Source organism: Chiloscyllium plagiosum, chromosome 38, assembly GCF_004010195.1.
Source record: "Chiloscyllium plagiosum isolate BGI_BamShark_2017 chromosome 38, ASM401019v2, whole genome shotgun sequence".
NCBI lineage: Eukaryota > Metazoa > Chordata > Chondrichthyes > Orectolobiformes > Hemiscylliidae > Chiloscyllium > Chiloscyllium plagiosum.
Window position 1 is genome coordinate 27,352,411 of NC_057747.1, and position 55,949 is coordinate 27,408,359.

General features: G+C 42.7%; 1 protein-coding gene across 4 annotated transcripts; it reads left to right on the forward strand.

The window, feature by feature from the left end:
- The first annotated feature begins 462 nt into the window (after positions 1-462).
- Positions 463-48,405, forward strand: LOC122541939 (cGMP-dependent protein kinase 2). Of its 4 annotated transcripts, none has more exons than XM_043679218.1 (19): positions 463-643; positions 5,676-6,183; positions 8,373-8,539; positions 9,855-9,968; positions 10,693-10,798; positions 11,507-11,570; positions 13,189-13,266; positions 15,368-15,462; positions 16,872-16,940; positions 18,068-18,166; positions 20,330-20,471; positions 21,187-21,323; positions 26,994-27,083; positions 29,940-30,081; positions 32,922-33,085; positions 39,963-40,085; positions 42,388-42,450; positions 44,611-44,677; positions 47,297-48,405. In XM_043679218.1, the coding sequence occupies exons 1-19, from the start codon at positions 496-498 to the stop codon at positions 47,390-47,392; spliced, it is 2,472 nt and encodes an 823-aa protein (XP_043535153.1). In that variant the 5' UTR covers positions 463-495; the 3' UTR covers positions 47,393-48,405. The 4 variants fall into 4 exon arrangements, with proteins under 4 accessions (XP_043535153.1, XP_043535154.1, XP_043535155.1 ...); XM_043679219.1 differs by lacking the exon at positions 47,297-48,405 and adding an exon at positions 46,075-46,300; XM_043679220.1 differs by lacking the exon at positions 26,994-27,083.
- Positions 48,406-55,949: the final 7,544 nt, after the last annotated feature.

Sequence of the window (55,949 nt, forward strand, 5' to 3'; positions counted from 1 at the left end):
TCCCCACCCCCACACCTCTATGCTACTTTCTCCCCACCCTCACTCCCCTCTCATTTACCTCTCCACCCTGCAGGCACTCTGCCACTATTCCTGATAAAGGGCTTTTGCCCGAAACGTCGATTTTCCTGCTCCTTGGATGCTGCCTGACCTGCTGTGCTTTTGCAGCACCACTCTAACCTAGACTCTGGTTTCCAGAATCTGCAGTCATTGTTTTTACCTGGAGAAGCTGCTTCTCCATTGGCACTGAATGGCCAGCTCTCACCAAATTGTCCTACTATGCGCTTCCTCAGAGCCTGGCCTTTTGCAGAGTATGAGGGCTGGGTTTGCAATGCAAGGATTGCCTGAGGATGTGGGAGATGTAGTTTGAGGAATTGTATTATTACTCTGCACACAGACAGACATTGCCCGTGTCCGCTAGGGGGGTGCTGGCAGCGCTGTCCAATTCCTCCTGCAGCCTCCGGGCTGGCGTTACCAAATGAACAGCCGCTTTAAGGGATGGTCATCTCCAAAAGGCGGAAAGCAGCCAGCATCAGCCTCAGTCAGTATCCAGTGTCAGACTGCTCCGTTTCAGGGCGGGCTGGGTTTGGTTATGTGTCCAGTGTATCGACTGCTACAGAACAGCCTCCATTTCCAGAGGAACGAGGTAGGGCTGAATTCATGTTTAATCGAGAACGGACTTCACGACAATCTGACGAGGGAGCGTCAGGATTCTGCAATTCTCCTTGAAGCGTTTTAAACATCGCAGTTTGTTGGCGAGGGTTGTCTCGATTTCATGGATTCTCCTGGGATCCTATTCTGAGCTCCTGCCTCTTATGATCATTTGCCCTCTCTGGTTTAATGCTGTCCCTCTCCTCTACTCCCTTTCAACTTTCTCCCTGTCCCACTTGGGGATGAGTTTCCAAAGTAAGACCGAGGTTTGGATTTTTTTTATTGTAAATTTAGTCATTTCTGTCCAAGTAAACTGGGTCTGGGGCTGAGCTCTCCTGAAATTTCTTTCTGAATCCCAAAGAGCTCTGTGAGAGACTTCGTTATTAATTTTCTGTATCTCTGGTTTTCCTCTGTGCTCCATTTCCTCTGTGACTTGTAGCATTAAACAAATAATATTTAAGCAGCATTATTCAATCCTCTAATTCATAAACAGTTCCAAAAGCCAATGACAGTTTTGTAGTAAAGGTGCCGCGCCCCCTGCAACCAAAGGGGGACAGGGAAGGAGCATTTTCTTTCACTGTGCTTATAATATACTTAGCTCAAAGTGAGGGTAGCAATTACGATTTTTATCCATCCAGTTAGTGACTGGCCATTATCCCATATCCAGACCCCTGAACTGCAGGATGCTGCAGATGTCCATATGTTGGAACAACACTGCTCAGGGACAGACTGAACCTTTATGACCATGCAGCCAAGAAAATTTGGTGTTGTCTTAACCAACTCTATCCATCCCACCCCTTTCTCCTTCTGTTCCTATACTGTCCTCTCTAATCACCCCTCCACGCCCAATATTGGTCTCAAGCTCAATGTGGTTTCTTTGTTAAGCTTCACAGTTGTGTTGTTATGTTACCACTCTCTGTCAACACAGATGGTGTTGGCCAGTCATCAGAGCACAACAGAATCAATGTGAAACATTCAAGTGCTGGAGACACCCCCTCTCCCCTGTGGAAGGTTGATTTGAATTTTCACCAAGCTGCAATTTGCGGTATAGCTGTATTGGAAACTCCCTCTTTCAGCGGGAATGTTATTTTGGAGATTGTAGGAGCAAATTACTCCAGATGCTGGAATCTGTACTGAAAACAACAAATGCTGGAGATCACAGTGGGTCAGGCAGCATCCATGGAGACAGAGAGAGAGAAAGCTAACATTTTGAGTCTCGCAATGTTAGCTTGTTCTCTCTCCTTGATACTGCCTGACCTGTGACCTCCAGCATTTCTTGTTTTCATTTTGGTATTTGTAGTGAAAGTAATTTTCATCATTGCAATGTTGTGTACAGTTGATGTGTTGATTAGCTTTGGTGTGGTCTACTTTGGATTGTGGATTGGAACAATCCATCTAATGTGTGTTTCGCCTTCCCCCCTTCAGTGCATCTTCTGACTGTTTCCCCATTTTAGGTAAAACCTTCACATTAAGCTGCTTGGAGATCGTACTACACACCTCTAGAGCAGGTTGGAATTGAACCAGGCCTTTTGGTTCTGTAGTACCATGCCACAAGAGCCTCATATTAAGTAACCCGCTTGTTCAAATATTTTATTAAGCAGCCCCTTAACTCCTTAAGACCACAGGAGATAGGAAGAGGAGGAGGCCATTCAGCCCCTCAAGCCTGGTCTGCCATTCAATAGCTGAGCTGACATTCCTTTTGTCCACTTTCCTGCCCTATCCCCACAACCCTTGATTCCCCAACTGATCAAGAATCTACCTTTCTCAGGCTTAAATATTGAGTCTCAATAGCCACTTGTAGTAGCAGACATTCTAATGACCTTTGGTCTGAAACATGTCTTTCAAACCTTCCTCAAGGCTTCAAGTATTAATTTATTTCCTGCCTTGTTACTTAATTCCATATAATTTTTCATCACCCATTTCCTAAAACCCTTTCACAGACATCCCAAGAAGAAAAGGAAGTTCTTATGTCATGACTTATGGCCAAGAAAGGTGTTTCCTAACGCAGGAGAAAGGATCTTCTTCAGAATTGCCTGTGCTAATAGTGGGAAAGCTTCCCAGTCAGCCCTGCTTTGTGTGTCATTGTGACACTCCAGGTACGGGCTAGTGACCTGTTACAGGAAAATGTAACTGTGGAAACACATATAAAACACTCCCACTTCCAAATGCACAGCTTTATAAAAGAAAATAAATATTTGTGTATCAAGCCTATAATTTCAGCTTTGTCAACAATTTAAGCTTTCTGCTTTAGTTCATTGCAACCCTACTTTTAACAAACTTTATAACATCGTCCCAAAATCTCTATTCCTTTGAAAATCATACTGCTTATGCATAATTTAGCTCTTGATTTGTTTTCCTATTTATCTACATGGTGCTGTTTAAGCCCAGTAACTTGCCTCCTCTCCTGTGATGGTCTCTATTCTTGCTCAGAGTTGATCCCTGATTTGTGTCATTTGTAACATTTCTTCTGCAAGCCATTCATGTTTAGGGATAGCACATGGTCCCTGGCAGATTCTACTGACAGATTTTCAATCAGCCATTTCCTCTGCTGCTCTGCCTTTTCATGTTCTAACATCCCATTATCGAAGCTACTTTGGTCCTTTATCTTCCCTGTCAACCTCTTGTTGGTATTTCATCACATTTTAAGAAAATTCATATCTACATTTATTGAATTTCCTTGACCATGTACCCAAGTAATTGTGCCAATAGTTATCACAATCTGATTTCTCTTAAACTTGTTTCATAAATCAGTCTTGGAGGCAAAATTCACCCTATATCTGATGCAAGGAAACCACTTACTATCTATGTAGAGATTAAATCAGCTCTAGTTCCTGTCAGGTGGAGAGAAAATAATAAAATTTACTCCTGGTTGCCACCCTGTCAGAGTCGATAAAGTGTGGTGCTGGAAAAAGCACAACAGGTCAGGCAGCAAGATAGTCAATGTTTCAGGCATAACCCTTCATCAGATCACACTTTATCAACTCGGACTCTCCAGCATCTGCAGTCGTCACTATCTCCTAGTTGCTAAGTTGTGAGCGCTGCTCCAACATCACTGTGGATCTTTGGGGCTGGTTTAAATTCAATGTAAAATGAACAGGTTTTGACCTGTGCTGCCAAATGAATCCGGTTAAGTGGAAACGGCCTTTTGGAATGATCGACACTTTGCTTGAGCCTCGCTTATGAGTTGTGGTTTTTGTGGATGAGCCCAATGCCTGTGAAATTGTATCAGAACTCCAGTCAATGATTTCAGTAAAGGAGAGCATCAGAGTCAGGGAGGGGAAGGAAAAAGCATTGGGAGTTGCTTAAAGAAAAAAGGTGGACAGTGATAATTGGTTAGTGTGTGAACTCTGATTGGTAGAGGCGTTGCCATGGAGAATGGACCAGTTAATGATGATTTGGAGCACTGCAGCAGATCCGGGACAGAGATGTTGGCCGGGGAACATAGTGGTGTGTTGAAGTGGCAGGCAACTGGAAGCTCAGGGTCCCTTCTACAGACACAGCAAAGGTAGTCTTCCAAGCAGTCACCAATACTGTGTTTCACCGCCCCAGTATAGAGGAGACCACATTCCATGATTCCATGGAAAGGTCCTGATGGGAGGTGCTGGGAATGAAGGAGGAACGGATCTGGGTGTCCCGGAGGGAACAGTCCCAAAGGAATTCTGACAAAGGAATGGAGGGGAAGATGTGTCTGGTGACAGCATCCCACTGGAGGTGCCAGGAGTGGTAGCTTTGGATGCGGAGGCTGGTGGGATGGAATGTGAGGATCGGGAGCGAAGTGCGGGAGATGGATTGGACACAGTCAAGGGTCCTGTCATTCATAGAACCTACACCGAATGAATATACTTTGATCAGTTTCTCATTTTTTTCAAGATTACCCTTGTACAAATGTGACAGTTCACAGCCATTGAGCCCTTTTGTCCAAGGATCCAACAGTTACAGGAACGGTTTAAATAGCACCTTGTTTTAAACTCACCTGCTGATTTACCTCCAAATAAACTGTAACACTAAGAACTGGAAATATGCCAGAGGTTGTGAACTAAGTTCAGCGTGTGCATAATTACATATAATTTTTGTTATCTAAACAATAAACAAGAATTTTATTGCACATTTCCTCAGTGAGGGGAAGTTGCAGTTCTAAATATTTGACTTGGTAAAAGATGTCGAGACTTCACTTGTACAGGGTGTGGTTACTCCTATTGGTAATAAAATAATAAAACTGTAAAAATAAAACAATGTGAGGATGTTATTTAGACTGGAAACATTTAACAAACAGACCACTTTCAAGTTCCGGCCAGCTGTCTGATTTATGACATAAGGGTTGGACCTCACTTCTCAGGAAGAATAACTTGTCGGGAATCATTGTGCAGATTAGTCTCTTTGGGGAACTTTCTAAATTTCAATAATTTTCTTTTCTGGACAAGTCAGAGACCAGTTCTACTTCATAACTCAAGGGCCAATAATAGTTCTGTTGATACTTGCTCTCTGAGTTCAGGAGGTTGTAGGTTCAAGTTTAACTCCTGAGGAAACATACTCCAGCTCAATACTCGGGTTCACCACTGAAGGAGTGCTACACAGTTGGAGATGCTGCCATTCAGGTGAGCAATCAAACTCCCTTTCAAAGGGAATATAAAAGTTTCCATCATACAGTTCCAAAATGGAGTTCATCTAGGGATCAATATTTAACTCTTAATCAAATTATCTGGCCATTATCACATTACTGCTTGTGGGAGCTTGCTGCATTTACTGTATTATAACGGGTTAGTAACTCGGTTTGTGGGAATAATGGACTGGAATGTGTGTCCTGCTCATCCATGACGCTGTGCCCTGGGGACATTGGGCAAAGCTTTATGGAAAATACATTGCATTTAATTTTAATTGTTATGCACAGTGTTATTTTCAGATAATTAATGCAAAGCTGACGTGTTTGTTGTGAAATGGAAAATAAAAATTAAAGAGCTTTGAACAATATCCACTCAGCAACTTGTGTATTCAGTGACATTGCTATTGTGTGAATGGTTTCATTTCAGCGACTGTCTATCTAAGGGAGTGTGGAGAAGTGTTTGGGATGATTTATATCTTCACAATGGGAAACGGTTCCATTAGAGCATTGAAACCTGAAGAAGCCAACGTATCCCCCAGGCTGATGGAACCCACTCTGGAGATTGTAGAGAATCTCAGAAGGAAGATCCACAGCCTTGAGGAGGAACTGAGGAGGAAAGATGACCAACTGAAGCAAAGATCGGAGAAAATAAAGTTCCTGGAGAAAGAACTGAAAGGAAAACTTTTTCAAATCAACAAACTGCAGGATGCGATTGGCTATAACCCAGTTCCCATGGACCCCACTGTCAGCCAGCATCAGAAACTGGTCAGTGTCATTAACGAGGGGCCAAGGCGATTTGCACAAGTGGCAACAGAGATTCACCGACGGCTCAAGGCCAAAGAGGGGGTGTCTGCGGAGCCCACTTCCCGGAATTATTACTGCCACAATGTTCAGAAGTTCTCCATTGAACAGATTCGGGTCCGGAAGGACTCCAGGTGAGCAAGCTTTGGGGAAAACATGTTCACTAAACACCCAGATCTGTGTTAGATATATACCCCTCAATTCCACCATCCCCCCATTTAAATTCCTGCTGTGTTTATGCCTAAATCCATTTTCCCCATTTATAATCTCAACCCAGTGACACTCAGTAGCCAGTTCACAAGGATCTAGCAGAAACATTCATCCCTCAACCCACATGATGAAAGTAGACTCTCAATATTTGATCCTTTGCTGCTTTGAAGAGCTCGCTGTTGGCAATTGGCTGCAGTGTTACCTGCAGGACAGGATGTGACAACACTTCAACAAGCAATTCATTGGCGGTGAAGTGCTCTGGAGTATCCAGGGTTGTGACTCTCTGTAGAATAGAAAAGGGAAAGAAGGGATTTGAATTTCTACAGTACCTGTCACAACCCCAGGACATCCACAATCATTTTCCAGCCAATGTGATATCCTACATTATGAGCATTTATTCAGTTGTGTTTGTGAATGATGAATGTTGGGTTGCTTCATTCTGGGAATGTATAACAAGAGCACCATGGGTTCATGTTGGTGACAAACTCCTTTCCCATGTCAGTACTGTTAGTAAAGAGCCTACACCTCACATTCTGTGAGGAAGAGGAGAAGGGGGAGATAGAGCAAGTGACCAGCTGACTGCCACATGTCCTCATCTGACTGGCTTCAGTTCCCTCTCTAAGCTGGGACAGTGAGTCAAGGTGCAATCGAATGAATTTCTCCAACTGAACAAAGAAATGAGTTTGAAGCTAAGTTTCAACCCAACAGAAGAATGTAGCCTGTGTGTTGTGACAAAGTGTTGAACTAGTCTTCATAGCAAAGATTAAGAGATGAAAGCATTGCTGGTTCAGTTGGTGCTGCTCTTACTATCGAGTCATGCATTTTTTATTTCAAGTTCCTCTCCAATGCTTCAGGTCAAAATCCGTGCTGTGTTCTGATCCTGGCTGATGTTACAACTGGACAATCAAACCTGATGCATCATATTTCCTTTTACTTAATGTGATGGTGATTCTCTGAAATATGGAGTAAAAGGCTACAGATTTTCATTAACAAAAACATAGAAGTTTATTACACATAAGAAATTAAAACATGCTATTGAAATATGGAACACCTTGAAAGATCTTAGTACAGACACTTAACAAAAAATCTCAGCTATTCCCCAACACCATCACTACACAGCGATTCAAATCTAGGGAAATTATCCTGTTATAACAAACTTCTAGGGCTAATTTTATTGTTTCTCTCCAGTTCTGTCCTGTCAACTGTGAAGTCATCGTATCTGAATATTCACAAGATTTTCCCAGTCTTTTAATAATCTGCAGGTTTCTAATTAACTACTCTTTATCTGGAAGTTTTACACCAAGATAACTGTGCTTTATCTGCACTGATCTATCCTCCTTTCTCAGAGAGAAACTATATTTCCCTCTGAACTGACTCAGGTCTCCTCCAAAAATGTCCTAACAGTTTTCAATATCTGGATTTTCTAAGCTAAAATCAGTACTTAATTCTTTGGAACCAAAAACAAGATAACCCCTTTGAATGTTTACACTCCCTGTATAAACCCAACAATTTAAACAATTTTCCATTGACACATCAAGCATTTTGCAGTCACCTGCTCTCTGACACATACACACATACACACAATTAGTTCATGGTTCTGAAGGGGACACTCTGAACTTGTTTTTTTTAAAACCCTTCACAAAAATTTCCAACATACATATGCCACTAGTTTGAAATCCTAGTTCTAAAGATAATATCAATCAATGTTCAACTAGCATGCGGCTTCCATTGTAGCTGAGATTCCATTACAGTAATGGGAGATGGCTGTATTGTCAGAGATGATGTCTTCTGGAAGAGATGTTAAGTTGAGGACCCAACTGCTTGCTCTGTTGGATGTGAAAGATCACATTACCCTATTTCTAAAAAGGGCAAAGGAAACCCCTAGTATCCTGTTCTTTAACCCTTAATCAATGTCCCAAAAATAGATCATCTGGTCACTATCACGTTGCTGTTTATGGGAGCTTTCTGGGCTACCATATTTCCTACCTGATAACAGTGACTACACTTAAACAGGGCAACATTGGCTAGCTTTTGAGATGTGCAGGTCATGAAAAGTGTTACATAAGTGCAAGTCTTTCTTTTCCAATAATCAGAATGATCATGTGTTCGGCAGCTTAAAGAAACTAATCATGGATGCAATAATGTGCAATGACTTCCTGAAGAAACTGGAGTCCCAGCAGGTGAGGGAGATTGTGGAATGTATGTACGAGAGGAGCTACCAGCAAACCGACCTCGTCATCCAGGAGGGAGAGCCAGGAAATCACCTGTATGTTCTGGCAGGTGGGTGTGAATGTGATGAGGACTCACTGAGGTGCACCCTGTCCCATGAGGGAACATGTGAGCAGGCTCTAGCAGGTATGGTAGAAATGAGGAGCACCTCCACCTGTGTTTCTTCATGAAGAGAAGCTCATGGTTCAGCAGACTGAGTAAAGGTAGTGAGGAATTCCTGATGGAAGGGGAATAAGGCTTCTCCTATTGGACAGTGCAACCTTTGTCATTCTTTACAGCTTGGTTTTAGTAACAAGTCCTAGTCCCCTCCTCCCATCCCTTCATCCCATCCTCCCATCCCCCTCCCCTTTTCCCCCTTATCCTTGAGTAAGTGTCTTGTTCACAATGTGTTAAGTGGATTGCAAAGTGAGCATTACTGTGTGCCTAAGGATTGAGTTCTTTTTGAAAACAGACTGCTTCCCACTTGTGAATGTGAAATATTTCTGTGTGGTCAGAACTAATTCATCAGCAGTGTGAGAAGTAGCAGAGAATATCAGAGAAGATTCCCAATGTGACAGATTACTGGGAGAGGTAGACAGCATGAAGATAAATTACTAGGTGGGGTCACAGTAAGGGGTGAAGTAATGAAGTCTGAATCAGACTGAGATCGAGGATTGTGAAACGGAGGAGAGGTGCAAAGAAGATGTATCAAAGTGTAGACAAGACTAGAATTATAGGTTATCAACAGTCCCTTATACATCCAATAGGAAGCTCTTTATTCAGTGTGAGGGGAGAAGTTGGAATTTGCCTGTCAAGTGTGTTGAGGTGGATAGTGCAGGTACATTTATAACCAGACCTCTTCCTGCGCTGGAAGATTATGCATCAATATATGTAAAGGCATTATATAGTGCCTATATAGTGCCAGCGACCCAGGTGCAATTCTATACTCAGGCAACTGTTTGTGTGGAGTTTGCACATTCTCCCAGTGTCTGTGTGGGTCTCCTTCGGGTGCACCAGCTTCCTCCCACAGTCCAAGGATGAGCAGGTTAGGTGGACTGGCCATGGGAAATGTCGGGTTACAGGGATAGGGTGAGAAGGGTGGGTCTGGGTAGGATGCTCTTCAGAGGGTTGGTATGGACTAGATGGACTCAACAGCTTGTTTCCACGCTGTCAGGATTCTATGATCATTACTTTTTGACAAGAGTAATACACTTCAATATTGCCAGGCAGTTTCAGGTGCATCTACCCAATACTATGATAAAAGCAAATAAAGGGAATCATGGGGTTTCCACATCCACTTTCCTTTCTCAGTCCAGTGTGTTGTGATCAGTGCTGAATAAAGTCAAGGTGCTTTTGTTGTGAATAAACTTTCAATTTATTTTTTCAGATGGGATTTTGGAAGTTATGCAGAATGGCAAACTATTGGGACAGATGCAACCTGGGACAGCATTCGGGGAGCTTGCGATCCTGTACAACTGCAAGAGGACAGCTACAGTTAAAGGTAAGAACTGCTCCCCGTGAAGGTTTGTCTTTGTGCCTGCATCTTTACTTAAATAGCCCTCTCAATAAATAGCATTAATTCTTTGTTAATGCTACACAACAATCCAAATCTGTCACACCCTGAGTTTTCCCAGCAGTGCTAGTGACTTATTTCTCAACCAAAGTTAAAATTGCAATTATTCCCTGATTGCCATCATTGAGAGGGTTCTCCCTGTTCTTGAGTAGAATGCTGACTGCATTCTGAATTAAAAATCACACAACACCAGGTTATAGTTGAACAGGTTTAATTGGAAGCACTAGCTTTCGGAGCACCGCTCCTTCATCGGGTGATTGTGTGATGAAGGAGTGGCGCTCAGAAAGCTAGTGCTTCCAATTAAACCTGTTGGACTATAACCTGGTGTTGTGTGATTTTTTAACTTTGTACACCCCAGTCCAACACCGGCATCTCCAAATCATGCATTCTAAATGTTAGAGAAACACCATCTCCTGATAACAAATGCACTTAACTAAGCTCGTCTTTATGGCTGAGGATGGACTGAAGACATTTTGTCCTTTTCCCAGTTTTATCACTAAACACCACAGTCTTGAGTGAAACCCAAATGAAACCCCATGGAGAAGTGGAAGCCTAGCAGAGACACTTTGGGCCAAATGGCCTCCTTCTGTGCTGGAATAATGCTGTGTTTCTGTCAAGTGTGAGCTGGTCCAGAGCTGTGTGTTTTTTTCAGCTGTGACAGAGTCTTGGATTTGGGTCCTGGATCGTCAGGTTTTCCAGAGCATCATGATGGAAACAGCACAGGCAAGAAACAGGAAATATTTCAACTTTCTCAGCAGGTGAGGACACTGAGCCAACCAGGTTACTGAGACCATGGAAATTGATATCTGCCGAGGTTGTGGTTGGTCCCCATCATTAAACTGGTATAGATCGTGCACAGGATGCAATGGCTACCACCTTCTATACCCTGTAGGTAGCTGTAGATACTTCCAGATACCTGAACACATTGTAGATATCTATAGATGCCTGTACATAGTTGCAATTAGCTGTAGAACCTGTATATGCCTATAGATATTTGTATATACCTTTAGATACCTGTAGATGGCTATAGATGGCTGTAGATAACTGTAGATATCTTTACATACCTTCAGATATATGTAGACATCTGTTGATACCTGTATATAGCTATATATAGCTGTAGACAACTAGATGCCTGTAACCTTTTTTCCCGAAAACAGCAGAAACTTTGATTGGACTTCACTGTAACAAACTGAAGACGGAAAACTGAAGAAACCTACAAAGAGAACACTGCCTTGTTCACAAATTGGCCAAGCTTTCACAGTGTCTAATAAAAAGAGCTAAGTATCTTATTTTCCATGCGTTGTGGTCTCTGAGCAGGGAGCAGAGTTGACATTCACAGTTTGTGTTCATACGCAAGGTGAAGGAACTGCATTCTGACTGTTGTGGTGTGAGCGAGTGCAGACCCTGAGTCGTTTTCGATGAAATAGTTTTTAAAACAAACATGTTGTGCTTTCTTTCTCATCCAGTGTTTCCCTACTGAAGGATTTGCCTGAAGAGAAATTGTCCAAAATTGTAGATTGCCTGGAGGTTGTGAGTACTTTGTAAATGTCTTTTCCTAAATTAGATAATGTCACAGAATTCAATTCATTACATAACTCAAAGCCATACTTTATTAAAACTTCAATTCCCCTCCTCATGAACATCGGGTCAGTCAAGGGACACACTGATAGCAAGTCAGTGACCTGAGCTTTTAATTGACAAAATGTCTGTTTTACTCACATCCCGTGAAAGGAGAAGGATGTTATTGGAAAGATAAGAATTTCATTGTTCAGTGATCGTTTCAAACTCAGAGATATTGAACTTGATCTGAAGTCTTTGTAACTGGGTGGACAAAGTTAAAACTCACACAACACCAGATTATAGTCCAACAGATTTATTTGGAGGCAGTTGCTTTCGAAGCACTGCTTCTGAGTCAGTTCAGATGTCAGGCATTATCCTTCCTGAAATCAGCTGAGAGCTGTAGGACTTTTGTTGGGCTTTGAGTCCTGCACTTACTGCCACTTCAGAACAGGATATTTGAGTGACCAAACTGGCCAGATAACTGAAGGGATCAAAATAGTTTCAGTTTCAGTTTCAGTGTCCTGTTCAGATCATCAGTAAAACTGCATAACATCAGGGTTTCAACTGTCTGTGTGCACGTGGATCAGTGGCTGTCTTTAATGCATTAAGAACACACTCTATTTTTGATTAAAATCTTTTACATCTTGTTGCTAATATTTGTTGGGGTTTCCCAGTTGCCACCAGGGCACCCAACAGGTCAAGCATAGCGTCTGATCACCACCTGTTGTTCTGCCTGTGTTTATAAAGCACTGAGAGCCACAGACACCTGTTTTGTATCCCTAAGTCTGACAAGTCATTAAATCATCATTATGTTATACCACAGTAACATCACTCACCTATAGGCAATGGCACAGTGTTACAGTAATACCTGTTTCCAATGTCAGGCCAACAGCTTGACCTGGTAATGAAATTTAAATTTGTCTTTTGTTTAACATGATAACAGGATGTAGGCATCACTGACTGGGCCAGCATTTACGGCCAATCCCTGCCTGTGTGGAGTTTTCATGTTCTCCCTGTGTCTGTGTTGGGTTTCCTCCAGGTGCTCCGGTTTCCTCCTACAGATCAACAATATGCAGGATAGGTGGATTTGCTGTGCTAAATTTCCCATTGTGTCCAGGGATGTGCAGGCTAGGTGGGTTAGCCATGAGAAATGTGGGGGTATGATAGGGGCTAGCTCTGGGCGAGATGCTCTTTGGAGGATTGGTGTGGGCTGAATGGCCTCCTTCCACAACTACCTGATGAAGGAGCAGTGCTCCGAAAGCTAGTGCTTCCAATTAAAACCTGTTGGATTATAACCTGGTGTTGCGTGATTTTTAACATCCACACTCGGTATTCTACAGAGGGAACAAAAAGCATCACATGTTGCCCCTCTGCTCTATTCATTGAGTCAGGCTTTGAAATGATGTGGAAAAGGACAACATCATTCAAAAACAATAATATAAATGAGGTCTCTGATCTGACAGTTACTTAAATTGTCAGAGGTTTATTTATCAGCCAGCGATTTATTTATCTTCATTACTTGGCAAACAATTTTTAAAACTTATTTTCAATGTCTGATCCCAGTATGCAATCTCTGCCTCTCTGATAGGATTATTATGATCAAGGAGATTATATCATACGTGAAGGAGAACAAGGCAACACCTTCTTCATCATTGCGAAAGGGAAGGTAGGGAGATCGTTTACAGTTATCAGTAATGTTTCGGAATGTAAGAATGCCGTGTACTGGTGTTGCTTGGACCATTTCCTGGTAATCCTGAACAGGTCTGACAGGTTTGTGAAGATCATTCTCTGTTTAAAGTGCTCTCTGTGCTTGGAAGTTGAAATCACACTTTGCAATATTCGTGTCAGTGTGATCCTGTGGGTAACATTCTTGTCTCACTTTGAAGATCCTGGGTTCTAAGCTCACACAGTGGGGTAGGATTGAGGGGGATTTTTGTATCCCTGAAGATGGTCGCTTTACAACCAGGGCAATGCACTCCAGTGTCCTGACCCAATATCTATCCCTCAGCTAACATCACCAGCACAGATTCTCTGGTTGTTATAGTTCACTCACTGAGTGATGAAGGTTGCTGTCAACAAGCTCCAAGGCCTGCTTGGTCTAGTGTAAGAGAAGAGACTACTTTCTGGCCTAACTGGGAACTCTCTGATAGTGGGAGAAAGTGAGGACTGCAGATGCTGGAGACCAGAGTTGAAAAATGTGGTGCTGGAAAAACACAGCAGGCCAGGCAGCATCCGAGTGAACAAGATTGGGGTGGAATTTTCCCAGGTCCAGAACAATGTTGGAAATGGTGAGTGCAATGTGAATCATATGAGAAGGCCATCAAGGACCTTCACGTCGAGACCAAAACACTCATTATCAGCCTCGTCACCAAATTGACCTTTATCACAAGGGAGCTGGAGTTTACACACAGGGAAGCTGAGTTATGATGGTACAGCGTGTTGGTGAGGCCACACCTGGAGTACTGTGTACAGTTTTGGTCTCTGTATTTATGTTTTAGAATGCACTAACATTAGAGACAGTTTTCAAAAGAGATCCATGAGATCAATTTTTGGCACAGAGGGGTTGATTCATCAAGATTGACTAAACAGGTGAGGCTTTTATTCATTAATTTAGAAGAATGAGGAGTGATCTTAGTGAAATGTACAAATTTCTGAGGAGCTTGAAGGGTAGATGTTGAGAAGATGTTTCCGATAGTTGGAGAATCTTGAATTAGGGACATAGTTACAGAGAAAGGGGACACTCATTCGCAACTGAGATGTGAAGAGTTACTTCTCCCAGGGAGTAGTAAATGTCTGGAATTCTCTATCACAGAGAGTTGTGGAGGATAAATCACTCAAAGTACTTAAAGAGGAGAGAAATAGAGTTTTGAAATTTTGAGGAATTGAGCGCCATAATGAGCCAATGCAAAAGTAGAGTTAAGGCCTACAGCAGATCAAGGTGGGACAGACTTGAAGGGCTGAAAGATCTATTCCTGCCTCGATGTTTACATCTTTGGGATCTTACCTCAGTAATTTGCAGTTTCCTATTCTCTACCCGCCGGATAGAGACCAGATGCTGAGAATTTCTGACCTGGAAGTCAGAGCAGGACTGTGCCACACTAATTCCACGCCTACAGCAGAGTGGCCAACAGAGTGGCCGTGTCTCAATGTCTAAGGGAGGTGTAGTCATCAGTCAAGTCAGGGAGAGACCCTTCAGTCAGAGGGTGAAAAAATAAGGGGCATGGGCCGGTCAGCCTGTGGTAAAGGGCTTTTGCCCAAAACGTTGATTTTACTGCTCCTCAGATGCTGCCTGAACTGCTGTGCTTTTCCAGCACCACTCTAATCTAGACTACGGTCAGCCTGTGGGCAACCAGTCCAGGGAGCTGTGGGAAAATGGTCGAGAATTGCATAGATATTGGTCAGGGGTCAGGGGTCTGGTCAGTCATTGTTTGTCCTTCTCAGTCGACCAAGTAAATGCATCATGGTGAGTCCTCAGGTCGGTCCACTTACTCCACACAAGTCTCCTCCCTAACATTAAGCCTCCCAAATAAACAGATTGACTTTTTTATTCATTTAACTGCCTTTTCTCTAAGCAATCTCTCTGTATATAATCAGCTGTGATGTGCGTAAATGTAACAGTAAGCAGAAATCCTTTGGTTGGGAAGTGTCACGCTGTCTTAGGGATGTGATAAATTGTTCTGATTATGCAATTTCTTGTAATATGTGACATTGTCCCTATCTGTGTTTTAACAGTGAAAGAATTGATATAGTTTGTTGATCTGGTACAGGTCCGTGTGACACAGACCAGGGAAGGAGATGAAGACCCACAAGAAATCAAGACATTAGGAATGGGAGAATACTTTGGGGAGAAAGCATTAATTAGGTACAGGATTGTGAAGCACACAAAATGACAGGAGTTAAAGAAGAAGAAGGCAGATTGCAAATGTCGCATTTAATCAGTGAAAGGCCGAGGGCATTGCTGACTGCTTCAGTATTTATTGCCTGTCCCTAGTTGCCCTAGAGAAAGTGTCAGTGAGTTGCCCTCTTGAACTGCTGCAGAGTATAGAGACTCTCCCAACGCTGTTAGGAAGGGAGTTCCAGGATTTTGATTCAGTGAATAAAGCATTCTGAAATGTATTTTAACCATTGAATTTCTTGTATCAATTATGAGAAAGACAAAAAACCTTCACAGAGAGAAAACCCAGTCAAAACAAAATTTGGAAAATACTGTACTGGTCATTCATTTTGACCAGAATGTCACTCTTGCAGAATAAGTTAGATTCCCTATAGTATGGAAACAGGCCATTCAGCCCAGCAAGTCCACACCAACGCTCTGGTGAGGAACCCACCCAGACCCATTCCCCTATACTTACCCCTGGCTAATGCACCTAACACTACGTGCAATTTAGCATGGCCAATTCACCTCACCTGCACATCTTTGGATTATAGGGAGGAAACCAGAGCACTGAGAGAAAACCCACACAGATGCAGGGAGAACGTGCAAACTCCCACAGACAGTCGCCTGAGGTGGGAATCAAACCCAGGTCCCTGATGCTGTGAGGCAGCAGTGCTAACCACTGAGCTACCATGCTGTCCATGAGGGTTTGCTACTTGAATTTGTATTTTTTGTGAAAAATGTCCTGATGAATACAATATGAAAATCTTCAACTAAAAGTATTTTGTCAGCAATACATGTTTAACTACAGATATTAATGTGAAGAGTTATTTTTAATTAACAATAAATGAAATATGTTGAATTAAGTAGTGCAGAATTGCAAATTATCTGAAACTGCATCAGATATAAGTCAAGAATGACAAAGCTTCATTTCTGTCTGAAGTGAGTGCATGCAAGATTAGGATTGGCAAACAGATTTTTTTTATTCAGTCATGGGATGTGGGCATTGCTGGCAGGGCCAACATTTATTGCCCATCCTTCATTGCCCTTGAGAAGGTGGTGGGGAGCTGTCTTCTTGAACTTCTTGACTCACAGTGCCCTTAGTGAGAGAATTCCAGGATTTTAACCTAGTGACAGTGAAGGAGCAGCGATATATTTCCACTCTGAATACTTTTTTAGGATTAGTTACTGACTGTACTGACTATACAGTGCTGACTGCCATGTCACATATGTATAAAATAATGTTCTTTAAAATCGACAACCTGTGAATTGTAATGAGTTTAATTTAGTCAGATAATATTGTAACTCTGAAAGAGAGGACAGTCAAAGGAAAGAATGATTTTGCCCTGATCTGATTTTTTTTTTCAGAATTTACAACTTCTTCTTTCTTCACACAGTGAGGATCTTCGTTCTGCAAATATCATCGCAGATGAAGATGATACCCAGTGCTTGGTCATAGATCGTGAGTAAGTTTCACCTCAAAGATGAACATTCCACCAAAATAATCTATTGGGTTTGGAGGAATTTGGATGCTTTATCGTTTTACCTTTGATAGAATCATATAGACTATTCAGCCCATGTCCCTGTGTTATGTCTTTCTGAATTCCTTTTGAAACGTTTCTGTTGAATCTCGTTCCATTGCCCTTTCAGCCACTGCCTTCCAGATCACAACAATTCACTTTGTATAAACATTTCTCTTCATCAACTCCTGGTTCATTTGCCAATTATCTTAAAGCTGTAATATCAGGGCACTGACCCTCCTGCTCGTGAACACAGTTTCTCCCTCTCAATAAACACCCCTAATCATTTCAAACATCTTGATTAAATATCCCCTATCCTGCTCTGCCCAGGTTTCATTTCAAGATGCTTATTCTCAAATGAACTGTGCAGCGATTAAATATAAGAGTGTGAATCATTCACAACTTACATTGATAAATAGCCAAGTAGTGGAATGAATAGAGAGTTGTTGATACCAGAAAAACAATTTGAGTGTGATCATGACTGATCTGGGAATCTAGCTACCTGATGAAGGAGCAGCGCTCCGAAAGCTTACGCTTCCACATAAACCTGTTGGACTATAACCTGGTGTTGTGTGACATTTAATAACACAGAATCATCTTCAGCTAGCTTTCTAATTAACAATTAGTTTGACATAATTAAGGTTGAAATTTGCTTCTAGTCAACAAATTAAATAAGTTTTCAGTCTTAAACTTTCCATGTCTCCCTTCTGTTTTCTAATAATTATGATGCTTTTAAACATATATTTACACTGGAATGTGTCAAGTATAATTACAAGAACATCAACCTTTTACACTACTTTCCAACAGTGAACGGGAGGAGTGGATATTCCGTTCCCATGAAGCATGATCACCAGAGGTCTCTGTGACAGAAAGGTTTCAGCTGTTATCGTTAATATTTCATGATGTGGCCCACAAGAACAACATTGAGAACGGTTTTCCCAAATGTGAATTATAATATCCTTCAACTGGAAAATTGTTATGCAACTTTGTTGTGATTACATGACAGAACATAACTAGATTTGCCTTTTTTTTAAAAAATGCACATTTAAACATGTTTAAAATTATGTCCCTAGCATCTTTAACCAGACGGTTGGTACCTATGAGGAGTTGCAGAGCTACCTGAAGGAATACGTGGAACAGTTGTCCCGCAGCGATAAGAACAGAAATGCAACGTCAGTATTCTCTGAATTTGTGAACTATTTCACATTGTACCACTGTGATGGCCTGGTTGGGACAGAGCTTTGCTGGTTTAAAACAGTCATTTTTCAGTCAGATCTTGTACGTGGGTTTTGTGAATTTACAACCCAAATATAGACACAGCTGTACCTCACAATGGGCAGCACTTCAGTCCCAAGGCTGTGGGTTCAAGTCCCACTCTACAGGATTAAACACTAATTGCAGGCTGGACACTAGAGTGCAGGAGTGAGTGAGTGAGTGAGTGAGTGAGTGATGCACTCTCAGAGGTGCCATTGTTCATTCGAAATGTAAAACTGAAGCTTGGTTTACTCACAGGTGCAAGAGAAGGACCTTGGGTGTACTATTTGAAGACATGCATGGGAGCTCTCCATGGTGTCCTGGCTTTGTTCCCTTAAAACCCCACAATATTAATGCAAGTGAAATAACTGCACAGTGTCAGTCCCCTGAACTGAGGAGATTCTAAATCTCTTTTTCTTTAGTCCATGATACCAATCCAGCTCCCTCAGAGCCAGCTCTCGGAGTGAGCAGAACCCCGACACTCCTTTTTTTTCTCAACGGTAGTGCTTAAATTTTAAATTTTGTTTTTTAAATTTTATTAAACAATTCACAGTTTACAAAACAATTAACATTAACAGCTGTATACAGAGAAACAGCAATTTTACAGGGGAGAGGGGCAGCAAAGCCAGGCCCCAAACCCCAACGTTCAACCAGCTTTCAGGGAAATGAGGACACACCTCAAATCCCAGTTTCAATCATCACAAAACAGTAACAGTGACATTTGTACATACAAGACAGTTCAATTACATAAAAAAAGTGCATACAGTACAGACCCCCAGAAACACAACAGGTTCTCCCCCGTCCCCATCCCCATCCCTCCCATCTTCCAGCAACTCTAAGGCATCCCGCCCGTACGCATCTTCTGGCTAAATCTCATTTTCTTTTCTTTTTTTCGTTTTCTTTTTTTCTTCTTCTTTTTGTGAAAGACACAAGGTGCATGAATCTTTATTCAAACTTCCACCACAGGGAAGAAAGGAAACACCCGAGTGGCCAGTGACAAGCAGTTCCCTTCACATCAAAGGGCAATGCTGTTTGAAAATCTCATTTTATTATTGGTCAGCCAGGGCTTCCTGATTGGCCTGGGTGAACAATTCTAATCAAAGATCTCGTAGTCAAGGAGACTCGTCTGGTTCCAATCATTCCAGAAAATCTCACCCCTTCTCTACAAAAGCTTTTTAAAAACATTACCATGTCCAGATTCTGATAGAGATTGACAGGTTCAATACTCAGAAATCATTACTCTTTGCTTGGGGAATCTAAAGCACACTGCATAGTGTCAGGATAGGACATGATAATTTCGGACTGAGATCAAAGAGTGATGAGCCTTTGAAAGGGTTGTGCTTACTCTATCATTGAACATCTTTAAGGCTGGAATAGACATAGCTTTAGTCTTGCAGGAATCCGGGGATCTGGGGAGTGGGCAGGAGTTCAAGCAGAGATTAACCAGAATCATACTGAACAATGGAGCAGGCAAAAACACTGATTTAGTTTTAGTTCCTATATCAGAGAAGTTTTTTTCCATTTTAAGAAATCTCATAAGGTTTTCCGATCTGAGAATTAAGCAATTTTTCTTTTGTTAAATAATTTTCAACTATGAATACTGGTATAGTTAATGTTTAATACAACAGAAAATGTTAATGAAGCATTTACACTTGCTCTGAATAATTATTTGAAAACTGTAAGCAAGCAGAGTTAATTTCTTATTCATTCATGGACTGGGGGCATCATTGGCTGGGGCAGCATTTATTGTCTGTCCCCAATTGCCCTTAAGAGGGTGGTGAGGAGCTGCCTACTTGAAGTGCTATATTCCATTTGCTGTAAGTAGGACAGAAGATACTTATTTTCTGACCTGCAGAGATAATAACTGTTGATAGTTTTTGCTGGTTGCTGATTTGTACAGACAGGTTGTTGTGGATAGTATCTAATTTCTGATGTAGTAATTGATGTTGACTGCTGTGCGTTCCGAAGGTCTCAGTGCCCATTGATTCTTTAGTTCCCTCATATTTCTGTTGTTGAGTGTTAATCAAGCTCTTTTTATTCCTGCCCCCCCCCCCAATTGCCCATTCCTCCACCCCCCTCAGGCCTCTCACGTTTGCTGCCTCTGAGTGCAAGGAGACCTTGCAGCTCCGGGAAAAAGTTGCCAAGTTCTCCAGTTCCTGCCCTTTCAAAAACTTTGACATCATTGCCACTCTGGGCATGGGAGGCTTTGGGCGTGTGGAGCTGGTAAGTGAGACTGGGAGAAAGGTAATGTGGGACATTAGGGAAGGATGGACAATGACCCATAATGATGGGGAATGGATGTTTGATGAGCAGTATGGGCTGAAAGGCCTCTTTCTGTAATAAAGCTCTGAGGTGTTAATGAATAAATAGAAATTTTTTGTAAACACCATTACTCAGCCTGACAGGCAAGGTTATAAGAGAAATTTATAATTAAGGGAAAACAATGCATTATTGTACTGCATCCCCATATATGAGTCATACACCATCATCTCAGTTTTAAAATCCATGATATATTTTTCCATTAACAGGCACCCTGTCTTAATTTAAAGAAAGGTTCATATTCAAATTTCTTATGCCTTTATTTGGATTTTTGATAACTGTAAGGAAACTATTCACCACTTTTTGTTATTTCAGGCAATGTTTTCATAGTTAATTGTGGAATTTATTACTCAATTCACTCATTACATGAACATTTAACAATCTTCCTCTGTTAACCAACATAGCTTGTCAGTAATTGATCCTCAGTGTGACGTTTTGTTTGAACTTGCATTTAGCTGCCTGTTGATTTCTAATGTAAGGTGTAATTGGGTATAATTATGATGGGATGTTTACTAACGTAGCATGTGCTTGTTGAACAAAGAAAATCACAAGCCACTGCTTTGCCTCACTTACGATACTGGCCGTTACATTGTGTTGCAATGTATTTTGGTAACTACAGGTGAAACTGAAGAATGAAGACACCACATTTGCCTTGAAATGCATTAAAAAGAAACACATTGTAGAGACTCGACAACAAGAGCATGTGTATTCGGAAAAGAATATCCTGCTTCAGACAAAATCCCCATTCATTGTGAGGTAGGTAAAGCTGTATTCAGAGGGCACATCTCATTAGAGGAGATGGTGCCGTAGTGGTAATGTCACTGGATTTAGTAATCCAGAACCCCAGATTAAATTCCTGCGCATATAAGTTTGAATCCTGCCATGGCAGATGGTGAGATTTGATTTTTTTTTAATTCTTGAGTTAAGAGACTATTTTAATGGTGACCATAAGGCCATTGTCAATTCTTGTAAAAACCATCTGTTTCACTAATGTCCTTTAGGGAAGAAAATCTGCCATCCTTACCTCATGTGACTCCAGACCCATAGCAATGTGGTTGATTCTAACTCACCCTTTGGGTAATTAGGGACAAGAAATAAATGCCAGACTATCTAGGTGTCTTTATATGGGAGTATGCGCCCATATGTAACTATGTGTCTAAAGGTAAGTGTGTACCTATATGAAGATGTGTTCTATATTTGTGTGTCTATTTGCAAATGTGTGTCTATGTGAAGATGTGTGTCTATAAAGTCATAGAGTTTTACAGCACAGAAATAGACCTTACAGTGCAACTCGTTTATGCTAACCAGATGCCTTAGATTAATCTAGTCCCATTTGCCAGCATTTGGCCCATATCCCTATTCATATTCTCTATTCATATACCCATCCAGATGCCTTTTAAATGTTGTAATCATACCTCTGGCAGCTCATTCCATACACGCACCACCCTCTGCATGAAAAGGTTTCCCCTTAGATCCCTATTAAATATTTCCCCTCCCACCTTAAACCAATATGAGTACCTGTCTACATGTAGACGTGTCTATATGTAGGCACGTGTTTATACGTAGGTGTGTTTCTGTGTGCAAGTTTGTTTAAATCTGTTTCAGTTTGATATAGTCTTCCAGTTATGGACATGTTTTACTAGTGACTGAGACTGAGTTATATCCAGATGTTTGCTGCAATATAGATCAATTATTGTTTGGTCACTATTTTAGATGAACAAGTCGGAATCAATTACACAGCATTCTCAAATTTCCCATTTTTCCATTTGGTTGGACTGTGTCTGTGGAGAAACAGAGTCAATGTTACTGGTCAATTACTTTGTGTCAGAGTTGAGAAAGTTCTGACTGACAGGTTTTAAGCAAGTTCAGAGGCAGAGAAAGTAGGAATGGGGAAATTGAAACAAAAAGGGAGGATCTGTGATAAGGTTAGTGGGAGGAGTGTTTAAATATCAAAATAAAATGTTGGTGTAAGGCATAAAGAGGTGGTCATTAAACAGGAAAGGAGCAAAAGATGACTTTTTTTTTAATTCATTCATTCATGGGATATAGGCTTCACTGACTGGGCAAGCATTTATTGCCCATCCCTAATTGCCCAGAGGGTAGTTAAGAGTCACCCACATTGCTGTGGGTATGGAGTCACATGGAGACCAGACCGGGTAAGGATGGCAGTTTCCTTCTGTAAAGGACATTAGTGAACCAGCTGGGATTTTCCAACAATTAACAATAGATTTTTGGCCATTGTTAGAACCTTAACTCCAGTATCTTTTATTGAATTCAAATTCCACCATCTGCTGTAGCAGCATTTGAAACCAGGTCCCCAGAACATTAACTGAGCTTCTAGACTAATAGTTTTTTTAGTGATATTACCACTAGGCCATTTTCTCCCCTGTTTAAAATAATGGTTTATTAGAAGCTCAGGATTCAGCTTGCAGAATGAACAGAGGCCATTTGGCCCATCAAGTCTGCATCAACCCTCCAAACTTGGTTAGAGACAAAAAAACCTGCAGTTGCTGGAATCCAAAGTAGACAGGCAGGAGGCTGGCAGAACACAGCAGGCCAGGCAGCATCAGGAGGTGGACATTTACATGTGAAACATCAACTTCCCCACCTCCTGATGCTGCCTGGCCTACTGTGTTCTTCCAGCCTCCTGCCCGTCAACCCTCCAAACAGCATCCCAGCCAACCACCCATAGCCTTGCATTTACTATGGTGAATCCAGCCAACTTGCACATTGGGAGGAAATCAGAAACCCACGCAAACACAGGGAGGACATGCTAACTCCACACAGACAGTCACCCAAGCTGGAATTGAACTCAAGTCCTTGGCGCTGTGAGGCAGCAGCGCTAATGACTGACCCACCCACTTTTCAGCAAAATATTCATCCCATTAAATTGTCAATCCAGAATGTTTGATTTGCTGTATTTGATTGGAAGAAGGACAGCTGTGAATTTGCCAGATGAATGATTCTTGTCAGTAAGTTCACAGTTCATGACATTTCAGAATTGCCCAGTTCAGTGTAAGACTTTTAAAAACTCATTGTTTTCCCCCTGCCCTTCTCTTCCAACCCACTCTTTGGTTTTGATAAAACCCTGAAATTACCCCTCCTCCCTGATTAACGTGTTTTAATATTTTAGTGATCAAAATGATGACAGTCACTTTCTGACTGGGATCGTGCTTCAACCTCCGTCTGAGTGGTGCTATTAAGATGACTGCTGTTTAATTTTTTTTTAAATTGGAGCGTGTCATTTTCAGATGTCATCAAAAATCCAAGAATTTCTGTTAGAAATGAATGGTCTGTCCAGGTGGCCCAGGAAAAATAAATTGATTTTCATTGGATTGTGTGGCAGATGACAAAGCTGTCTGTTGCAGCTGCCTCAAGAGGATCAAAAAGCATTCTTTAATCATAGAATATTTCAGAATAATTTAAATCTAAAAGACTTTGCTACAAAGTGGGTTGTTAGTGCCTATTGATGGATTTAGAGTTGCACCGTACCAATCCATAATGGATGTTTCAGTTATCTGGCAATGTTTTAATCAGAAAAAAAGAATTTGTTTTTGTGCATAGCTTTTCAATGTAAACAAATCATGTGGATGGAAATGTGCATTGGTGATGCTTCCACATGTTCACCACAGTCGTGGAGTTGTATAGGTTTGGAATGTTATCTGATTTCCATCAATATTGGGGAGGTGCCATTGTTGGACTGGGGTGGACAAAGTCAGAAGTCACACAACACCAGTTATAGTCCGACAGGTTTACTTGAAATCACAAGCTTTTGGAACATTACTCTTTCATCAGGTAAAGTCACCTGACAAAGGAGCAGCGCGTTATGCTGGATAAAGGGGAATGAGAGGTGACCTCAGGGAAACTTACAGAATTCTTACAGGATGTGACAGGGTGGATGTGGATGCAATGTTTTCCCATGGCTAGTTAGACCACAACCAGGAGTCATAATCTCAGGATAAGAGGAAGGCTATTTAAGATTGAGATGAGGAGGAATTTCTTAACTAAGACCATGGCAAATCTTTGGAGGACTGTCAAAGCCCAATCATTGAATGTGTTCAAGACAGAAATTGAGAGGTTTGTGGAGACTAATGACATCAACAGATGCAGAGCGAGAGCAGGAAAATGGCACTGAGGCAATGACTGAATTCGGTCAGGCTAATGGGCTGAATGGCCTATTCTGTTTCTAAGTAATTGTTGATGAGCACTGAACTCAAGCACTTATCTGAACTTGGTGAGTCTAATTAATATTGACACAGTGTCTTTTCGTGCCTTCTCACCTTGTTACTGAAATAGGAACACATTCACAATTGTATTAGTTTTGTTGAGTTGGACAAGGTTGGTGGAGTTGGGAATTTGTTCTGGCTGAGGGTCTAACTAATTCTACTTTTCCTGCAGACAGCATCAACAAAGTGCCTTGGTAAAGCTGGACAGCTGATTTGTGATGCCAGCAGCGTGGGTTTAGTTCCTGCACTGGCTGGCATTACCATGAAGAACTCTTCTTCCCAATGTCCTCCATCACCTGAGGTATGGTAACCTTCAGGTTAAATCCCCACCCAGTTATCTCTCTCTAATGAGAGAGTAGTCCTATGGTCCTGGTAAGTAAAGTCACCATAGTCTTACCAGACCTTAGGGCTGCTCTCTCATTACAGAGAGATGGCTGGTGATGGTTTAACCTGAGGGTCACCGTGCCCCAGGTGAGGGGAGAGATTGAGAAGGACAGTCCTTCACCGTCACCTCAGCCGGTGTGGCTCTGGCATCTTTACCTTGTGTAAAATCCTTTAAAATGGTGAAAGAGCCTGGAATGTTTCACAGGAGAAACTGACGCAAAACTAGTGAAGTAGAAATTAGGAAGGGGTGACAGGATGGGCTTTTACCAGGATTTTAAAGAGCATCTGAAGAGAAGAGGATTAAATGGAGAGGCAACATAGGAAGAGGGGACAATGATCCAGTCCCTTGGACTGGGTCTCATCAAGAGCTGCCATAACTCCAGGAATTAGCCAATATCCAAGGAGAAGGCGGACTGAGGGGGAGAAGGCGGACTGAGGGGGAGCAGGGAAAGGCACTAGGTCTCCCTCCCTTCTCTGACAGTCACATGGTCCTTTGTCTGTCTGTCAGCATCAAAGGGGGACGGTGGAACAGAGTTCATGTTTCTGCTTCTCTGAAGAAGTGTCACTCAAAAACAGAGCTGCTGAGTTTCTCCAGCATTTTCTGTGTTTCCTTTACATTCCAAGCATCCACAGTAAATTACTTTTACAAAGGAACAATAACAGGAGTAGGCCACTCAGCCCGGTCGTGCTTGCTCTGCTGCTCAATAAGGTGACGGCTGATCTGATTTTAATCTCAACTCTACATTTCTACACATTACCCAACAATCTTTCAGCTGCTCGGTCATGAAGAGTGTATCCACCACTTCTTTCGAAAGGTTTAAAGTCTCTACATCCATTGCTTTTAGAGGAAACAATTCTAAACATTCATAACCCTTTGAAAGAGAAATAATATTTCCTCATCTGTGTCTTAAATGAGTGACCCCTTATTTTTAACCAAATACCTAGATTCTCCCACAAGCTGAAATATCCTTTCGACACTCACCTGCCCAAGACATGTTAGGATCTATTTATCTTCATTCCTTCATGAGACATAGGTTCCATCAGCAAGGCTAGCATTTGTTGCTCATCCCTAATTGCCCTGGTAGTTTGTTAGGGCCTTTTCAGGGTCAACCCATTGCTGAGGTTCTGGAGGACAGATCAGATGAGGAATGCAGATACCCTTCCTAAAGGATAGTAACGGGCCAGAGAGATCTCACAATAATCAAGGACCATTTCATGGTCACCTCACTGAGGCCAGCTGCAGATCAGTAAAAGCAAATGTCCTGTAGATCTAAAAAGCACAGAAAATGCTGGAGAAACTCAGCACGTTTGGCAGCCGCTGTAGAGAGAGAAACATAGTTAATATTTTGAGTCCGGTGTTTAGAATGCTAGTTTTATATTCTGATCATATTAATTGAATTTAAATTGTATCAGCGACTTTGGTTGAATTTAACCCTTTGTACCCAGAGCATTAGCCTGGGCTTTCGGAATGCTAGTTCAGGGCTCTTTCTTCTTCACTGTCACTGTCAAAATCCTGGAATTCCCTCCCTAAGGGCACTGTGGGTCTACTTACAGCACATGGACTGCAGTGGTTCAAATAGGCAGGTCACAAACATCTTCTCAAGGGCAACTAGGGATGGGCAGTAAATGCTGGTCCAGCCAGCGATGCCCACATCCCACAAGAGAATATTTTTTTCAAAACCACTGTCTCCCTTTAATCAGTAGAGGATGAAACTAATTGCTGTAACTCACAGAGGAAAGATTGGGTTTTGATATAAGGCTTTTGCAAAATATGCTTACGGAGATTGCCTGACCCTGAGCTTGCTGTCTCTTGTAGATTGTACCGAACTTTCCGAGACTCCAAGTATGTGTACATGCTCCTGGAGGTGTGTCTGGGAGGTGAGCTATGGAGCATTCTCCGTGACATGTGAGTGTAGGTGTTTTACGTGTTCACGTGTTTTATTGCATGTGCAATGCCTTGTATATCAGCACAAATTGATCTGAGAAGCTCTGAGATCATGGACATGAGCAGATGGCAGCTGGAACACACAGGGGCTGAAATTCAAGCTTCATTTGTTGATGGCCCTGATCTGAGTCCATCTGGATTCATCATATCGAGTTCTGGGCACTTCATCTCCAGAAGGATACATTGGCCTTGATGTGCTGTAAGATTTACTGGGACAATAGTGAGATTTAAAGGATTAAATTAGGAGGACAACCCAGGTAAACCCTGGATTAAAACCCCTCTCGAATTTAGAAGGTTCAGGACTGGTCTAGTTCAGATATTTGAAATGATTTGACAGGATGGAAGAAGAGACACTAATCATCCGAGAAGAGGAGATCAGAATAAGTGGCCATAGACTTAAAATAGGGCCATCCTGTTCGAGAGAGGGGTGAGGAAGTCCCTTTCACATCAACTGTGCTGAAGATCTGAGCTTCTCTCCCCACACAGAGTCTGCAGATGCTGTAGGGGACCATTGCAACTTCCAAAACTCAATCAATTTACTATGAGCTGAAAATATCAGTATCTGGTCAGTGGGATGTTTAGATCGCCCTCCCCCCAAAACACTCCTTGGTCATAGGAGGGTAAAGTCAGGGGCATTATGGACTGCAGGAGCACTTTGCTGTTAAACAGAACCTGAAACCAGTTGGGAATGAAATGCTGGTGTTACCAAGAGGCTCCAAGACACTCACATGGAATGAGCTCTCAAACAGTCGATTTGAGGAATCCAAGATTTGCTGAGCTGACACTGAACACCATCTGAATGCAGATTGATAGAAACTCTAAGGGCTGGAGAAGGAGAGGTAGTTGATAGATGGCCATCAGTCCCTCAGTAACTACCATGAAATGCTGTGGTATTTGTCAGAGAGCAGACCATATTCTCCTACCAGATTGATTTTGGAGCAGTAAAGGCAGACAAACACACTAGGGGCACTGTAACTATGAACAAGTGGATGGAATTGTGGTATACTGTGTAGTCATTAGGATGGATTCAATCACAGAATTGTCACAGTACAGAAAGAAGCCATTTAGCCCATCATGTCTATGCTGGCTCTTCAAATAAGCATCTTAGCTAGTGCTATTCACCTGCCTTCTCCCCACAGTTCTGCACATGAACCCATTTCACATTAAAGTTAGAAATGGGGGTATTGACAAGGAATGAAGCTTCTAATTTACATCGGTTTGAAGATTCCTTATCCTGCCCACTTCTTCCTCTCAGCCTTTATACCCAAAAGAGAGGGCCTCTTTGACTACTGCAGCTGTCCTTCCCCACCATCACCACCTGTTGGAGGTCCCAGCACAACTGCTCAAGTTCCCCTGCTCAGTGCCCTCCCTCAACATTGTCCCCTACTGTTGAGATCCATTGGACATTTTGCTGCAGATCCGTTTAAAGGTTGAAAGAGGAGTCAGTGCAAGGAGCCAATAGCCTGACTAGGTTCACTAGCTCTACAGTTACTGTCGCTCCAGTATAGGAGAGCACAAAGCCAACTAACAGCCAGCTATATTCACAGAACAAAACCATCTGAAACTCCTCATTGTTAGGGTGGCTCAGTGGTTAGCACTGCTGCCTCACAGCAACAAGGTCCCAGGTTCGATCCCAGCCTCAGGTGACTATCTGTGTGGAGTTTGCACATTCTCCCCGTGTCTGCGTGAGTTTCCTCCCACAGTCCAAAGATGTGCAGGCCAGGTGAATTGACCATGCTAAATTGCCCCATAGTGTTAGGTGCATTAGTTAGAGGGAAATGGGTCTGGGTGGGTTACTCTTCGGAGGGTTGGTTTGGCTTGTAGGGAATCTAATCAGTCTGTAGTGGGAGTGGAGTAGTTGGGGCTATCCAATGGGCTGGTCACATGGATGGATTGTGAGGAGCTAATTTAAGACCGAACAATGCTGGATGGGTTTGGCTGGAGAATTACAAATTCCTGAGCAAAGGTGATCTGAGAGCTCAGGCCCAGAAAGACAGGTCAGTTGAGCTTCCATTTCTGTTGTAGCTTTCCCTCCGTGCAATATCTCAGACACTCTTCACAGCCTAATTTACATGTTTTCAAAGTGCAATCACAGTTGTAATGTAGGAAACACAGCAGCTAATGTCTGCACAGCAAGATCCCACAAACTGCAAAGAGGCAGTGGCTGCGGCATTTGTTTTAAAGGATGTCCTGATTGAATTGCTTACATCACGAAGTTTGGGATCCAGTTGAATATTTTCTGTAAAGTAATTCTCGCCGGTCCTCCTGAAGAGCTACTGAGGCTGTTTAGGATTTTGGAATGCACATTTCTGAGGTGATAAACTGACTTCCCTGTAACCAAACTGTGAATAGGTAAATGGACATGTGAGTTCACCTTCCCACACCTTTGCATTTCAAACTGGGAACTCCTTGAGGCTAAAGTACCCTTGAAATCATCACGAGGGTTAAGTCCCCTTTACACTGTCAGACCAGTCCTGATTGATGGGCACTGCTGCTCCATATTTCCTTATGGAACAAATATAAACTCCTCAGGGGGAGCATTAATAAAATTACCACTGTCTCTGCACATGTTAAATGTGAACCCTTTTCCTTCACTGTTCAAGCTGACAAATCAGTCAGTGTTAACCAGCTGGATACTGTAGACAGTGACACACTCAATGGCAATGATAGATAGATGCAAAACAGCTACAACAAAGACTTGATTTTGTATAACACCTTTCACATAATAAGATGTCCCAAGATAACTCTCAGGAGAAATTGCTAAACCAAATAAAGTTTGATTTCCTGCCAAGACTGAATTTGTACATTCATTTTCAGGTGTTTCTTCGATGAGTCGACAGCTCGGTTTTGTGTGGGCTGTGTGGTCGAAGCCTTTGATTATTTGCACAATCGAGGAATTATTTACCGGGATCTCAAACCAGAGAACTTGTTGTTGGATAAAGATGGATATGTGAAAATGGTATGTCTGGTGGAGTCTGCCTCCCTGCCTCCCCATGAACACAATATTCACCCATTAGAGCCGAAGAAATAGGAGCATTCGGCCCTCAACTGTGCTGTGCCATTCAGTAAGGTCATGGCTGATCTTTTGCTCCATCTTCAGTTTCCCACCCAATCCCACGTTGCTTCATTCCCTAAGAGACCCAACATTTGTCTATCAAACAACATCAATGTCTTTCAATTACTAACGTCTGGAGGGATCTTTTCTTAGCACAAATTTGAGGAACGGGGTATTTTGAAGTTAGGATTATCAATGCTGATTGGTTATATTTAAGGAGTTTTGACCACTTTACCTCAGCCTTGGCCAATCAGCAGCTTTTCCCACCTTTGATATATAAAGTGTCGATAGAGAATGAGCAATACCATTTCTTTCACTGTCCCTGTTACATTACTCCTGTTGGTTCACACCAGTACTGTGCGAGGCCTCTCTTCAACTATTTCCGAACATTCCTGTTGGTTTGTAACACCTCCATTTTCAGATGTGAGCAGACCTGACCAAGAGTGAGAGACAGTATTTACATTCCATTCACAGTGCAAGCACTTATTCCCCAGTGGATTGAAATCTATGTTGGAAATGTGTTTGAGAGTTTCCAGGTAACTTTTGGTCACCTGCTGTGCTGAGTCTGACTCTGTGTTGGGTTTTTAACCAGCCGCAGTGGGAATCCCAAATGAGGTGTTTGTGTTTTTGATTCATTCATGGGATGTGGGCATTGCTGGCTGGGCCACCATTGATTTCCTGTCCCTAGTCACCCTGGAGAAGGTGGTGGTGAGCTGCCTTCTTGCGCTGCTGCAATCTTTGACATGCAGTGCTGTTAATTCTGGGAGTTCCAGGATTTTGACCCAGTGATATTGAAGAAATGGCAATATATTTCCAGGTTAGGGCGGTGAATGGCTTGGAGGGGAACTTGCAGATGGTGTTCCCATGTATCTGCTGCCCTTGTCCATCTAAATGGAAATGCTTGTGGGTTTGAAAGGTGTTGTCCAGGGCGTCTTGGTGAATACCTTTGCTTGTCACTTTAAGGCGATTTGGTATTGCATTGCCCAGTGAAGTTGAAAAGTGTGGTGCTGAAAAAGCGCAGCAGGCCAGGCAGCATCCGAGGATCAGGAGAATCGACTTTTCGGGCATAAACCCTCTCACTGCACTTGCCTAGTGAAGTGTCTGGATGCAGGGGCAGAATCACAGTTCCATCCAGAAATACCGGAATATTTACAAAGGTCTCAATTTCTTTGTCATTTCACCTGATTGGATTAGATTAGATTACTTACAGTGTGGAAACAGGCCCTTTGGCCCAACAAGTCCACACCAACCCTTCATAGAGTAACGCACCCAGACCCATTCCCCTACATTTACCCCTGCACCTAACACTACAGGCAATTTAGCATGGCCAATTCACCTAATCTGCACATTTTTGGACTGTGGGAGGAAACCGGAGCACCCGGAGGAAACCCACGCAGACACGGGGAGAATGTGCAAACTCCACACAGTCAGTCGCCTGAGGCGGGAATTGAAGCCGGGTCTCTGGCGCTGTGAGGCAGCAGTGCTAATCACTGTGCCACCGTGCCGCCCAGAGAATTAGCTATGCCTACAAAGGCAACTCTCAGCTTCACATTAGCAAGTTCTGTGGGCAGTGAGTAGATTCTTTTTAAATAGAAGTCCTGAAATTCACATTATAAACAAGAACACAGAAGCTTTCATTACACAAACAATATAGCAAGTGAATATTAAAAGCGCACACACTGCAGAAATCCCATTGTAATCCTCAATCAGTCTTTGTTTCAGAATTATGAAGTGCTTTGAATGCAGATATAAAGAGGACCTGTTTCCAACAGCAGAAATGTGGAAAGCCAGCAAACAGGGATGTAGGTTCATTGGAATAGCAAGTGCGGGGGTCCTGAGGTCAGTGTTTCAGTAGCTCAGAGGGTCACACTGTGGTCTGAGAGGTGTATGGCTATGGATGTACTCCAGAAAATGCTGCTGGAAATTTTCAGCTACCTCCTGCACATGCTGCTAACCCAAGGCAAGAACAGAAATCGCTGGAAAAGCTCAGCAGGTCTGGCAGAATCTGTGGAGAGAAATCAGAGTTAACGTTTCGGGTCCAGTGACCCTTCCTCAGAACTGTCAAGCAGAGGCTCTGGCTGTAACCAATCCTACGCCATTATCTGGTAGAACGCTTCTCTCTCCTTCCCTCTCCTCCTCCCCACTCAGAAGGCTCTGAATCTGGAATTCCGTCCCCACCAGCTTGGGAAGTGTCTATCATTGATTTTATTTTTAAGGCTGGCAAAGACAGAATTGTTGTTTTCTCAGAGAATACAAGGATATGAAGAGCAGATGGGAGAGTGTGGAGGCAAGTTGATCAGCCAAGACCATATTGGGTAATGGAGCAGGTTGGGTGGGCTAAAATGGCCTCATCCTGTTTGTATCTATCGAATTATAATTTTTCTCTCTCTCCTATCCCTCTCACTATCTATCCCTTTCCCTCTGCCTCACCAACCTCCCTCCTATTCTCTCCCTCTCTTACCATTTCCTGTCTCCTCCCTCTTTCATTCTCTCTTCTGCCCTTCCACCCTCTCCTTATTCCTTACTTTTCTCTCATTCCCAACTTTCTCTCTCACTCTCTCAACCCTATATCTCCAAATTTGTTCTTTTTTTCTCTCACTCTCCATCCCCTCCCTTTTCTAACTCTCTTTCCCTCTTTCTTTTTCTCCCTTCTCTTCCCCCCTTTCTGTCTTCTCTCCATTTCTCTCTCCCCCCTTCTTTTCCATCCTTTTTCTCTCCTCACCCTCTGTCTATCTTTCTCTTAGGCTGATTTTGGCTTCGCAAAGCGGATTGGTCTTGGCAAGAAGACGTGGACATTTTGTGGAACGCCCGAGTACGTAGCCCCTGAGATAATCATGAACAAAGGCCATGACTTTGGGGCAGATTATTGGTCTCTGGGGATCCTGGTCTTTGAGCTGCTGACTGGAAAGTGAGTACTGAAACCTAACCGGAACTTTCCGGGCCCTTCTAGAATGTTTTGAAGGGCGAGGCAATGTAGCTGTATTGGGCGGGACGTGAAAGTTCAGTTTTTCAGTAGCAGCTTCAGGTTTTGCTGTTAATTGCTCTGAACCTATTGATGAGTAACCTTTCCCACCTGACATGAACAGGAACCTCGTTAATATTCATTAGCGTGAACAATACTCATAAACATCCCAACCTGGTGAAACTCTCTGTTCAGGGGCACAATCCTTTCTCAGTCAAGTGTGAGAAACACATTTGTTCACAAACGTGACAGCATCCACGAGAGGTCTATGGGGTGCAGTGGATGTCTTCCTCTGATCTCCAGTGCGTACAAACCTCTTCAGCATCTGGACGATAGTAAACTATGGACCAAGTGCAGGTAAATGGGATTAGTGTAGTTTGGTGTTTGTTGGTCAGCACAAAGATGGTGGGCTGAAGGGCCTGTTTCTATGCTGTATGACCCTGACTCTTCCGTTCCTCAGCTTCTTCAGGACTGAGCTCTTACTCTGAAAAGTGTGAAGCCTCATAGGGTCAACCAGCCCATGGTGTGTGTGAACACTCAAGACCACGAAACTGAAACAGAAATCACTAGAGAAGCTCAGCAGGGTCTGGCAGCATCTGTGGAGAGAAAGCAAAGTTAACGTTTTGGGTCCAGTGATCCATCTCTAGTTCTGAAGAAAGGTCACTGGACCCAAAATGCTAACTGTGCTTTCTTCCCACAGATGCTGTCAGACCTGCTGAGTTTCTCCAGCAACTTCTATTCCTATTTCAGATTTTCAGCATCCACAGTTCTTTGTCAGGGCTATAGACTGATTATGAGCACAGGGGCATCTAGAATGTTTGGTTTATAACTTTAATCCATTCTGTTGTTTTGTTTGATATAAACTGTGTCTTTTTGTAGCAACTTCCTGTCTAGGTTCCCCTCAGCCTGAGCCGACCTTCCACAATCTCCTCTGTCCTGGTGCCTTTGTCAGTTGGGATGCCTCTCGTTGCCATCCATGGAGAAATGAACTTTCCTCCTTTCCTGGGCAGCCTTCCACGGAACCTCATGAGGTCTCTCTGAACTGTGCTTCCTGTCCATTCTTTGAGGTCTCCAGGATAGGCTGGGTGGGGTTAATAAGCAGAAGGTGAGGAATGTCCAGGGGGCTGCACAGGGTGACGTACTGTCCTGGTACCTATTACACATGGATGCTGCACTCTGCTGTGGGAGCAATGGGCTGGGAGCCTGGATGAGGGAGCAGCAGATGTTCCTGGCCACTTGCTCTCAACATTTGGCATTTTATCCACATGTGAATGTGTGATGAGCCAAACACAGAACAGTCATGTGAAATCTCAGATCCCTGAGCAGAGTTTGCCTGTTCTTTGAAGCCTATCTGCACACCTAGTCTCAAAGAGTATCTCCCAGCGGCAGCACAGGGTTTAACACAGAGGGACATCCTATACTTTGTGTGATGGTAGAAAAGAGGGGAATTTTCATCCTGTTTACTTCATGCAAGAGAATGGTGGAATATCACAGCATAGAAGGAGACCATTCAGCCCACCCTATCCCTGCTGGCTCTCTCAGAAAGAGCTGCCCAACCTTTCCCCATCAGCCTGTGAACTTTGTCACCATCATGCTCACAAGCCACAGCTTTCACTTCCACTTGTTTACAAAAATAAACAGATCCGTTTTGATAATTTGTTCCAACAACATTGATGTCACTGAATCAGAGAGTGATTTGCCATAAACAATTATGTGAAGGGAAGAGTCCCATCACCAGGCTCCATCATCAACCTACTGGTAGATCAATAATGCCAAAGATTCCCTTTGGAAAGTGCCATTTATCTAGAAGCAGCTCTGCCTCACAATGGGATCCAGACCTGTCTTTTTTAAGTAAATTGATGTAACGCTTGAATCAGGCATTGGCATACTAGCTGCTGCTTTTCCGATGCTCCTTCAGCAAGCCCTCCATCTGATCATCGACTTGCTGTATTTTAATGAGGTGGGTGATTAATGAAAGCTGCATCCCTCAGATTCTAAATAATGAGCTGTGATATTAACAGGGTTTTGGGAGGGGGCTGGACACTGTGGTTACACTGGGATTTGATTCTGCAAGGACTGAGAATTATTCTGCTCCTAGCAGTTCATCGGTGAAGAGCCTTGTGAAGGGTTACATTGATGAGGATAAACATTGTGCTTCTCTTTAACAGACAGACAGTCATTAATCCCACAGCAAAACTCACAAAAAAGCACCTGACCAGATGGTCATTGTTCATGCGAACAGGCATGTCAACATGTGTTGAAACAGGCCATTCAGCCCATCTATTCTGTTCTACATTAATCTCCTCCCAGCTTTTTCCATTTCACCTCTCACCTAACCATCATCTCCCTTGATTCCTTTCTCCCTCATGTGGATATCAAGTTTCCCCTTGAATGCATCAATCCAATTCACCTCAGCTGTTCTATGTTATAGCAGGTTCCACATTTTCACAATTCCCTGGGTGAAGACAATGCACCTTAACTGTCACTTGGATTTATTAGCGACGGTCCTCCAGCTAATACAGTCCTCCAGCAACCCTGAGGTTCAATCGGTTATCCTGGATGAGAGTGCAGGCTGCAGGGGAAATGAGCTGGCTGACTGTGGCATGATGGTACAGGAAGCCACTGGACATTGAAAAGGAATGTAGTGGTACTAGGCGACCATACAGTGAGAGGGATTGACACTCCGCAGTTAAGAGTGTGAGTCCAGACAGCTGCTTGGAATCAGGTTTGGGATATCCACTCAGGGCTGGAGAGGAAGTTGCAGTGGAATGAAAAAAGAACTAATCATGTGACTTTGTGAGGGGCAGGTCATGCCTCACAAACTTTATTGAATTCTTTGAGGATGTGACAAAATACATGAATGAAGGTAGGGCATGGTGGTGTACATGGATTTTAGCAAAGTGTTTGATAAGGTTCCCATGTTAGGCTCATTCAGAAAGTAAGAAGGCATGGGATACAGGGAAATTTGGCTGTCTGGATACAGAATTGGCTAGCCCATATAAGACAGAGGGTGGTAGATGTTGGAAAGTATTCAGCCTGGAGCTGGTAACCTGTGGTGTTCCACAGGGATCTGTTCTGGGACCTCTGCTCTTTGTGATTTTGATAAATGACTTGGATGAGGAAGTGGAAGTGTGGGTCAGTAAATTTGCCGATGACAGGAAGGTTGGTGGAGTTGTGGATAGTGTGGGGGCGCAGTTGTAGATTGCAACAGGACATTTGCAGGATGCAGAGCTGGACTGTGAAGTGGCAGATGGAGTTCAATCTGGAAAAATCTGAAGTGATTCAGTTTGGAAGGTCAAATTTGAATGCAGATTATAGGGTTAAAGGCAGGATTCTTGGCAGTGTAGAGGAACAGAGGGTTCTTGGGGTCCATGTCCATAGATACCTCTAAGTTGTCACCCAAGTCGATAGGGTTGTTAAGAAGGTGTATGGTGTGTTGGCTTCCATTAGCGGGGGATTGAGTTTAAGAGCCACGAGGTTATGCTGCAGCTCTATAGAGCCCTGGCTAGACCACACTTGGAATATTGTGTTCAGTTCTGGTTGCCTCATTATAGGAAGGATGTGGTATCTCAAGAGAGGGTGCAGAGGAGATTCACCAGGATGCTGGTGGGCATGTCTTATGATGAAAGGTTGAGAGAACTAGGGCTTTTCTCATGAGAGAGAAGAAGGATGAGAGGTGACTTGAGACAAGATAATTAGAGGCATCGATAGCGAGGATAGCCAGAGATGTTTCCCAGGGCAGAAACTGCTGTTACGAGGTGGCATAATTTTAAGGTGATTGGAGGAAGGTTTGGGGCAATGTCAGAGATAGATTCTTTACACAGACAGTGGTGAGTGTGTGCAATGTACTGCCAGTGGTGGTAGTGGAGCCAGATACATTTAAGCAACACTTGGATGATAGTAAAATTTAGGGTATGTAGGTTAGTTTGATCTTAGAGGTCAGCACAACATCGAGGGCTGAAGGGACTGTACTCTGCTGTACTTTCCTATATTCTATTGTGGTCCATGTAGGAACCAGTAGGGTAGGTCAAAGAAGGATGTTCTCCATAGTCTGTATGAGGAGCTAGACACCAAATGAAGCAGAACCTCACCAGTCAGAATCTCTGCATTATTACCTAAACCATAGAATCTCTACAGTGTGGAAGCAGGCCATTTAGCCCATCAAGTCCACACCAATCCTCTGATGACCATCCCACCCAGGCACACCCTCTACCCTATCTCTGTAACTCTGCATTTCCCATGGTGAACTGTGGGCAATTTCCCATGGCCAATCCACCTAATCTGCACATCTTTGGACCGGAGGAGGAAGCCCATACAGACATGGCGAGGATGTGCATACTCCATATCCTGGAATTGAACCCAGGTCCCTGGCGCTATGAGGCAGCAGTGCTAACCACTGAGCCACTCTGAGGCATTATTATCAGAGGCACATGCAAATTGATATCAGGCAAATCAGGTTAGAGAGATGAATGTGTGATTCATAGTCCGGTGTGGGAGAAGTGGGTTCTGATTCATGGAGCACTGGCATCATTTCAGGGGTAAGGGGAATCTGTACTGATGGGACGGTCTCCGTGTAAACGGGCCATTGGTCTTAATGACCAGATAACCGAGGAATTAGAGAAGGTTTTAAATTAAATAATGGAGACAAAAGATCAAATTTGAGAAGGCGAACTATGGTCAAGGCCAAAGAGAAAAGTATGAACATGGGAAATAATAAACAGGAAGGGATAGAAAGTACAAATCTGAGATTCAACCAACAGATTAGACTAAAATTTACAAAGAGAGTAAAAAGATAAAATGAAAGGCTCTGCATCTGAATGCATCAAAACAAAACAGATGAACTCAAAGATCAAACAGAAATGAATAAATACGATCTGGTAGCCATTACAGAGACATGGCTGCAGGGTGACATGGATCGGGATCTGAATTTTGAATGGAACAGGACATTTAGGAATGACAGGAAACTAGACAAATGTGGAGGGCGACTCTGTTAGTTAGTAATCTTTTCACAATACAAAGGGATGACCGAAGTTCAGGAAATAATGATATGGAAATTGTTTGTGTAGAAATGAGAAATGCTAAAATCCAGAAGCAGAAATGGTGTAAGGCCCCCGAAAAATAACCACACCGTTGGGTTGGGCAGGAGAAGAAATAACGAGAGATTATCAGAAAAGCATAGTCATAATCACGGGATAGTTTAATCTGGAAAAGTTAGTCTGGATGAAAGGTTCATGGAATGTTTTCAGGATAGTTTCTCAGAACAGTAATTACAGGAGGTGACTAGGTCTGACATTGTGCAATGAGATAGAACTAATAATGAAGATGCATCTAGTTGGCAGTGACCATGATATAACTGAATTCTATTTTCGATGTGGGGAGGGGAGGAGTTGGTCTCAAACCTTTTCTTTAACTATAAGTAAAGACAAATATAAGGTCAGTAAAGAAGAGTTGGCTGAAGTGAATTGGCAAATTAGCTGAAAGGATATGTCACGAGAGATGCAGTGGCAGGTATTTCAGAATATACAGAATGAATATATTCTAAGAAGAATTCCAAGGTCGGACCCACCATCCTTAGATAATGTCATAGAGTAAGAGACTAACGATATTATAAAATCATAGAATTCCTACAGTGCAGAAGGAGAAAGCATATCATTGTACAAAGACAGGTGACAAGTCAGAAGATTGGGCAGAATATAAAAACAGCAAAGAATGACCAAACAATTAATCAAACGTAGAGAATTAGAGGACAAGAGAGAGATAGACAGAAATATAAAAACAAATAGCAAGAGTTTCTGTAATTATTTAAAGAGTAGAAGAGTTAACAAAGTGAGCATTGGTCCTGTTGAAAGTCAGACTGGAGAATTATTAATCGAGAATAAGGAAATGGCAGATGAACTGAACAGGTAATTTGCATCAGTCTTCACTGTAGAGGATACCAATAACATCCCAGGGGCAGTGATGAACCAGGAAATGGAAGGCAGATCAGAGAAGGTTTTCTCAGCCAAGACCTGGAATGAGCAGGTTATCCTGGGTAGTGGTATGATCGCTGAGCATAATGTTTGAATTGGATGAGGCCACATGGCCATCAATTAGTGTATCCCCTGCTCAACATATGAATAGAAATGAGAACACACATGGTGTTTGCTCCAAAGAGCTGCTCATTTGTGGAGGTCTGCCTATTGACTGTCAAACAGAACCAGCAGGAAATGTCACTGAAGATCTTTCCACTTGCTCTGTACAGTGAAGATTAGGACAATGGTTTTCCAACTGAGATTCATCATCCCCCCCAACCACATTCTCTAATACTCCGGGTTATATGCCCATGGTGGCCAGAGAGGACCTGATCTTGGTAAGTGGCCTTACCTTCTTTCGAAGAATGAAGAGCAAATGCCAGCTATTCTGATAAAGAAGATCACACCTGAAACTCTCAGCTGTATCCTCTCCTGTAGATACTGATACATTTTCCAGGTTTTTCCCAATAGATCCAGTACTTTCTTTCTTAATTACATTGGTGTGGCCTATTGGTCTATATTCATCCTGAATTTTATTGACATTTCCTGTGTTTCTGAGTTTCGATGATTTTACCACTTCTGCCTCAGTAAATATTGCACTCAGTGACACACTGTGACACACACAGACCTGAGTTGCCGGTGTTGGACTGGAGCGGACAAAGTCAGAAGTCATATGACACCAGGATATAGTCCAACAGGTTTTCGGAGCAAATAAACCTGTTGGACTATAACCTGGAGTCATGTGACTTCTGACCTGGACCCAGGTTGATTAATGATCCAGCCTCTCTCTTTCTCTCTCACGTTCTCTCTAGCCCTCCCTTTACAGGATCCGATCCTATTCAAATTTACAACATGATTTTGCGAGGAATGGAGAAAGTGGACTTTCCAAAGCGAATTTCCAAGCGACCTGAGGATCTGATCAGGAGACTCTGCAAGTGAGTAAACATGATCCTTTATTCTGAAATGATGGTCAGAAACATCAGCCTGTTTTTCCTAAAGAGATCCAATGCATGCACAAACCTTTTAATCCTTCATATTTTTTCTTCCTTGACATTGGAGTCACTGACGAGGCCAGTATTTATTGCCCTTAAACTGAGTGTCTTGCTAGGTAATCTCAGAGGGTAGTTAAGAGTCAAGTACATTGCTGTGCACCTGGGATCACATGTAGGCTATGTTATGTCTCACAGTCAGTACCTGAGTATGGGAGTTGGGTAGCACAGTTAACTGAATGGCTGGTTTGTGTTGGAGAGTGATACCAACAGCATGGGTTCAAACCTTGCAATGACTGAAGCTACCATAAAGTCTCACCTTCTCAATCTCTCCCCTTGCCTGAGATGTGGTGACCCTCAGGTTAAGCCACCACCAGTTGCCTCTCTCTAATGAAAGAGCAGCTCTCTGGGACCACGGTATCTCAATTATACTTTTAAGAGACATTCTCATGATACCATCACTGCATCATAACATGTGCCTTGAGGGAGTAAAGGTCTCAGACTTCATCTTAAACTTAGAGCACTTGAAGCATGACACACTGATGAGCCCAGGAATGTAATATCTGTGCCTATTTGTGAGCTGTATTAAACGTCTGTTGGTTCTTTCAATACCCTGTTACTCACATCTTGGTTTCTTATGTTACAAAGAATCACATAAGCATTGCCACATTGAGCAGAAGATACCCCACTAGAGGCAAACTCACATCAGCCCTGAATGCCTTCCCTAAAGAGCAGTAGTGAATCAGATGGGTTTTTACAACAATAAAGAGAACAAATAAAGAAAATTTACAGCCCAGGAACAGGCCCTTCAGCCCTCCAAGCCTGAGCTGATCCAAATCCACTGTCTAAACCTATCGCCCAATTCCTAAGCATCTGTATCCCTCTGCTCCCCACCTACCCATGCATCTGTCCAGATGCACCTTAAATGAATCTACTGTGCCTGCCTCTACCACCTCTGCTGGCAATGTGTTCCAGGCACCCACCACCCTCTGTGTAAAGTACTTGTCGCATGTATCCCCCTTAAACTTTTCACCTCTCACCTTGAAAGCGTGACCTCTTGTTATTGAATCCCTCACCCTGGAAGAAAGCTTATCTCTATCTACCCTGTCTCTACCCTTCATGATTTTGTAGACCTCAAATCAGGTACCCTTCAATCTCCTTTGTTCTAATGAAAACAATCCTAACCTACCCAACCTCTCTTCATGGTAGTTTTGTGGCATTATTACTGGGAATAGCTTTCAGCTATATGAATTGGAAAGCCACCAGCTATCCCTGGCAGGGTTTGAATCTGTGACCCCACAGCATTAGCCTGGACACTGAGATTACCAGACTGCCAGCATTGCCACTACACCAGCAGATCATTCTTCTAGAGTCCACATTCTCTCCTTTGTGAAAACTAATATGAAGAAGCCATTTAATCTCTGCTGTGTCTTGAGATATTTTCCTAATTGACCTATTCAGAGGTATTATTAGATACCTGTGGAGCAGGTGGGATTTGAACCTATGCTTACCTGGTTCAGAGGGAGGTACACTATCACTGCACCCCAAGAGCCTTCCTCTGCTGTGCTTTGATTATTGATGATGCATTCATTGAATTTATCACTAATGAACTACCTATTATCTTTCCACTGTGTCCTTATTCCCTCCCACTGCTATCTTTAATTAACCACTAAATTATGGCCTTTCTTCTGTCATCCTCAGATGCTGCATTGATTTCAATCCTTGTGATTCTGAAAGTATTTCTCTTTCTTTTGTTAAGTTTCATCAAGTCTCACAACCTACAGTTGTGAGTTTTCGAATTATATCTAAAGCTAGCCTGAAACATCATTTCACCTTTTCTTTTGCTATGACTTCCCAGCGGATTTATCCTGAGGAATTTCATGCAATTCCAAGATTTTCTTACGTGGGATAGATCCCCAATTTCACCCCAAATTCTTGACACGTGCATCAGTCCCAGGTAACCAGCTGCCAGGAATTAAGAGTCAGTTTCAGTGAAAGTGTCAATCTTCACCAGAATGAGTCACTTCAGTTTTGATGAAGAATCTTTTTCACTTTGCAGAGTTTATGCAAAACCTGCTGCTTCTTTCCAATATTTTAATTATTGAGTGGAATTTTTTGTTTCGCTCTGTGTTTCAAACAGAAATCAATCTTTTTAATTATCGTCAGATTTTAATGTTTGCTGAACACATTGCAATTTTGAAACTGAGAGGTGTTCATATTTTAACCTGTCTGTTTGGTAACTGTGCAGAATTAATCCGACAGAGAGATTAGGAAACAAGAAAAATGGGATAAACGATATTCGGAAACACAAGTAAGTGATTGAATAATGAAATGGAAATTTGATGAACAGACCTTTGATCTTTGCATAGCAATGGGGATTTTGGTGGGAGCAAGAGGAGGCAAGGAGGAACAAGCTGTAACAATGTGATGCAAAGAAGCAGATTTACATTGACAGGGCAAGTGGAAGTCTAACACAATCAGTAAAAGGCTGGGGGGGGGTCCATTGAAAATTTCAGATTGGCGCATGATCCATTCTTATCGGAGGGATGGGTAGGCCAGCTTTTAGTTGCATAGCGAGTGACTGGAGTTAAGACACAGATCAGGCTTCATTACATTGGGACTAGGCTGGTGGGGCTGATTGGCCTCCTCCTGTTCCTGCAAACAAAGTTGAGAGCATATAGCACTCCCCTGCACCGGGCTGCACTGACAAACCCGTGTGATAATGTTCACCACGGTCTCAGTCAGAGTCACCATTGTGCTGAATGATAGGCAGCCACTCCTGACCTTGCAGTATCCGAGACCCACATGACTGCCAACATCAGCAAACCTCCAGCCACAGCGTGGTCAAGTTTGTGAACTGAACAGCTGTGGGCAATGTTTGCTCCAGCAGTACAGAGCCTCCTTTGCCAGTCTCACTGGGTCAGCACTGGGAAAGAATGGAAGCAACGTCCTTAACTCCAGAGGAATGATGATCTTCACCTCGAACAACACAAAATTCACTGTAAAAAAGACTCAAATGTAAAATTCAGCAGCTATAACAGGGCCATCCCAGGTGGGATAGTCTCATATAGATAAATCCTATTGGGAATCCAAGAGAAATCCTTCACCCACAGAGCAGGGAGAATGTGGAACTTGCTCCCACTGGGAATGATTGAGTATTGGTTGTATCGATGCAAATATATAAACCAGGAGCAGGCGTAGGCCATTTGGCCCATCGAGCCTGCTCCACCATTCAGTGAGACCATGACTGATCTTTTTGTGGACTCAGCTCCACTTACCCATTCACTCACCATAACCCTTAATTCTTTTACTGTTCAAAAATCTATCTATCTTTGCCTTAAGACATTCAATAAGGTAGCCTCAACTGCTTCACTGGGCAGAGAATTCCACAGATTCTCAACCTTTTGGGTGAAGAAGTTCTTCCTCATATCCATCCTAAATCTATTCCCCCCTTATTTTGAGGCTATGCCCCATTCCCACCTACCGATGGTAACGTTTCAACTCCTTACTTACATTTTAAGGGGAAGCTGGACAAACCCTGAGGGAGAAAGGAGTATTATTGTCTACAAAGGAACACAGAATGGTCCGGTTGGGCTGAATGTGGTCCTGTGCTGTACAAACTGTACAAGAATAGGACCAATACAGAGAGCGCTATTAGAAACTTTGAGGAATTGATAGTGAAAACATTCAACCAAAATGCGGCCACTACTATATCATAAGCAGAGTCCAATTAATAAATTCTAATGAGTAATTGATGAGTTCTGACAAAGGGTTACTGGACTTGAAATATTAACTTCTTTCTTTCTCTCTCCAGATGCTGCCAAACTCACTGAGTTTCGCCAGCACTTTCTGCTTTTGTTTCCAATTCATAAATCTTCCAGTAACATCATACCACACAGTGTCCATTAGAAAAGGAGAGAGAGCGAGAGAGAGAGAGAAGAAAGGATGTGAGAATAAGGAATGTTATTGAGAGGAACATGTTGATGCTGGAGGATTGGCCAGATGATGGGAAACAAGCCATTGGTTTGCAGGCAGTTAGTGAGACGGAGACTTTGAAAGATTAAAGGTGACTTTTACTCATGTTTTTATTTGGATTTGGCACCTTTCCCAAGTGTTTACAATTCTGATCACTGAGCTCAGCTCACCACAGAAAACCATTGTCAAAAATAATTACAGCTGTGAGCCATTTGGACATAGTTAGGTGGCTGAGGTGCTTTATAAATGCAAAGCATGCGAGAAGGATCAAGGTAAAATCCAAGCACTTTCCACTATTCAGTTATTGGGCAACAAAAGCTTTGATCTTCGGTGGAAGGCAGTTATTGTCCTACTTTCTGAATCGGCATATTGTTCTCAGGGTAGGCACAAGCTGTATCTTTCTCATTGGCAGTTGCTACTTCATATGAATGATCTGAACAGAATTAATTACTTTTGAGTCTGATCATGACTGTGGGCGTCATTCACTTTGTTCTAGATGGTTTCAAGGCTTTGACTGGGAAGGGCTTAGGAGTCGGAAGATGAAGTCTGCTCTTCAAAGAGAGGTAAATGTTGTCTTCACACTGGCTCTAAGTTCGATGTACCCTTTATGTTGCTTTTCACATTTATGAAATAAGAAAAATATTTCTGAAACTTTAGTGAAATGCAAGAAAATAGGAACGAGCGTGTAGGCCATTCAGTCTGTCGAACCCACTCTGCCATTTACTACAATCACACTGATCAAACACTGTCCCACACTGTTTACCTGCACTAACCCCAGAATCAGAAATTTATCATCTTCTTCTTTAAATATCCTGAGCTACCACACTTCTCTGGGGTGGAGAATTCTAAAGATCCACCACTCTCTGAGTAAAATATATCCTCCTCTAAAGAATCCATTAAAGACATCCAGCTAAACTAATGTCATTTACAAAATACCAAGAAATGTAAAAAATACTACATCAGACAAACAAGCAAGAAACTTTACACCAGGATACATGAACACCAACTAGCCACTAAAAGACATGATCCACTAGCACTAGTTTCCATACATACAGACAAAAAAGGACACCACTTTGACTGGGACAACACTCACATCCTAGGACATGCGAAACAAAGACATGCATGAGAAGTTTTAGGGGCACAGCATTCTAACTAGAACTCCATCAATAAACACATCGACTTCGATCCTATCTACCTTCCCTTGAAAAAAAAAACTGGAAATGACATCACCCACCTTAAAAAAACCAAGATTATAAATAGAGAGGTGGGACATACCACCAGTGCTTCAACAGAGACTCTCTCTGATCATGTTACCTAGTCATGGTGTTGAAACGTCTGAAAACAAACCTTCCAGCTCAGTTAACTTAGATACTTATATTCTCCTCTTCTCATCTGTCATGGCTCTTCCTTATTTTTAAATTGCACCCGGTTCTCAATTCCTCATACATCTTACCTGTCTATCTTTTAATGTTTTTTACATGAACTATAACAAAGATTGTCAGTGTCAAAATGTTCAATTTCTTCACTTCTTCCTTCAAATTCCAAAACAATTTCAAGGAGGAAGAGACTGAAACCAAAGAGTGAGCAGAATGAATATTGGCTTCACATTCCAATGTTGTCCTCCTTGATGGCATCTACTTTGTTTTCCTTGAACAGATTTGAACGGTCAGCGCCTCCTCCTGGATTCTCAGCTAATCTCTCCCAGCAGTAGTTCTCCATCTTTCCGTTCAGTCTGTTTCTCTCACCATCCTCTCTTCCCCTTACCTGCCTGTTCCCTGCGTGAAAAATCCCCAAACTTTGCCACAGCCTCATTTTACAGTCTGTTCCAGTCGGGGCCTTCAGTCACAGTGCTCTGTACCAATACGCGATAATCCCACAGTTTTTCTTACATTTCCTTTCCCATTCTACGTGCTCACATGGCCTGTAACTTTCCAATGATCTTCCCTTTCCTTTATCTCAGATTCCAACAAAGCTTCAGCAACAAGAACAGGGGAGACTGCTGGTCAGCCAAGCTCTGTCAATGTCCTGGGGGTTACCACTGACCCAAACCTGAGCTGGACCAGCCATATAAATATTGTGGCTATGAGAACAGGACAGATACTGGGAATTCTGGATCGAGTAACTCCCCTCCTGACTCCCCAAAGCCTGTCCATCACCTACAAGGCACAAGTCAGGAGTGTACTGGAATACTCCCCACTTGCCCGGATGGGGGCAGCTCCAACAACACTCAAGAAGCTGGACACCATCCAGGACAAAGCAGCTCATCTGATTGGCCCTCCATCCATAAACATCCACTCCCTCCATCACCGATGCTCAGTAGCAGCAGTGCATATTATCTACAAGATGCACTGCAGAAATTCACCAAGGCTTCTTTACAACATATTCCAAACCCACAGCCATCAAAATGGTAAAAGTTACCATAGTCCCATACCATACCATTACAGAGACAGGACTGGTGGTGAGTTTAACCTGAGGGTCACCCTGCCTCAGGTGTGGGATGAGGTGGAGAAGGTAAGATTATGGTGGTAACCTCAGCAAGTTCAGGAACTGAACCTGCACTGATGGCCCCACTTTGTATTACAAACCCCAGCTATTCAACCAAGTGACCAAACCAACCCCCACAAGGAGCTGTCTGAAGGACAAGGGCAGCAGATACATGGGAACACTCCATCCCCAGCAAGTTCCCCTCCAAGCCACTCACCATCCTGACTTGGAAATATATCGCTGTTCCTTCAATGTCACTGGGCGAAAAGCCTGGAATTCCCTCCTTAATGCCATTGCAGGGTTACCCACAACAGGTGGGCTGTAGCAGTTCCAAACGGCAGCTCACCACCACCTTCTCTAGGGCAGGTAGGGATGGGCAATAAATGCTGGCCCACCCACAGACACCCATACCCATTGAATGAATACATTGGAGCTTCTTTCGTTATGAAGAGCTCCAGGTTGCAACATTCAGATCAAAGAGTATGTTGCCACAGGTACAAACTATCCCTGATGACTCTGAGTGAATTGTAACAATCTATTAATCCTTCCATTATCTTCAAAAGCTCAATTAGGGTCTCTTAAATGTTTAATACTCAGAGGGATGCAAGCTTAGTCTATGCAGTCTGTACCCTTGCTCCAACCCCTTTTAGACCCAGTATCATTTACTTGTAATTTTTTTCCTGATCCTTTTCCTGAAGTTGAAAGGACCAGCAGATCACAGCAACTTTGACAGCTTCACCCCAGAGATGGATGAGCCCGTGGATGAGCTCTCAGGTTGGGATGAAGACTTTTGAAGAGAGATCCCTGCGCCCTGGGATGCTTGAGCTGAAGAAGGAAAACTTCAGGAACCAGTGACAGAATCAGGAAATGTTCGCTGATAAGCTGTTCCTACTTTGCAGTCTGGTCGTTGCATTGAGATCGGGTGTGACAGTAGTTTGGAAGTGTCTCTATCTCCACAGCTCTGGTGAGTCAGTGTAAATGAAGGCAGTAGGTTTAATATACAAGGGGAGCTGCTGACTGGCTGCGGTTCCACATTACAGTTGCAGCCCCTTCACATGGTTTTGTGAGTTGTCTTCGCCAACGGGACAAGGCTGCACTTGTCATTAGTATCCTCTCTGAGAGAGAATGAGCAGGAAAACAACAGGACGCATGGACTATGAGCATGTGACAGGTACGGGTGAGCATTACTGCCATTGTGTAATGATCCTTGGGCAGGAACTGACTGAAACCCCATCAAAAATACCAATCACTCATCACTCTGGGTAAGGACCTTTCTCACATGTAGACAGGTAACACAGAAGAAAGATTATTTGTGTAGTTATTGCTAGCTTCAAAGATAAAGTTATAATATAATACTTTTCAGTAAGAAAGAGAAATCATTGAGGCACATTTGAACAATAATAGAACAGGAGGAGATCATTCAACCTGATTATAGCTGACCTCTTTCTTAACTCAATCAAGCAATCTTGGTTCTGCAAACCATAATATTTTTACCCGAAAAAAATACAAACAAACTCATTTCTGACATTTTCAGTTGACTCAATAGCTTTAGAATTTATTTTGACTAATAAATTTACTTCTTCAAAGTTGGTTCTATCTTGTCCATTGTGTGTATTTCTCATATATTTTGTTAAAGGTGCAAATTATTAGACACATTGCAATGTGTATAAGATCAAATACCATATTGTGCATAACCAGGGAGAAACCCTGGGATCAACTCGAGGCTTCTGTGTTGTTTTATTTATTCAACCATTGAATGGCTGTGTGATATAAATTATTAAAATATTTAACATGTTGTTAGAAACAAATAAAGATTAAACTAATGAAGATTTCTCATATTCTTTTCTGATTACAGAATGTGTAGAGCTATTCTGTCGGGTAGAAAAAAATTTACAAAGATTTGGCAGTGTTGGAGGGTTTGAGTGATAGGGAGAGGCTGAATAGGCTGGGGCTATTTTTCCTGGCATAATTACAACATTTAAAAGGTATCTGGTTGGGAAAATGAGTAGGAAGAGTTTGGAGGGATATGGTTCAAATGCTGGCAAATGGGACTAGATTAGTTTGGGATGTTTGGTCATGCTGCACGAGTTGGACCGAAGAGTCTGTTTCCGTGCTGTACATCTCTATGACTGTTGAGAAGGAGTGTTCATCTACTTGAGCATTGAACATAGTTTCAGCATAGCCTACGCCTGCACATTGTCCAAGAGTCTGTATCGAGAATCTGCAGAAAACAATGGTACTTTCTCAAACACACAGTGGGATAAATGTAGGTGCTGCCTACTGAAATAAGCAGACACAAATGACCCAGATTGTCGCCAGAACCAAGGGCCTCTCTGTCCTGGCGAATATGCTAACAATCCTGAAGAGCTGAAATTCCTACGTTTTGGGGTTGACGGGTTTCTGACAGTTTGGGATTCAGGTATCTTCGATCCCTGGCCATTTAAATGACCAGCTGTCCCTCTATTTAAATTCATTTTGTTGATTCCACTGCCTGAATAGACCAAATCAACACAGGTCAGTTTCAGGTCAATTCTTACAGACAGCCAGGGTTTCTCTTTGGATAGTTGCTGGTAAAACAGTGGATAAGGCCCCAGGGCACCTTTGTTGGTAGGGTGGGAGTGGGGGTGGTGGGGTCACTTACTTTTTGGGATTGTCAATAGTTGAGAAGATTATTCCTAAAATGGTGCGTAAACCACTTGGAACTGTCAAACTTGCCAAGAAGCAGCATGAAGCATTTGGATGGGTATATGAATAGGGAGGGTTTGGAGGGATATGGGCCAGGTGTGGCAGGTGGGACGAGATTGGGTTGGGATATCAGGTCGGCATGGACGGGTTGGACCGAAGGGTCTGTTTCCGTATTGTACATCTCTATGACTCTATCTATGACTCTATGTTGTGGGAAGTAAAGGAGGAAATTGCGAGACCCCTTGAAGATATATTTGCATCATCTATAACTCCAGAGGAGGTGCCTGACAACTGGAAGGTGGCTAATGTTGTTACTTTTTTTTAGGGAAGGATGTAAGGAGAAACTGGGGAATTATAGACCTGTGAGTCTGACTTCGTGGGCAAATTGTTGGAGGTGTTTATGAAAGATAGGATTTATGGACGTTTAGAGACGCAAAAAAATGATTAGGGATAGTCAGCATGGTTTTGTATGAGGAAAATCGAGTCTCATAAACTTAATTGAGTTTTTTGAGGAATTTACCAAAAAGGTTGATGATGGCAGAGCAGTGATGGCGTTTATTTGGATTTTAGTAAGGCCTTTGACAAGGTTCCACATGGTAGATTAATTAGTAAAGTTGGGTCACATGGGATTCAGAGTGGATCCGAAACTGGATATAAAACTGGTCTAACAGCCCGAGACAGATTGGCGGTGGAGGGTTGCTTTTCAGACTGGAGGCCTGTGACCAGTGGTGTTCCAACAGCGGTTAGCTCCAGATCCTCTTTTGTTTGTCATTTATATAAATGATTTGACTGAGAATATAGAAGGCTGGCAGACAATACCAAAACTGGTGGTCTGGTAGACAGTGAAGAGGATTTTCTAAGATTACAAAGTGATCTTGACTGAATGGATCAATGGGCTGGAAAATGGCAGATGGAGTTCAATCTGGTTAAATGTGAGGTATTGCATTTTGGGACAACAAACAAGGGTAGGGATTATACAATTAATGGTAGGGCCTTGGGTAATGTTGTCAAAGAGAGACCTAGGGGTGCAGGTCTATAATTTTTTGACATTCGTCACATATGGACAGGTTGGTTAAAAAGGCATTTGGCATGCTTGCCATCATTGCTCAGTCCTTTAAATTCAGGAGTTGGAAGTCATGTTGAGGTTGTACAGGACATTGGTGAGGCCTCTTCTGGAATACTGTGCCAATCCGAGTCGCCCACTTATAGGGAGCATATTATTAAGCTGGAGAGGGTTCAGAAGAGATTTACCAGGATGTTTCAGAGCCTGGAAGGTTTGAGTTACAAAGAAAGGCTGGATAGGCTGGGACATTTTTCACACTGTCTTCGACCATCAGGTCCTTGAGCTGGGACTAGAACTTGGAATCTAGAGCTCAAAGGTAGGAACACCACACACTCTTCCCTGATATCTCAGATTGCTTATCAAACCAATGGGAAAATAGAAATACAGTGTGAGGGACAGAGGTGGGGGAAGAAGGGAAGAGAGCATGAGAAGAGAACAGGAGAAATAGAGAGAGAGCACAATGAGACTGAAAATATAAACATCACAACTCAATGATCATTTATTTTGTTACAGCATTGAAACAAATGGATTGAGCTGATTGTGTCATTTGAAATGTATTTAGAATATAAAGGTTGGATTATTCCATATTCTGGAGTATGATAGGTCCACTTAGCCAGTAATGACTGTTTCTATAGCAATATGTTACCGACAGAGAAAATAACAAGAGGTTGGTACCATGGCAACAGCATCAAAACCCAACATTTTCAATCAAGCTCTGAACATGGTGACAGCTCAGTTACAGAATTCAAAATTAATCAGAATTTTCAGGAAGTGCATCAGCCCAACATTTAGGAAATGAGCAAGAGGAGGCCATTCACCCCTCAAACCTGCTGCCACATTCAACTAGATCATGGTTGATCTTCTCCAGCAACACAATGTTTCCACTCCATCCCCACCTCCCATGGTGTCTTTTCATCTTAAACACACTCGATGACTGAGTGGCCACATCCCCCGGGCGTAGAGATTTCCAAACTTTCACCACCCCCTGAGTGAAGAAATCCCTCAATATCTCAGTCCTAACTGGTTGACCCTTATCCTGAGAGTGACCCCAGTTTCTAAGTCCCCACCCCCATCCCCCCGACCTTCCCAAATTAGAGGAACCATCCTTCCTGCTCCCACCTTGAGTGTGTGGACTAGTGTTGGTAATCCATGTCTGCCCCTCACTGCCAGCGTAATGGTGCAGCACAGAGATCCGAATCACTGCCACCCTGGTCCCCAGTGCCCTCTAGACATCAGTAGCTTGGCATTGCCTGGCTGGAGAATGTCACAAATAAGTTGGACAACTTGAAGCTTGGGCCTTTATTTTCAGGCAGAGAAAGTGAACACCTGCAGAATGAATTCAGGCTGCAGTCCATGCCGCAAACATTGGTGTTGTGACTAGGTCTGCTGCACCCAGCTCTCAATGATGGGCACCAGCCTCAGTCAGCTTCTGCCCGGATTGACACACAGCTGAGCTCTGTCGTGAACAGGGAAAGCTTCCTCAAACCTAATTATCATCATCATCATCTCCTCCTCCTCCTCCTCCTCCTCCCTCTTCCTCCTCCCTCTTCCTCCTACTCTTCCTCCTCCCTCTTCCTCCTCCTCCTCCTCCTCCTCCTCCCTCTTCCTCCTCCCTCTTCCTCCTACTCTTCCTCCTCCCCCTTCCTCCTCACTCTTTCTCTTCTCTTCCTCCTTCCTTTTCTCCCTCTTCCTCCTCCCTCTTCCTCCTCACTCTTCTCCCTCTTCCTCCTTCTCTTCCTCCTCCCTCTTCTTCCTGCTGCCCAGCGAGATCTTCACTCCAAAGCCTGAAACTTGCTTTCCAGATGCAATTTGAATTCTGGTTTTTAAAGAATCTCGAAATTCATGGAATCCGTAGAGTGTGGAAACAGGCCATTCAGCCCAACAAGTCCACACAGACTCTCCAAAGAGCATCCCAACCAGACCCAACCCCCTACCTTGTCCCTGTAACCCTGCATTTCCCATTGCTAATCCACTTATTTTACACCTCCCTGAAAAATATAGGCAGTTCAGTGTTAACCACTGAACCACCGTGCCACCCATTATCGCCTGGAGTCGGCGAATGGAAAGCTGTGCGATACCAAAGAGGTCACCTGTATCAGATTGGAACCTGTATGTGAATTATTCAAGATGAAGTGACACCACAATGCTTTCATCCTGCACCAACACTGCAGTGAGTCACAGGGACATCAGTGAGCAGATTGGAGGAGAGGGGTTAATGAAGTGAATGCATTCTCAGAGAGGTTGAATGAAACAAATGCATGACACAGCCCAAGAGTGTCAGCTCCTTAAAAAGTATTGCACACATCCTCAATATCTTTACAATACAGGAACGCCATTCAGCCCATCTTGACGCAGCTCCAGAATAACTGTAAGGTCTCAGCTGTCATGGGATTGACTCTCTGCTTGAACCACCCTTCCCTTCCCTTCCCTAGCTGGTAAACAAGCACAATTGCCTGATGCCCCGTCTTTGCTCACAGCTTTGCCACCTTAGGCCCGACTCTTCAGATTCACCCCTATCTCCCATCCCACCCCAGAGGAAATACTTTCTCAATATCTACCAGCTCCCTCAACCACTGGACCAAACCTTATCCACTTTCATATCTCGATTTAAAATAATTTGTTTCAATTTCCTCTTCCGAGTCACTCCCTAAACCCTAAATTAAACACACTCCTAGCCAGATCCGAAAATTGCCTGTTTAGAGTTAAAGACTTGCATTTAAATAGCACCTTTCACAACCTCAGGATGCCTGTTACACTTCACACTCAATACCACTCTCATGGGGAAGTATTTGACCAATTTGCACACTGCAACCTCCTTTCACATTACTTAGTTAATAGTCATTACATTATTTACTCGTTAGCAAACTAACCAGAATTGAAGGGGAAATGGTAAAATTTAAATTCATCATCATAGATCTTCTTTCTAGCGTATGTCCCTGTCTACAAAGTAAATGGTTCAATTTGATATGATAATCCCTTCATTTCATCTGCACAGAGTCTTCTCGCCATTCCTCACCACTTCAAACAGATTTTTTTTTATTGTTGAAGATTAAAGGAGATGGTTTTCTAAGTGCTCAGTACGTTTAATCAGCGATTGCTTTCACAAAATACGTTTTATTTTTTAAAAAAAAGCACAAGGAACCAAACAGGTTTACAAAACTGCCTTTTGATCTAAACAAGGGAACTTGCCGACTGTACTGGTTACTGAGCTGCGATCTCCACCTGCTGGTCACTAGTGGTTCTGCACGCTGGGACCTACTGCCGAAAATGGTGAAAGAGCAGGTGGAATTAACCTTCGCATCGAATGGCTGGTAAATCTTCATTCGTGCATCCCTGTTTTGAGCGTAAGGAAAAATTATTTCATAACATACAAGGTTAGTGTCAATATCGATAGAGGAATGTTGTTCAATGCTATTACAAAAATGCTAAGTCTTTTGTATTTAATACAACTGTACAGTATAGCCTTCCATGGACATGTCCCTTCTTATTTCTGTAACCACCTCTAGCTCTAACCCTAACCCTAACCTCTAACTTTAACTTGATTCTCCAATCCTAACTTCCAACTCTAATCTCCAACACATCTGCAATCCTCCAGCCTTTATCCCTTCAGCATTCCTAATTTTCATCACACTTCCATCGGAGCCTGTAGTCTCTGGAATGCCCCCTAAAATCCTCACCGGCTCACTTTTCTCTTTCACGTTGTTCCTCAAAACCAACTTCTTTATCCCAGGCTTTTCGTTCTCATTTCCTCTCACATGATTCAGTCGCCGCATTATGTTTGGCGCCCTGGAATTACTTTGGGCGGGTGCCACATAAATGTAGTTGTTGCCCTGGTACAGGAGCAGAACACAGAGTGAGACAATAGAAGGAGTTGAACAGGAGGATGTCAACTTTTAGTTGGAGGTGATGCTGGAGCCAGTGGACTCTGAGAGTGATAGGTTCACAATCTGTTTTTTTGAGCTTAATTCATAGAAAACATCAAAACTTAGAAAGCAGAAATAGGAGTAGGTCATTTAGCCCTTCAAGCTAGTTCCATTATTCGCTAGGATCATGGCTGATTATCCAATTCTCTCCCTGGTTACCTCTTTCTTCCCAAACCATTTGATCCATTTAGCTCTAAGAAGGGCTGTATAGAACATTATTCCAAAAGTGGCTGAACCAATGTGTTCAATTCTGGTATCCCTGTTTTGGAATGATGTTGTGAAACTAGAAAGAGTTCAGAAAAGAATTACAAGAATGTTACCAGGGTTGGAAGTTTGAGCTATTTTCCCTGGAGCATGAGAGGTTGAGGAGTAACCTTATTGAGGTTTATAAAATCATGAGGGGCATGGATAGGATAAATAGACAAGGTCTTTTCCCCAGGGTAGGGGAGCCCAAAACTTGTGGGCGTGGGTTTAAAGTGAGAGGGGCAAGACTTGAAAGAAACCTAGGGGCAACTTTTTCACACAGAGGGTGGTGTGTGTGTATGGAATGAGCTGCCAGAGAAAGTGGAGGAGGCTGGTACTATTATCACATTTAAAAGGCATCTGGATGGGTATATGATTAGGAAGGGTTTAGAGGGATATGGGTCAAATGCTGGCAAATGGGACTAGATTAATTTAGGATATCTGGTCAGCATGGACGAGTTGGACCAAAGGGCCTGTTTCAATGCTGTACATCTCTATGACTATGACTCTAACTATAATTCTAATATAACTCTAATTTCTTCCTGAAAGCATTGAATCTTTTGGCCTCAAACGTTTTCTGTGGCAAAGAATTTCACAGGCTCCCCACTCATTGGATAAAGACATTTTATTCATCTCAGTCCTAAATGACCTACCCCATATTCCTCCCATTCTGCTGAGGAACAGCTTCGAATTACTGACTGTTCGCAGAATGTTGAAACGAGATGATTTGGCAAAGATGCCAGAACTCAAGTTCATTGCAAAGTTCATCAAAACTCTCCATCATTTGTAGGTGAAAATGAAAACTATGTAGCTGTAAGATTTAAAAATACAACAGTGGAAAGACATGACAATGCATAATGAATAACGTTTATTTTAAACTAATAATAAAGCTTGCTGCTGAGGCACTTTAAATTGGAGCAAATGACTTTAATGGGATCAAAATAAACACACCTCATGTACAAACTGTTTTGATGATGGATAATAAGAAAATGCAACAATTCTATCCATAACAATTTACACGTAATCTCCTGTATATAAAATTGCTAACAGCTAAAACTCTGCTACGTGGTTAATTAGTTTTAGTTTCCTTGTTGGGTTGAAAACTTTCAACTGTGAGTGTGGGTGGGGTTAATATTGCTTGGGAAACTGGGGAGGACTGTTTTTGGAAACAGTGCCTCAGCTACATATAGGTATGTTTAATATAGAACATAGAACATAGAAGAATACAGCGCAGTACAGGCCCTTTGGCCCTCGATGTTGCGCCGATCCAAGCCCACCTAACCTATACTAACCCACTATCCTCCATATACCTATCCAATGCCCGCTTAAATGCCCATAAAGAGGGAGAGTCCACCACTGCTACTGGCAGGGCATTCCATGAACTTACGACTCGCTGAGTGAAGAACCTACCCCTAACTTCAGTCCTATATCAACCCC

What these genes read in the sequence shown, in the direction of transcription:
- LOC122541939 (XM_043679218.1), top strand. Translation starts at nt 496, where the DNA reads ATGGTCATCTCCAAAAGGCGGAAAGCAGCCAGCATCAGCCTCAGTCAG. An exon ending in TTGTAGATTGCCTGGAGGTT is followed by an intron (nt 11,571 to 13,188) that starts GTGAGTACTTTG and finishes CCTCTCTGATAG; the next exon opens with GATTATTATGATCAAGGAGA. An exon ending in AGTCTGCTCTTCAAAGAGAG is followed by an intron (nt 44,678 to 47,296) that starts GTAAATGTTGTC and finishes CTTTTCCTGAAG; the next exon opens with TTGAAAGGACCAGCAGATCA.